Source organism: Populus trichocarpa, chromosome 18 (assembly GCF_000002775.5).
Source record: "Populus trichocarpa isolate Nisqually-1 chromosome 18, P.trichocarpa_v4.1, whole genome shotgun sequence".
NCBI classification, from domain to species: domain Eukaryota; kingdom Viridiplantae; phylum Streptophyta; class Magnoliopsida; order Malpighiales; family Salicaceae; genus Populus; species Populus trichocarpa.
Genome location: NC_037302.2, coordinates 3,682,138 through 3,754,226, shown reverse-complemented (window position 1 = coordinate 3,754,226; position 72,089 = coordinate 3,682,138). Strand labels below are relative to the sequence as shown.

The 72,089-nt window shown below is 33.2% G+C and overlaps 4 protein-coding genes across 6 annotated transcripts; 2 read left to right on the top strand and 2 right to left on the bottom strand.

The window, feature by feature from the left end:
- Window positions 1-20,322: 20,322 nt before the first annotated feature.
- LOC7476699 (ultraviolet-B receptor UVR8) lies at window positions 20,323-23,845 on the top strand. Of its 3 annotated transcripts, none has more exons than XM_024590775.2 (5): window positions 20,323-20,489; window positions 20,594-20,761; window positions 21,955-21,990; window positions 22,090-22,214; window positions 22,291-23,845. In XM_024590775.2, the coding sequence occupies exons 1-5, from the start codon at window positions 20,414-20,416 to the stop codon at window positions 23,569-23,571; spliced, it is 1,686 nt and encodes a 561-aa protein (XP_024446543.2). In that variant the 5' UTR covers window positions 20,323-20,413; the 3' UTR covers window positions 23,572-23,845. The 3 variants fall into 3 exon arrangements, with proteins under 3 accessions (XP_024446543.2, XP_052305152.1, XP_024446544.2); XM_052449192.1 differs by having other exon boundaries at window positions 20,343-20,498; XM_024590776.2 differs by lacking the exon at window positions 20,323-20,489 and having other exon boundaries at window positions 20,651-20,761; window positions 22,109-22,214.
- Window positions 23,846-32,676: 8,831 nt separating this feature from the next.
- Window positions 32,677-39,423, top strand: LOC7476700 (nuclear pore complex protein NUP85). Its single transcript, XM_052449072.1, has 19 exons — window positions 32,677-33,259; window positions 33,347-33,449; window positions 33,539-33,649; window positions 33,754-33,837; window positions 34,302-34,373; window positions 34,491-34,539; window positions 34,645-34,706; window positions 35,176-35,382; window positions 35,484-35,684; window positions 35,807-35,917; window positions 36,020-36,057; window positions 36,184-36,340; window positions 37,118-37,219; window positions 37,325-37,381; window positions 37,609-37,755; window positions 37,868-37,938; window positions 38,053-38,140; window positions 38,396-38,452; window positions 38,787-39,423. Exons 1-19 carry the CDS (start codon window positions 32,868-32,870, stop codon window positions 38,982-38,984), a joined length of 2,307 nt encoding a protein of 768 aa, XP_052305032.1. The 5' UTR covers window positions 32,677-32,867; the 3' UTR covers window positions 38,985-39,423.
- A 333-nt stretch (window positions 39,424-39,756) lies between these two features.
- Window positions 39,757-46,624, bottom strand: LOC7476701 (protein unc-13 homolog). Its single transcript, XM_002324759.3, has 5 exons — window positions 46,068-46,624; window positions 43,127-43,993; window positions 41,968-42,423; window positions 41,276-41,465; window positions 39,757-41,191 (listed from the first exon to the last, which is right to left on the bottom strand). The coding sequence occupies exons 1-5, from the start codon at window positions 46,581-46,583 to the stop codon at window positions 40,263-40,265; spliced, it is 2,958 nt and encodes a 985-aa protein (XP_002324795.2). The 5' UTR covers window positions 46,584-46,624; the 3' UTR covers window positions 39,757-40,262.
- A 19,664-nt stretch (window positions 46,625-66,288) lies between these two features.
- LOC7462922 (carotenoid cleavage dioxygenase 8 homolog B, chloroplastic) lies at window positions 66,289-70,070 on the bottom strand. The gene is made up of 6 exons (XM_002324761.3): window positions 69,726-70,070; window positions 68,367-69,110; window positions 68,030-68,223; window positions 67,473-67,662; window positions 67,186-67,288; window positions 66,289-66,731 (listed from the first exon to the last, which is right to left on the bottom strand). The coding sequence occupies exons 1-6, from the start codon at window positions 70,020-70,022 to the stop codon at window positions 66,586-66,588; spliced, it is 1,674 nt and encodes a 557-aa protein (XP_002324797.2). The 5' UTR covers window positions 70,023-70,070; the 3' UTR covers window positions 66,289-66,585.
- Window positions 70,071-72,089: the final 2,019 nt, after the last annotated feature.

Below are 72,089 nucleotides of genomic sequence, written 5' to 3'. Positions count from 1 at the left end.
GAACAATTAAAACCCAGGCTCTGATACCAAATTTGACGCGGGACAACAAACAAAAGAATTAAAGCCGGGAAAAGAAAGAAGCTTTTAAAGAAGAAGCTGAGAAGAGAAAGCAAAGAAAAAGAAGAAAGGGGATTGGAGATATGCAAAATCTGCAAATTTTCATTAATCATCAAAAGTCCCTTAACATTTAGAAAAGTGGGATATAAATACTAAAACCCTAACTAGAATAAGCGTTTTGGCTTATAGTCCACTAAATAAAATATCCAACAATAATTAAATCAAACCCAACAAATAAAACCAAATTAATAAACCTTAACTAAAAGTTCATATAAATTAAACCCAAAAACATAAGTTAAAGCCCAATCTCTCAATTATTTGGGCTATCCTCCATCGTCTATGATCATTCGCGTGCATAAATAATATTTTAGGTTCGGTGTCCGCATCACATACTCCTTACCTAAATTTAACTATGTGATTCTTTTTGTTATTCATGCATGTGTGGGCATGGATAACAAGAACAAGTCCAGTAACAGCTAGGAAGTCGGAACTCAATATGGTCATGCAGTTTGCCTTCAGATGGAGAGGACGGAGAGAGAGAGAGAGAGAGAGCGATTGCAATTCACATGGTCAATACTGGAAATGCCCATGAAAAATTTGATCAACTATCAGGAAGTGAGCAAAGACAACAGTTTCAAATTGGCGCTTAGAATTGTAAGAAAGATATGAAATCCAACAAAAAATTCAAAATCTTGCACCTATGACCCTCCTAGATGGAATGTTTATGCATCAGAAAGGAAATCACCAGAAGCAGCAATGACTTCAATCCGTCAGCTATTATCTTCCTGCATCTCATCTTATCCTTATCGAGGTACACTAGGACCTAATTCTGAATAAATGGCAAATTAGCGCAATTATTATTAACAATAATAAGCACCGGCAAACATATTAATTAAAGAACTGGTGTGTTGAATCACAGAAAACCTTATGAAATCCATTCAACATTATAATGCAGTCATTCATTATAATAAAGCAGCATGCACTGTAATAATATCCATGCGCAATGAAAGAGTGAGGTAGTTTGCATTCCACTGTTGGGACTGGACAATTCACACCTGTGCAACTTTATAATATACTTCATTGACTCGGACTTCATAGAAAATAGGAAGAAAAGAATGGCATACATATATAGTATCATACAATTAGAAATAAGCTAGAAGAAATAGCTAACCACCAGAGATTCCAGTTGACTGAATAATGGAACAAATCCACTTGAACTAGGAATGCACAGGGGTTGAAGCTTTTGAATTTCAAGAGTGCGATCAACCTCAAGGCTCAGTAATGGTGCTGATTATCTTAAGAAAAAACACTTGTAAGATCAACTTTCCAAATGCTGAAGAGAGTGCTAGCTACAATTTCAGCATGCTGGATTCTCCAAATAAAAAACAGAAAGCCATCATTCCCATTCTACAGAAACGTAAGGCTCCTTGTAGCGACAACAAGCAACACAATCTTGGAACACTTAAAACTTGAAATCTAGGTACAGCACCTAAGGTTTGTTTTGACCCTAATATGAAGTTAGTGGTTATTTGTGCCAGAGCCGTTGATCCTGGAGACTCATGATCATTTCATAGTTTCTAAGGGGAGCCAAGTTCCAACAGCCTAACACGGTATTAATCAATCCAATCTGGCATCATCAAGGGAAAAAATGACGGGAAATTATCTCAGGGAAGAAGCACAATCTGTTCAACCCCTTTTGGCATTGATAACCAAATGGCTATTTACTTTCACCAAGAAACACTTAATCTTTAAACGAGTCCTGCAAGGTGGAATACCGACAGTCACACTTGTAATCAGGTGGGGGGAAACAGAGGAAAACAATTACTCTACATACTTTGAGAAAAAAAGGATACAATAGCATGCTTTCAGACTAGACTCTTGGGATTTTTTTAGGGGATAAAAGAGCAATTATAATTGCATTGAAAAACATAAATAGATACAACAAGGTGAAATAAGACATTCTCCTCTCAAAAGGAAAGGAAAAGTAGAAAAAGGAATTGCAATTTTATTCAACAGCAGTGCCCTGCTTTGCTCCGGGAGAGGCCAAAGAGACATCCCTATTCCACAGCACATGCCTCCTACTGGTGATGAGCTTGTCTATATTGTTGTGCCTAGTGAAAAGCTTTAACACCACAACATCACAGGCATACAAAATGTACACTGTCTGAGGAAATTTTATAATTTCACATATTACACAATGAAAAAAAGCGAGCTACAGGGACATGAGAAAATGATAATAAAAACTGTATCATGTGGAGTTACTACATAAGTTTGGAAACTTCTTTGCCATGGCAAAACAAATTTGATCTCTAAATGTTCATGAGATAAGCTAGAGCTAATGTTTCCTGAATGAAATTGGAAACATCAATTCGCAAAATTAAGTCCGATTATGGTGCCTCAATTGTGGGGGTGCAAAGGCAGTCATTTGCATCCCTAAAAGTGGTTTATTTGGGGTTGTTTAGACATCCTAAGATGGGCTGAAGTAGCAGCCCTTATTAGAAAAGAGTTTAGAAACTCTTTGATGCATAAAAGTGCTTAAAATAGAGCTGCTGTTTTGGGAGGTAAAGGGGTTGTTTTGGGAGCTCCAAAACTTAATTATCTTAAAAAATATGGGTGACTTTTATGTGGAAGAAAAAACATAATATGGGTGTGCATGGAATTAACTTATATTATAATATTTTTTATGTTGAAAAGTTAAGTATTGGAAATCCAAAGCTTAATATGTGATAATGTAAATATACAAATATTCATGAGTAATAAGTATTTAAATTGTTAAAAGAATATTAAGAAGTAAATTATTAATATTTAAGGAATGAATTTGATGTAAGACATTGTGTAATGCAAAAGAAGCATCGGCTACGGGGTCTAAACAAGTAGGACATGACTAGTGAAAGGAATAGGTAGATGTTTATCATATTATCCGTAGTCATTTGGCCGGCTATTGAAAGAAAAAAGCTTGCATTTGCTCCCCCTATTGTATAACTGGTCCCATCTCTCTCCAAACCTAACGTGGTAGTTTCCCATCATAGGGCTTTCTATCTATAGATTAAGCCATTACCAAGGAGCGGAGTCGTTCAAAACTCAGTTGACTGCTTCTATAGATAAGGCGGAGCGTCCTTGGCTCAGCATTATAGCACATAGGGCTTCTACTACAGCGCTTCGCTAACTCGAAGTGCCTCGCTATGAGAATCTAGCTTCGCTAATGCTCAGCTAAGTCTTGAACCTTCGCGTTGACCGTTTGTTTTCTCAGTAGCAAAAGCGCTTCTCTTTGCCCGAAAGAAAGAGATTTTTTTTATTGCTCCACATCTGCACTCGTCAAGCCAACCTTGCTTTTTGGGAGGTGAAACAACGGTTTAAGCGGTCATTTTGAAATGACAGCATCAAAGAGAAATATACATGGTCACGGTTATCCTGGACTGTGTTCCGGGAAAAAAGTGGCCTACTTGAAAGAAAGGGCGAACACTCTCGTGTTTCAACTCCACTATACTATTAATAGTTGTGGTGTGTACTTACAGCCTCTACGATAAGCAAGTGAATGGGGTCAGTGCATGGAGAACGGAACAGTTCATCAAGCCATTTCTCGTCGTGACCCCCAAAATAGGAAGAGAGGTACTTCACAAATAGGGGCTAATTGCTTCGCACCTGACTGCCCTCTCAATACCTTCTCAGAGCTTTGTAACTAGTGGTCGGGTCGCTGTTTTTCCAGTGCACGGAGCCCCAGGTGTTAGTGGTTTCTCATTGGGTCAATAATACTAATCCTTCTTTTTGTGCTCCTAGGGCGGGAAGAAGAAAAGAAAACGCAAGATTTACAACAATTTATATAAGTCTTTATTTTCAGTATTAAGATAATGATTTGTACATATATGTTGTGGGATGATAAAGACTCATGGAGTCTCGATGTGGTGATTATTTTTATACAAGTGTTTTGTGCATGAAGCCAACCACATGAGTAGGGCTTGTATTAATAAGTTGTTATTTATATGATGTTTAAGTTGTTATCTGAAAAGTCAACCATATAAGTGGGGCTTAGCTTGAGAATCTTGAATTGGGAAAACAAGCACACGTGGCGTGTGTGAGGCTAGGGTCAAGGTCCCTTAGAGAGCATGTTGGATGTATTTTTATGCATAAGAGTGGGGATATAAATTGTTAACATCAAATCGATCGTGAGGAAATGAAGACTTGATTATAAAATTAATGTACCGAGCACAAGTGTGGAAGTAATGGGTAATTTATAGTTAACCTTATAAGTGGAGACTAGGAAGATGTTGGATATACATCTCCGGTGTGGAAGCTAAGTGAAATAAGGAATTGATTGTTGTTTATATTAATGAACCTCTAAAGGAGGATTACAAAAGGTTGGAAATGATGATCTTTATTGTTAAGTTTATCTTATGGTATTCTTGTGTGGAAATCATCATTTCGGGTTTAATGCTATACGAAAGAGTTAGCCTATAAATTAGGAGCTTATATGTTAGATGTTGAAATAAAAGGTTTTGATTGGTGTAATGTTAGAGAATAATATAAATCATATTTTGGGGCCTCACCTAACAGTTTAAATTTTTAGGTTGAGATGGTTCTTTGGCATAATATTAGAGCCTTGATGACTAAATAATCATGAGTTCGAATCTCATCATCCCTATTTATTTGATAAAAAAATTAAGCACTATGTAATGTGAGTAAATGCAAGTTTCAAGCCCAAAGAGCTTTCACTTGAGGGGGTGTGTTAGAGAATAATATAAATTATATCTTGGGACTTTACCTAACAACTTAAACTTTTAGGTTAGGATAGTTCTTTGGCATGTAATATTACTACTAATTGTTGGTGTAGGAAATGTTTGTGATAAATGATGTAAAATATGAAATTTGTGGAAATTGTGAAATTAAATTTAATATATGCTTGATTTTTAATTTCGTGATGTGATGATATACTTTTTATTATAAGTTCTTAATATGCTTATTTTGACAAGTTCTTCACGTGCTCTTCAAAACTAGACTAGTATGATAAATTATTTAGATATAGAACTTTTACCAATTTCCATTTAGCTATAGGATTTCTATATTTTATGGTATTCATATTAGTTCTTGAGAGAATGTACTAAACATAATTGTTGAATTATTAAGGATTATTATTTTATTATGATAAAGTTGTAATAATGACGATTTTAATTATAAATATAAGATTATGATGTTTTACTATTTTAAGTCCTTCCATCATAGTATTGTATTGAAAAATTTGCCTATAATGGTTTGGATTGGAAATATATGTGGATGATTATGAATAGTGTTATAAGGTGGGTATGAGTACACCCGAGGTTCTGAAAAAATGATTACATGATTCTTATCTGTTTTATTATTAGTTATCTTATGTGCCCGCATAGAAATTATGTGGGGGTGTTCCATGTTCATTATCCAAAACATGCAAAGAAAAAGAAAGAGAAAGGGAGAAAGAGAGAAAGAGAGAAAGCATAGAAAAAGAGTATGTTTCTTAACCAAATCCTCTCTAGATTTGTTATAGATGTTTACCCATTATATTTTGATTTTGATCAAACCAGGTAAACACTCGATCTAAAATGATCGGGTGATATCGGGTATCCAATGATTCAAATAAAATTATTATAAAAAAATCTCAAAGGCATGGTAAAAACAATGTGCAAGTCCAAAATAAAATTACCTTTTTGCCCATCTTAAAACAAACCAAATAACTAGCTATTGAGGCTAATATGGTCTTTTCACACGAATCCATTAGGCATTACCATATCGATAAGAGATTAATTGGTCTTTTTATATTTTTTATGAATAGTAAAATAACTACATTACTCTTAAAATCAAAATTCTTAAAACTGGTGTCTAAGGGTGTTTTTGTATTTTCAATTTTTTATGCATAATAAAATGGCCTAAATGCCCTTAGAAGTTGAATTTTTTTAGCTTTAGTTTAGGGGAATTTTGGTATTTTCATTACGATTTTTTTTTTGTTATTTTCAGGTTGGTTTATGGGTAGTTTTGTAATTCAATAAATATAAAAATTATAAAAAATTGTTGATACGTTTTTTACACGCATCAATTTGTGAGCAGCATATATGGGACAGTCTGGTGATCACACACCACCTTCAACAGTGATGTTTGAGTTATTTTAGCGTCTCAACCATGATGTGGTGACACAAGTGCTAAATGACCATTCGGTGGCCTTTTGCTTTTTTTCTCTCCTTGATTTTAATGCATATCATTTTAAAATCTAAAAAAAAAACCCTTTAACTTGTTATTCCTTCATATTTAGTTCTTATTATTTTGATTACTATTTATTTTTTGTAGAACAATTTATAAATTTAGAATTCTTTTTCAATTTCATCCCTGTTTAATTTTTTTCATTTTTCATGTTTGGTTTCTATTTTTTTTATTGCTATTTATCTTATTTGAGATAATTTTTAAAATTGATTTTTTTATACAATTTCATCATTTTGAAGTTTTTTTCTATTAAATTTGTTCCCATTTTTCTTATTGCTATTTTTTCACTTTGGCAATTTTTTCAAATTGATTGTTTTCTTGATTTCATCATTCAATGTTATATTGGTTAGGAATTGAGTTTCTTGATTGAGTCCAAGTTTAGGCTTTCACAAGTTGTGAGTTTTAAAAATTAACCCAGGTTTAGGAGGTTCGCTCGAGTTTGCTTGATTTTTTTTATTTCTTTTCTTAATCTCATGTTTTTTTTAGTTTCATCCTTCTACATTTATTTGATAGAAGATTGGACTCTGTGAATTGTTTTATTTGCTTTCTATATAATTTTTCACTGATTTTAAAAATAACTCTAGTTGTATTGGGTCTTTTTATTTGTTGTTCTTTGTTAAATTTAGCTTTTTTAAAAGATATATTTTGTTTTTTAATTAAATTAAATTAATTAATTAAATATAAGCATGAGATGTTCATTTCATGATATTTTGTTCTTTTATTTTTAAGTTTCATCATTCGGTATTTATTTAATTGAAGATTAGGCTCTGTAAATTTTTTTATTTGCCTCCTATCGGATTTTTACTGATTTGAAAATGACCCGGGTCTTTTTATTTGTCGTTATTTGTTAAATTTAGTTTTTTAATACATAGATTTTATTGAATTAACTTTAATTAATTGATTAAATATAAGCATGAGATGTTCACTTCATGATTTTTTTAACTCATGTCATTTAAGTTTCATCACTTAACTTTTATTTAATTGAAGATTGGGTTTTGTTAATTTTTTTTTCATTTTCTTCCTATAGGATTTTTCACTTATTTTGAAAATGACTTTAGTTATCCCGAATCTTTTTATTTATCATTCTTTGTTAAATTTCGCTTGTTTTAAAATTATTTTATTTCTTAATTAAATTAAATTAATTAATTAAATTTAAGTATAAGATGTCCACTTCATAATATTTTGTTTGATTTGATTGAATATAAGCAAGGAGACGGGTTAGAAGATTTCGATGCTAACGCATTGGCCACTAAAAAATTTTCTAATGAATTGAACATTCTTTATTTTAGCGCCAAGAAATTATTTGGGTGTCATCCGTTGTGAAACACAGACCCCACAACTAGCTATCTATAAAGTATAACGAATATACAAGCGCCCACTACAAATAAATAATACATGATTCAAACATTTTATTGTTAATAATTCAATAAACCCCACTCAACAAGTAACACATTCAGACTTTTGAAACAAACACAAGTTAAAGTTAATCAAAATGACTCGACAAGAATGATGAGACTATAGCACTCAAGATTATAGAAGATAATTGTTGCAAATCTTTTCAGCATTTTATTTTGAAACAAAACACCAATAGAGTTAGAATGAAAACCTTGATGGATATGAAAAACAAATCTTCTCATGTTTCCAAAAGGTATAAGCTGTAAAAATAACATTTCACAAACAAAAGAAAAGATCATAAAATAGGCTACTGCATGTCTTGAAAAGATATTCCTTGTTAACAAGGCATACTTTGGCACTAGATATCAGTTTAGTCCTCTTCTCACTTTATAAGTTAGAGAAGATTCATCAAGGCAATAGACTGCCAAATTAGAGTGAAAACAGATACAAGATTAGTTAACATGCCCAAAAGAGACTAGTAAACACAAGTTGAATATAAATCATATACAAGACATATGTTTATATCATGATATAAAGAAGCCAAAGCAATTCAATATTGAGCTTTAGCATGCATGCGGACTTTTGAACATCTAATATAGAAGCTTCAAACTAAAAAATTATCTTTAGCATGCATGCGGACATATGTTTAGACTCAAAAGTTCAATGTACAAAACTCCAAGAGTGATCAATCACAAGTATATGCAGAAACATTTAGAGAAGCTATTGTGCAGTAAGCAAGAAATTATCTTTTAAGAATTGGAAGAAATTTCTTTAACACATGTCTAGAACCAAAATTTAAAATAGGGTAGCTACTTAGTCTTCAGCATTAATAGTAGCAAGCCTTACTTAGGTTAAATAAGCTAGATAAAAACCTTGTTTCAATATAGTAGAGATAGGTCCTCTCATTAGCTAACCAACCCCAGTTCATTCCTTCATTCCTTATGCTCCCACCAAGGACATGCACTATTGGATTTCTCGAAACACATACATGCAGCGAAAACAATAAGTTTAATTTTTGTTTTAGTCCCAAGGATCCTGTTAGATAGATCTAGATTTGTTTAGGGTTTTTACGAAGATTACCTGGAGATCGGATGTTCTTTTTGGCTTTGAATAATTTCTTCAAGGCTAGGTTGTCGCAAACCACAAGTTATCAAATATTGCCTCTAATAGTAATCCACATGAACCACTAATGATAAATCTCCTAAATCCTTTTAGGAAAGAGGTATTGTTATGTCTTTGAGTACTAGCTCTTTTCTTTTGTGTTTTTTAGGTGTTATGTAGTATACAATTTACCCTATAAATGATAAAATATTAATTTGCCTTTTGAATAATATCACATATATTATTTCAGGTCAATTTTAGAAATTTATTCAATTAAATCCTTATTTGATTTTTCTAGGTCTAAAATTGTAATTCCCTATATAATTATACTCTAGTCCTCAATTTCTAAAACTTATTTACATCAAGTCACACTTGATTAATCATCCCAATTTAATTTCTGACAAATGATTTTTATGTGTGTTATCCATTAAGTTCTTTAATAAGTTGGCCTAAATATAAATTACAATCCTAAATAAAATAGAATTAAACAAATTAAATTATTATCAATTCAACAATTGATTGATTTATATTTGAAGATTAAATACAATATCTTACAACCTATCATGATCCTTCACATATTAGAAAAGTCATAAGTGTGTTAACTTAACATTTCAGTGTAATTATTTTATCTTCATCAACAATATTTTAATTTGAACATTTGAAGTGTGTCTCCTATGTCAAATTATGTTTGTCCTTAACACCATAGTCATTAATTCTTTGAATAAGATTTGAAACATTTTACAAATCTCATTTCATCTTATGCATGGATTTACAATCAATATTATTTAAGAACACATAAACATTTTTGTTAATTTACCAAGGGTGATGAATTCTCTCTTGATTACTTAAATACATTCTTATAAGTCTTGATATACTCAATATCTGGTCATTTATTATATTTGATCAGGACAACATGTAATAGGATCAAAACATAAAATTCCCTATGTAAGATAACTAAATGATGCCAAGTCTAATGATCACTTACAAAACCATCACATGAGCTTTTTTATAGAGATACGTGATCTCTCTATATGAAATTTTCATACGGGTCAACTCAGTATACATTTCATCTAATAAGCACCTACATATTAGTTCTAGGTATCCTTTATACTTTGGCTTATGAGAACATATGTTTCCTTTCATAAAGGAAATAATATAATATGTACCAGTGTCAACTATTCTAATTAATGTCTAGTTTTAATACAACATTGACCATGAACATTTATGAACAATGCTTTGATGCAATAAGAATCTCATAATTGTAACAACTTTATAATTTTCTTTGTAAATAATTTTTGTTTCAAGAACTTTATCTTTACTCAAGATTCATTAATCAAATATTCGATTTATTAATTAAATATTTGATGAATATCGAAGATAAATAAAGTCTTTATTAAAATTAAATATATTTACATAAATAAAATCAATGTCATGTGTAACCAATTGGTTACATGACATATATACTAATACAACATAAAACCTTTAAAAAGGGTGAAATTAACTATGTTAAAGGAAATGGTGGTGGATGTTTAAGAAAATGATAGTGTTAAGAGTCGTTTCAAGTTCATTTGGCTAGTTGAGGCACATATATCTCCTCATATCACTTGCATGAATATATTTGTGTTGTGAGTGATTTTTCTTAGTAATTTGCAACATATATCTTTATGTAATTGAATTGACTAATTGACTTTTGGATTTTGTTGGCTAATTGTAAATTTCAATTCTTTTATATTTTCCCATTAAAAGGTGGTATCCGTGGTATACCAAAATTTTATTTGTTTCTATAGGATTTTTCTCTTATTTTAAAAATGAGTTTGGTTATCCCTAGTCTTTTTATTTGTCATTCTTTGTTAAATTTAACTTCTTTTAAAGTTGTTTTATTTCTTAATTAAATTATATTAAGTAATTAAATTTAAGTATAAGATGTCCACTTCATAATATTTTATTTGGTTTGATTGAATATAAGCAATGAGATGGGTTAAAAGATTTCAATGCTGACTCATTGGCCACCCAAACAAATTGTAATGACTTTAACATTCTTTTTTTCAGCGCAAAAAAATTATTTGGGTGCAGCCCGATGCGTAACGCAAACCTGTAGCTAGTTATCTCTAAAGTATAACAGATATACAAGTGCTCACTACAAATAAATAATACATAATTCAAACATTTTATTATTAATAAGTCAATAAACTCCACTCAACAAGTAACACATTCAAAATTTTTAAACAAACATAAGTTAAAGCTAATCAAAATGACTCGACAAGAATAATTTTCCCTTTTGTGCTTTCTACACACATCGCCAACTTAGACTGTATTAACAATAATTTTACCCTTTAACTGAGGCAAAATGATGAGACTATGGCACTCAAGATTATAGAAGACAGTTGTTGCAAATCTTTTTAGCATTTTATTTTGAAACAAAACACCAATAAAGTCAGAATGAAAACACTGATGGAGATGAAAAAACAAATCTTAGTAATGTTTTATGTATCCAAAAAGTATAAGTTGTAAAAATAACATTTCACAAAAAATAATAATCACAAAATAGGCTATTGTGTGTCTTAAAAAGATAATCCTTTGCTAACTAGACATACTTTAGCATCGAGAAAAGATATAAAAAAATACTTTTAATTGATTAATTTTAACACATGTCGTTAAGAGTTTGCTTCAATGGAAAATTGTTTTTCATGCATGAGTGTCAACTCTAAATTCACCTCTCATTACAATGAAAAACTTCATTTTTTGCTAAATCTAATATCTGGACACTTAGTGTGTGTTTGTCTAAGCTTCTATTTTTGTGTTTGTTGTGGGGTATAACCCTTCTTAGCACAAAACACAAAAGTAAAAATAAGAAAATTGTTGCGAAATTATGAAACTTTTTGTAGCCTATTTTGTAGTACGTCCAATATGAAACTTGTGATTGGTAGTAAAACACCGATTCTCCTGTTGAGACCTAATTCGATCTTCATAAATCTCTCGAGATATTTTTTTACGAAGTTTTGTTATAGCATCTATAATCGCCTACGGTTTAGGAGGGCAGACCGACAAATAGACATCTATAGGAATTAGCTTATCGAATCCCCGAACAGTACTATAAAAATCCGTACTGAACATTCCCCCTGTAATTGTACATGCTCCCATAGCAATAACATATTTTTGTTCCGGCATTTGTTCATATAATCAAGAAGCATACAATAATAAAATAATATAATTAATAAAGAGTAAATAGAATATATAAGAACAATGGAAATGGAGATTAGGGGGGGAATGAAGATGGAGCACTTTTATTTTATATGAATTTATAATTATATGTGTGTACAACATTCTCTCAATAATGCTTCTATTTATAGGCACATGTACATAAATACTTGTACGCTCAAAGTCATAAGAAGATGTAGATTTAAATGAATATGGAGAGATTCAAATAAACTTAATACTGATGAATAAACATAATAAAAAAAGGGTATAGAAATGCCTCTAGACATCCATATACGATATATGATTTTATAACACTCTCCTTTGGATGTCTATTGTACAGCCTTACCCATTGGAAAACAACCTCATTAAAAACCTTGTAAGGAAAACCCAATGGGACAAACCTAGGCCAAGGAAAAAAAAAGTGCAGTGCGTATTAACTCCCCCTCATAAATATATCATCTCATGTCTTTAAGTTGTCTCATTCCAATATTGTGCCGCAATCCTTCAAAATTTTTCATTATTAATGCTTTAGTGAACAAATTTGCTAGATTATCTTTTGAAAAAATTTGTTGAACATCAATGTCACCATACTTTTAAAGGTCATGTGTGAAGAAGAATTTTGGTGAGATGTGTTTTGTCCTATCTCCTTTGATGTATCCTTTCTTTAATTGAGTTATGCATGCAGTATTGTCTTCATATAGTATGGTTGGAGTTCCTCTGCTGGAGGATGAATTATATGTTCCATGAATATGTTGAGTCATTGATCTTAGCCACACACACTCACGACTGGCTTCATGGATTCCAAGTATTTCAACATGATTAGATGAAGTGTCAATTAATGTTTGCTTTGTGGATCTCTATGATATAACAGTATTACCACACGTAACGAGATAATCTGTTTGAGATCGACCTTTTTGTGGATCAGATAAAAATCTTGCATCAGCATACCCAACTAATTCATAATTAGCATTATTTGAATAAAATAAGCTCATATATGTATTTCCTCGTAGATAACAAAAAATGAGTTTAATTTCATTCTAATGTCTCTAGGTAAGAGAAGAACTATATCTTGCTAGCAAGTTCACAGAGAATGTTATATCAGGCTGCGTATTATTAGCAAGATACATTAGCGCACCAATTGCATTGATGTTTGGGTACTTCAGGACCAAGTAATTCTTCGTTATCCTCACGAGGTCTAAAAGGGTCATTTTTCACATCAAGTGACCAAACAACCATTGGTGTACTCAATGGATGTGTTTTATCCATATAAAATCTTTTAAGGACCTTCTCTGTTTAAGTTGACTGATGAATGAGAATTTCATCTGCTAAATGATTGATCTGCAAGCCAAGATAAAATTTGTTTTTCCCAAATCTTTCATCTCATACTCTTTTTTTAAATAATTTATTGTCTTTGGTATCTCTTCATGAGTTCCAATAATATTTAAATCATCAACATACACAACAATAATAACAAAATTAGATTTTGACTTCTTTATAAAAACACATGGGCATATAGGATCATTATTATACCCTTCTCTCCATAAATATTCTTTAAGACAATTATACCACATGCGTCATGATTACTTTAATCAATATAAGAACCTTTGTAACTTGATTGAGTAAACTTTTGGGGGATTTGAATTATATGCTTCAGGCATTTTAAATCTTTTAGGGATTTTCATATAAATATCATTATCAATTGACCCATATAAATAGGTTGTGTGCAACAGTCCGATTGTACAACTTGATCAATGTTGAAAGATCCCAACATATGCTATTAATTTGAGGGTAATTTTTTTTTTTTGAAATCTACCAAAAATTCGGCAGAGTTTTGTTTGTATTTAGGACATCCCAAGTTATCGACTACTATCAATTTACTCAATCAACCCATCATCACAAGGTCCCATAATTCCGGACCTTATATCAATAATCATAATTCAACACCTCATACAATCCACACAATATATATATATATATATATATATATATATATATATATATATATATATATATATATATATATATCCTACGAGTAAGTTCAATATGAACATAGCCCACATATCATATCATAAAATTTAAAAGAAAAGGGAATACTAGCATGCAAAGAAAACATTTACAACATAATAAGTGTTAAGCATTTCAAAAGGGTTAATTACAAGATAACTAAAATACTACATGTTAAGCTGAATTTTTATAAATACATCAAGGTTTACACAAAAGCATACTACATAAACGCGTTAATTCCCTTTTGTTTAAGTTAAATATTTACATAAGCTTGACAAAGTAGAGTCATAAACTAATGATCTCTCTGGATATTTGATGGGCTTGTTACATAAATAAACATACCATTCTGTTGATAAAAGAAATATATATATATATATATGCTCATGTAATGTATACGAATGAAGTATTAATTTTCTATCGGATTCATAAGAATTCTAACCGACAACTTATATTTTGCTTGTAAATCTTTTAAACCTAATTAACACTCATTTGCATACTCTTAATTTGAATACTCTTATTTAATTGCATGAACCAGGTGACCTTGCAAAGTCTAATCTTGTAATTCATTTCCTGAAAATCCTATCACGGATGCCATTAGCAGAAGCTAATCTTGTAACTCATTTCTCGGCAATCCTATCATGGATGCCATTAGTCGTATCTAATCTTGTAAATACACTAGACTTTATTTACATTGAACACGATATTTATTGTAATTGCCTTCACCAGAAGAAATTTAAATTGTATAAGTGCAAATAGGAGGGAAAACCAAGCACCTGCTCCGCCTGTCTCGCGACCTCCCCTAAAGAAGATCAAATCCTGGTTGCTCCTCCTGAATCACAAGGAAGTTTTTTATTATGATTCCTTCAAGCCGATATTATAGAGAATTCATATTCATCCATTACTCATATGTTACTTTCTATGCATGTTCATTTCCTCATAATAACATACATACATACATATATCATGTATATTTTCAGAGTTAGTATCTCAATGTGCAAGTGTTCGTATGACTCAATTCTTTTATATTCTTACATATAGTATTCATGTGAAAGTCTACCGTTACTGTCTAGACATTGAACTGTTATTGTCCAACCGTTACTGTCTAGACATTAAACTGTTATTGTCCAACTGTTACTGTACAACCGTTACTATTTGAACACTCATCATATTTTTAACTATATCTAGAGTTCTAGAACTCCATTTTAAGTGAGATTGATCTTGTTAGAAAGTTAAAACACGAGGCTACAAGTTCTCTGGGGAAGGAGAACCCAGTTCTACCTCCAAGATAGTCAAAATTACTCATCAACTAATCAGTCCTACTGCCTGACAAAATCAGTCATGACTAAGGCTCAGTTGGTAACCCATAACTAGAGTTTTACATCTCCAAATTGAGCAAGACCAATTTTCTTGGTTAGCTAACATCCAAATATACAATTTATATAAAGGAACCCGATCCTAATTCCCTCATCCTCCTACCCAAAATCTTACTGAAAGGCAGGAGACGAGTCTGTCCAGATTCGTCAGCCCCCTTCCCTTCACACAATACTTTCATAAACTACATACCACACATGAATTAACTTAATTTTAACAAAAAATACTTTTTCCCCAATTCATGTCAAAGAACCCTAACCTATAATTCAATATCAAGGCATCAATTCATTATCGAATTTGAAATGAATTTTTAAGATCATGTTTAGAACACCTTACACGGTACGAATTAAGATTTTGATCTTCAACCAGTTGAAGATTTTCGACTCCCTCCTTTCTTTTCTTCTTGTTCAATTTTCTTGTTAATCCCTTGCACGCTTGCATGCAAGTGTTTATCCCATCTATAAACCCTTAATCTTGGATGGGTTCTTGAAATTTTAGTGTTTCTCTCTTGATTTTGCAAGAATGGATACAAAACTCCCTATTTTCTTTCCTTATGGTTCCTGTAGATTTTTGGTGAGGAGATGGTATTTATACTCTATAATTTCCCTTATTTGCATTTAGGCCCCATTTCCTTCAAGTGTATTATTCTCTTCAATTAAATCCAACCCTCAACAGTACCGGGTTTATTATAATGTCTCGAATTATTTCGTCCGAAAATTTATATTAAAAAATTTCTGAATTCCTGTTTTTATTTAACCATATGCATGAATTTATTCACTTTTATTTATTTATTTCTCGGGGTTTACATTGTGACTACATTTATCAGACACATATCTAGCCTTTCATGAGTTATCAAGCTAATGAGATACTGAAATCTAAGTGCATCTACTTCATGAGAATATGTTTTATTATAATCAATACCAGGTCTTTGTGAAAACCCTTGTGTCACAAGTCGTGCTCTATATCTTACGATTTCATTTTTCTCATTTTATTTTCGCACAAATACCCATTTGTTACACCTTCAGGTGTCTGGACTACAGGTCCAAAAACTTCACGTTTTGCAAGTGAATTTAATTTTGTATGAATTGCTTCTCTTTCATTTTGGCCAATCATTTATGCGTTGACATTCTTCGACAGATTTAGGCTCAAAATCCTCATTTTTATTAATGATATCAAGTGATATATTATATGAAAAAAAATATTATCGATAATTATTTCATTTCAGTTCCATCTTTTCTTTATAGAGACAACTTATCGAGATCTCCTCATTTTTACTGTTTTTAGGTACTTAAACCTCTTTTGGGGTTTTATGATCAGTTATGTCTATCTCCTCATTTTCTTTCTCAATAATGCCATTTTGATTATTTCCTCCTTTTCTTTTCGAAGGATTTTTATCTTTTGAACTAGTAGGTATACCATGCTTATGGCGTGCCATAGACTCATTTGCTATAATTTTTAGCAGATTGTCCTGTCGGGACTTCAATCCGGGCTGGAGCATTTACAGCTGGTATATGAGATTTGGTTACTCTTGCTGAGTCAGTGAATGCATGCAGTAGCTAATTTGCAATGTCTTGCAAATGAAGTATCTTTTGAACTTCTTGTTCACATTGTTTTGTACGAGGATCAAAATTCAATAATGACAACGCATTCCATGTAATATCTTTATCCAATTGTTTAATTTCTTCTCCTAATGCTGGAAACATAGTCTCATCAAAATGACAATCGGTAAATCGTGTTGTAAATGAATCACCTGTTAAGGATTCAAGATATTTAATTATTGATAAGGACTCAAACCCAATATATATTCTCAGCCTCTTTTGAGGACCCATCTTTGTACGTTGTGGTGGATAAATTGGAACATATACCACATAACCAAATATTCTTAGATGAGAAATGTTTGGCTCATGACCGAAAACCGATTGTAATGGGGAGAATTTGTGATACGTTGTTGGCTTAATGCGTATAAGTGCTGCTGCATGTAAAATAGTGTGCCCCCAAGCAGAGACAAGAAGTTTTATTCTCATGAGAATGGTTTTGTAATTAACTGGAAGCGTTTAATAAGTGATATAGGAAGACCATTCTGAGTATGAACATGGGCAATAAGATGTTCAATGTTTATTCCAAGTGATATGTAATAATCATTAAATGCTTGGGATGTGAATTCACCAACATTGTTAAAATGAATAGTCTTGATTATATAATCTGGAAATTGTGCTTGTAATCTAATAATTTGAGTAAGTAATTTCTCAAATGCCAGGTTGCGAGTTGATAATAAACATAAATGTGACCATGTTGCAGATACATCTATTAAAACCATAAAATATCAAAATGGTCCACATGGTGGGTGAGTAGGCCCACAAATACCACTAATATTGAGCTTATTTACAGCATGATGTGAATCCATATTTTCTTCATAAAAAGGAATAAATATATAATAAATTCATAATAAAACATAATTATTAAAACACAATCTTTTTCATTAAATAAGCCAACATGAAAGGAAGAAAACAAAATACATTGAAATATACCAGCATAAATGAAACACTGAAAAGATAAACATGATTTAAAATTCTGACATTATTATATTAACTAATTATTATCATTACAAGAAATATTAACTTTCTTATTAGTTTGCCCAAAAAATCTGCAACATCAAGGTGTGTCATATCCAAAGAATAAATATCATTATTACCTTGATGTGGGTGAGAAAACATTATTTCTATGTTCTTCTCCTTTCCTTTCAATGAGGACTGATATAAATCAACAAGATGTTTGGCAGTATGACAGGTACAAGACCAATGTCCTTTCATTCCACAACGATAACAGACATTTTCTACCTTTTTGGTATCTTCGCTATATATATTCTTCTCCCATTCTTGTTTCTCCTCATTCTGTGAGGGTTTGTAAGAATTTGACGAATTATGACCATTATAGTTGCGGTAATTAAACCGTTTTCTCCCATGGCCACATCCTCGACTTCTATTACAATCACGACCATAATTATTATTATTATTATATCTCGTAGCATTCACTTTAGGGAATGGAGCTAAACCAGTTGGTCGTGATTCATAATTTTCATTAAAAGCTCATTATTTTGTTCAGCCACAATGAGACATGAAATCAGTTCAGAATATTTCTTAAAACCTCGTTCTATATTATTGTTGCAGAAGCATATTCGAGGCATGAAAAGTAGAGTTTTTTCTAACATATCATCATCGGTGATATTGTCTCCACATAGTTTCAAATTAGAACTTATATTAAACATTGTAGAATTATATTCTCTTAATGATTTAAAATCCTGCAATCGTAAGTGTATCCAATCATAACGAGCTTTTGGGAGAATAATTGTCTTTTGATGGTCATATCTTTCTTTAAAATTTTGCCAAAGAATAAAGGGATTTTTTATTATGAGATACTCTAACTTCAACTCTCATGAAGATGACGACGTAAAAAAATCATGGCTTTTGCCTTGTTTTGACTAGATGCTTCGTTATCATCTTTAATGGTGTCTCCAAGACCCATGACATCTAGATGAATTTCGGCATCAAAGATCCATGACAAATAATTCTTGCCCGTAATATCAAGTGCCACGAACTCAAGTTTGGCAAGGTTTGTCATTGTTACTTAATTAAAAAATATTAATATTGTTAGAAATTTGGTTATATATATCTTGGAATATAAAGATAGATTTTAAAACACAAAAAAATATTTTTAAAAATATAAATATAAAACGAAGATCAGTACGTGACATTGTTACACTTGAGAATAATTTTAAGATTTGTCACAGGTTTCCATCCTATATACTTGATCTCAAAACAAAATGTAGAACATACAACAACAATAAAAAAAACATACCTTCTACTTCTTATCAATAAACCAAATATAAATTATCTGCTTCAAGACAAATGCGAGGAGAAATTCATGCTTTTACTTCTTACCAAATATGATTGTCTGCTTCAAGATGAAAGCGAGGAGCAATTCATGCTGATAACGTGTTGTAAAACTATGTATTAAAAAGTATACTAAAAAATATAATTAATAAAGAGCAAATAAAATATATAAGAACAATGGTGATTAGGTGGGATGAAGAGGGAGCACTTTTATTTCATGAATTTGTAGTTATATGTGTGTCCAACATTCTCTCAACAATGCTTCTTTTTATAGGCATATGTATATAAATAATTGTAAGCTCAAATATCATAAGAAAATGTCGATTCAAATGAACTTGGAGAGATTCAAATGAACTTAATGATGATGAATGATCATAATAAAAAAGGATATAGAAAAGCATCTAGACATCCACATACAATATATGATTTTATAACAAAATTCATGTTTTTATTGCTGTATTTTTTGTTTTTAGTTATGACCCATCACTAAAAACAAAAACATAAGCTTAAACAAACACACTTTTAATAATACTCTTAATAAAAAAAAAAAGGTAAATCAACTCTTCACTATTTTAAGAATTTAGTTTTTAAATAATTTAGCTATTTATATTTTTGTACCAGACTACATAAATTCCACCGAAATAATGCTATTAAGTTCAAATTTTTATAAAAACTTAAGGTTTCTTGTTTTTTAGAAAAGTTTTTTTTTGAAGAAAAATGTTTTTTTATGAAAATCATTTTCCAGAAAAATAAGTTATTTTTCATTATTAGGATGTATTAAAAAATATTTCATAGGTTTTAAATAATTAAAAAAATACGATGCTTATAAGTATGTAAAGTGAATATTATGATTTAGCAATGTTAAGGAAAATATATTGAAAGTTAAAATATTTACTTATAAATTAACACTATTTAGTGGTTGAATAGAGAATTTTATTTATTTATTATTTATTTATTTTATAATGTTTATTTCCTACTGAAAAATAGAAAAAAAATTGTTTTTAGAAAAATATCATATTCAATAATCCAAATCTTAAGATAAACCGTATTTATAATAAAGAAAAGGAATTTAGTTATTACCATCATCATCCATATAGACAGGAGGTAGCAATAGAGCCCAAGTAGCACCCGCAAATCCCTTTCTCTCTCAGGCAATTATCATTTTACACTATAAAATGGAGGGCAATACAGCACTCTCTGGTAAAGTGGTCTCCGTGGCTACTGGTGAAGCTCACTCCCTTATTCTCACAGGTAATATATGTATGTATACATTGCAGATTCATTTCTTCATTTGTTACATTGATTTTGGGATAGTGAAAAATGTGATTTTTAATTGTGGGTTGGTCTAATTGTAGGAGATGGGCGTGTGTATTCATGGGGTAAAGGAATGTTTGGGCGACTTGGGACTGGTTCAGAAGTGGATGAGCTTTTTCCTGTACAAGTGAAGTTCGAAACTTGTGTAGAAAAAAGACTCAACTTTGTGGGGGTTGCTGCTGGTGCTTATCATAGTCTTGCTCTTGCAGGTTGGCTTTATTAACTTTTTATTGATTTGATTCTTGATTTGTACTGGCTTGTTTTGTTTTGAGACATAAGAATATAGTGTGATGTTTTATTGGGTTTGGCTGTATATTTGAATGAGAATTGAAATGTGTAAATTTTATAAATTGATTGCTTATGAAGAATCTGCTTTGTTATAGTAGACATTTGATTATGTAGAAATGGTTGAAAACTTTGTCCGAATTTTAAACAGCATAAATGGTAGTTTAAGAACTTTTTGCCATTTGATTTTTTTCGTAGGGTTCTTTTGACATTAATATATCACATATCAAAATTATGTCCATGAGACTAGGGCAGGGCATATACCATAGTTTCGCTTTTGATTGTTAGTTTCTCACATTTTCCATAGGCTTTGTGCATTTTTCAGTTCTTGTGGAACCAAGTGAAGCTCCTAATACTTTGGGGATGCTTGAGGTTCTGTGAAAGATTTTTCCTTTTCTTCCGTGTCTTATTGCAAATTGCTGGATGATTTGAAGTTCAGTAGCTTTCTTGGGTGTATATGATAGTTCTTTCCGTACTATAATGTGAATAATAAACTTAAAGATCTGTTGCAAGAAAACGATTTACCATTTAGTTTGGATTCGGGTTGGATTGAGGTAGGGATTTGCAATAGTAAAGGAGGCAGGTGTTTAATTCTATGGTTTCTAGTTTGAGCAGACTAACCCATTTGTAGCTTTTGTGCCTATCAACCTGTGCCCAAGGAAATGAGGCAGGTTGATCGAAGCTTGCCAATTTTAAATCGTGTCCCTAAGGATCACTTCACTTCCTCCGTATTCCAAGGTATATGGATTATGGAGTGATATTCCTCTGCTGCTTACATGTGAAGAGATTACCAAAAAGCACATACCTGTAGTTAAATGACAAAGTCAATATAAGCTAGTTAACTACAGTGCTTACTTGTACTTATAAGCAATTTCTCTATCAAGGTTACTTTTAAGCACTACACTCTAGGTTTGGATTTCTTTTGCTTATCCAAAGTCACATCTTATATATATATATTGTTTATTAGTGTTATTTAGCTATAGTATTATATAACTGCTGGATGAAGTTTTTGGGGTTATTATAGGCTAAGGCTGCATTTTGACTGAAACAATTGTAAGTGTTAGACGTAAAGAGAAGTTTTGGCTACTCTAATGCTTTGTTGTCCATGTAATGGCAGATGATGGATCGGTCTGGTGTTGGGGCTACAACATCTGTATCCTTTACAGCTAGTGTCCTTCAGTGTTAAATGCACTCCTGTTAACTTTGTGCTTGCTAATGCACTTTTTTTTGTGCAACCTTGACTGTCGTATGGATGGCCAACTTGGTGTTAGTGGAGAGAATTATTCAATGCCACACTTGATGGACCAGTTCCTTGAGTTGGGCTCCCTAGGTTCATTGATAGATCATTCAGAAACAAAGAGTGAAGGACCACTAAAGGTATGGAATTATTTGTATCAATATTTTGCATTTAAAAGTCTGGTTTGTAATTCTATTAATGTTGTCTCTACTGTAGATATGCTCTATCAAAGCTGGAGGAATGATGTCTCTAGCAATTGATGATCATGGTGCCCTTTGGATGTGGGGCAATTGCCCGCAACAAAGAAACAAAACTGGAAGTAGCATCTCTTTTGAGAGTAGTTTCATTCCGATTCCTGTTCGTGATTTCCATGGCCACTCTGTTGTGAAGGTGGCATGTGGAAGTGAACATGTTGTCGCCCTGGTTAGTGCTGGAGAAACATATAAAGGTGAGGATCTAGTATGCTACTCGTGGGGTAATAATAACCATGGCCAGTTGGGTCTGGGAGATAGAGAGAGCAGAGTCCATCCTGAGATTGTTGAAATGTTTAACAAGGACTCTTCTTGGGATGTTTATGAGGTAGCATGTGGAGCATATCACACAGCTTTACTCACTCGCAAAAGGAGAACAGTTGACCCATTAGAAAGTGTGTGTTGGACATTTGGCCTTGGGGATAACGGGCAGCTTGGGCATGGAACTACCCAAAGTGTGCTAAAACCTGAGCCTGTAAAAGAATTGCCAGGACAAGCCTATCTGATCTCTGTTGACTGTGGTTTATTTCACACTAGTGTTGTTTCGTCTGTGGGAGATGTTTGGTCATGGGGAATGGAAAAGGGTCTTGGCCTGTGCCCAGATGCTAGTTTTACTGGAACAGACGCAGGGGATGCTGCTTCTCCCCTACTAATGTCAGGCTATGGAGTAGATGGGCCCATATTTCACAATCCAATTCAAGTTGCCTGTGGGGCTGCCCACACTGTTCTTGTTGCTAATGATGGATATAAGCTTTGGTCATGGGGCAGGGGTACGAGTGGTGTCCTTGGAAATGGTAAGACGATCAATTGTTTTGCTCCCAGTTTTGTATTATGGCCTCCACTAACAGAGGATTTCAAGCAACCAGAACCGAAAACTGTTGGTGAGGAGAGCAATGGTTCCAAAGCAGTTGCAGAAACAGACAAAAGGTTGTCTTTGGCAATGGAAGAGATAGAGCTCCTTCAGTCAAAACTTTCTATAATGGAACAATATGGTGGCATGCTTCATGGATTGGTTTTTGGCAGACCTTTTACTTACCAAGATATCCCAATCTCATTGCAGAATTCAGGTAATTTTGACATCGCAAAAGAATGGGAGAGCATGTTAGAATCGGCAGATCACAGTAAGCTTCGTAGATTGGAATTGTTCTACCGAGACATGCGTGCAACTATCAAAGACAAGATAATGAAGAGAAGGATTCAGGAGATTATAAAGGAGTGTCTGCCTTCTTCAACTACAGCAAAGTAAGGCTATAAAAAATGCGATGCATTTCTTTCACAATTGAAGATCAAACATGCATGGTAGTTGGTCAGCTACGCTATCTTGATTGAGTCCAGAGATTTTCCTTGCTCTATCCTTCAAAATTGGAACAGATTCTGTAGTTGATATAATTTCCTTCAGATATAGGGAGGCAAGGTTGATTGTAGGAAAAGGTCTACACTTTCAGTGTGATATAAATTTAAGATGTAACCTGTGGTTAAATATATAAATAAATAAAAAATCAACCTTCACTTTTCAGAAACGTTTCCAAATACCTGCGATTCAATTTCAGATTCAAATTTTTTCTTCCAAATCCACATCCATTTCCTATTGACAACAAGTGTTTTATTTGTTTGGTCAAACATCAAAATTACACCCGAACTAGTTTTTGATTAATTTTACTCCCAAATCATTATTTCTCAATTATGACTTCTGTTAGAATCATTTAAAATCGTTAAATTATTCTAAAATGACATGGTTTATTATAAAACGAGATGACATGCCCGCGCGCTACCGCGGGTTTATAAAACAAATGTGCTTGATAGTGTTATAATTGTGAACCAACGCTAGATAAGTAATAGAAATTAAAGGTATGATGGAGCAAATATTTCATGACGGAAAAAAAGTTTTGTTGGTGATCAAAAACTTAGAGACTGAACAAAATGATTTGTAGCAATCTACAGTGTTTTGTGAGGAAAAATACAGTGCTTTCGCCACATGATTTAGCTTTTCAGTTAATAAAAAGCAAAAAAAATTACAAAGCTAAATTCTCTACCAACTTAATATTAAAAAAAAAACCAACAAAGATAATTTTGGAAGGAAAAAAACCCATGAGAAAAAATGTTACAACAATTGATAATGTTTTGTGAGGAAAACTATAGCACTTTTCCCAATAAAATAAAATAAAAAATCATTTAGAGAAATATTGTAGCAATCCACAGTATTTTGTGAGAAAAACTACAACGCTTTCCTCATATGATTTAGCTTTATTGTAATTATAATTCTTAACCAACTCAATATTAAAAAAAAATCGACAAAGATAATTTTGGAAAAAATCATAAAAAAATCACATGGAAAAACACTGCAACAATTCACAGTGTTTTAAAGAAAAAAAAATTACAAAGCTAAATTCTTAATCAGCTCAATATTAAAAAAAAAAACAACAGAGACAATTTCAGAAAAAAAAATAACAAAACAAACACCAAAAAAAGGAAAAAAAATCATGTTGGAAACACTGTAGCAATTCACAGTGTTTTGTGATGAAAGCTACAGTGCTTCCTCACATGATTTAACCTTATTTGTAATGACTTGTAATTTTAATTAACAAACAACTCAATATTAAAAAAATAAAATTGAAAAAGATAATTTGAAAAAAATTATAACAAAAAAAAACTATGCGGAGAGACACTATATCAATCCACAATGTTCTATGAGCAAAGCTACAATGCTTTCCCCACATGATTAAGATTTATTACAAAGTTAAATTTTAACCAACTCAATATTAAAAAATAAAAATCGACGAAGATAATTTTGAAAAAAAATATTACAAAAAAAGAAAACACAAAAGAAACTGGAAAAAAACCATGTAAGGAAAAACGGTATTAATCCATAGTGTTTTGTGAGGAAAAACTTGTATTTACTTATAATTGCAATTCTTAACCAGCTTAATATTAAAAAAATAAAATTGACAAAGATAATTTTAGGGAAAAACATAACAAAAACAGAAAAAAAAACATGTGGGAAAAAATATTGTAGCAATCAACAGTAATTTTCGAGGAAAGTTACAGTGCTTTCCTCACATATTGTAACTGTAATTTTTAACCAGCTCAATATTAAAAAATAAAATAAAAAAAGATAATTTCAGAGAAAATTATAAAAAAAAACCATGCGAAGAAACACTGTAGCAATCAACAATGTTTAAAAGAAAAAAATTACAAAAACTAAATTCTTAATCAGCTTCATATTAAAAAAAAATAGACAAATATAATTTTGAAAAATAAAGAAATAAAATAGAAAAATTATGTGGAAAAACATTGCAGCAATCCACAGTATTTTAAAGAAAAAAATTATAAAGCAAAAATTTTAACCAAGGTCAATATTTAAAAAGTAAAATAAAAATAATAATTTTGGAAAAAACAAAAGAAAAAATAAATGAAAAAAAAAAGAAAAAATAGGAAAGTTGAAAAAAAAAGTATTTGAAAAAAAAGGAAAAAAACAAATTGAAAAAGAAAAAAGGGAAAAGTTAAAAAAAAGAAAGAGGAAAGCATTGTGGATTACTGTTGTAATCCACAGTGTTTTGTGTGTGGGGGAACAGTGATTCCCCCACACCATTTAGAATATGTTGTAATAAAAGTACAATTTGAAAGAAATATGAATGAAGAATTTTAAAATAGATGAAAGTCTTTAATTTAGAATTTAGAATTGAAATGAAAAATTATTTAGTGGTCAAATTGATATTGTTCATGAAAGTTTTTTTTTTTTTTTTTGAGGTTTGTCTTATTTATTTCTATCATTCTAACAACCGTTTAGGATGATTGTGAATTTTAGGTTATTTTATTTTATTAATTTTCTCATAAGTTAAAATAGGGTTTAATTAAGTTGGTTCGTAGATTTGTTTAATATCATTTTTATATATTGAATTAATTTGTTTTTTTAATTTTCATTCGAAAAAAGTCTTAAATATGTTTGGTAAAAAATAAGGTGATTTGTTTTGTCAAATTCTAATTTATACTACTTTCTTTCTATAAAAACTCATTTGAGCTATTGTTTTTATTGAATATACTTACTTTTAATAAAAAAAAATAATTTTTAAGTTATGTTTCAAAGTCAAGTTATTTTTCATAAATGAAACCAAACAATAACTTAATATATTGACTCTTGTTTTTATATATATATAAAACGAGTCAACAACATAGTTATCAGACCTATTTTATGGAATGATCTGGAAAAGGCTTTGGTTGTTGGGTAAACTCATGTCAATCATTTTTATTCAAATGATATTGCTTTGTTCTTTAAAAAAATAATTGGTGTTGATTTAGCCGTGTTTGGTTGGGTCAACGAGATTTCATCGGGTCATTATCTTTTTTAGTTCCACTCATAACCAAGCCCTAATTAGGCTTTGAGTTGCGAGTTTCTTGAATCAATTCATCAAGACGAACCATGTTGGGTTTAAGTATTATGGACAACAATAAGGGGGTAAGTTATAGATTTTCAAATATCAAAGATTTAAGTTAGAACACTATTTAAAACAAAAGGATAAAAACAAATAATTTTTCAAATGAAAAATTACATTTAACATCCTATAATTTGATCCAAAATGTGATTACCCATTATAGTTTTAGAAATTACCATTACATCTTGGTCAACTAAAATTTTCAAATCTCACAAATTGTCAATAAATATTCTCATCTATATTAAATAAGAAATGACCGAAAATGACAAATCAAATCTATCTTTTTCTCTATTTCTAGCTTCGATCGACACTCCCTTCTCTCTCACTAACCCTAATTAAACCGAAAAAACCGAACCGTGAAAAAAAACTAATTAAACCGATTAAAATTTTGAAAAAACTGATCAGTTCGGTTCGGTTTTGGTTTTATAAGCCTGAAACCGAAAAAACCAAATCGAACCTAAACCGAAAAAAACCGGAAAAAAAACCGAGTCAAACCAGAAAAACCGAGCTAAACCGAAAAAACAGAGCCAAACCGGAAAAAACCAAGCCAAAACCGAGCCAAACCGATTTGAACTGGTTTTTATTCTAAAAAACTGAACCGAACCTGGTCAGTTTGAACCACTTTCGGTTCAGTTGCGGTTTTTTTTTAAAAACAAATTCGGTTTGGTTAATTTTTTTGATAAAAACCGAACCGAACCGAAAATGATCACCCTTAATGTTTAGGGATTTCAACTCATGTATATGGGATTAATATGGTTAATTTTGATGGGTAGATAGATGCTTGTTTTAGTTTGTATTTAAAATGTGCTTTTGTCATGCTTGTTTGGGTATGTCAGGACTTTTAAGAACTTATTTCTCACCATTGCATAATACAAAATGCAAGATGTGATTGCCCATCTTGACAATTCTTTGTATGTCATAAGAAATTGTTGCTTTGACTATATGTCTTAAATAAACATATTGTTCATATGTGAACAATTTTATGACATATATTTGTTAGGGTTTCAAATAAAATATGACAGATAAATATATTTGTTGATGATGCCTCAGTGTATGATATATTGAGTATGTATAAATAAGAAAGGGATGAAGAAATTCACACATACACACACATATATATAGATGATGATAATGATGCTTCTTATTTAACCCTAAAGAATTCCAAGGTGTTATTCAAGTAAGCATAATGATAGCAAGCTACCTGGAACTAAGTATTTTATTGGATATGATGATGAAGTTTAAAACAACAATAAAGTGAAATTAGTTATTGAGAAAAAAGATTTAGATTCAAGTAAAGATGATAATGATGTGTGCGCTGATGCGGGTGTTGTTAGTGGTGATGTAGGTGGTGGTGCTGATGCTAGTGGTGTTTTAGGTGGTGTATGAGTGGTGGTGGTTATGCTAGTGATATTGTGAGGGTGATATAAGTAGTGGTGGTGGTGATGCTAGTTGTGTTGTAGGAGGTCGTGTTAATGCACATGATATGGGTGATAGTGGTGATATTAGTGGTAATATTAGAGGTGTTGTTAATGATGTTGTTGGTTGTGATGTTGTGAGAGTTGTTGTTAGTGGTGTTGTTGGTTCTAGTATTATTGGTAATGTGGTCATTGATGTTGATCTTAGTTAGGATATGGGTTCTATTGGTTATGATATAGGTAGTAATAGTGTTGGAGTTGGGACTTCTAGTGGATATAATGAGGATGTTAATAATTATATATGATGATGTTGAAAAGGATGATAAGGAGTCAGAAGATGATTATATCCCTTGTAATAAGAAAGGATATGAGTTTTTTTTAGTAAAGCTAAAAATGGTGGATTAAAACCTTACAAGGTGATGCTTGTCTTAGTAAAGTAATGGATGACTTTTTAGACTTTGATAATGACAAGAAACTTAGTAATGATGAAGATATTGAATGTTGTTATTGATCTAAGAGTAGTAATGAGTTTGGTGAGCAGAAAAGTGACAATTCAAGTAAGAGGAATAAGAAAAAGAAGAACATGAATATGATAGAAGATTTTAGTGAGAAGAGATTTAAGGTTATAATGAATTGATCTATAATTTTTGAATAATGTTAACTTTTAAGTAATGTAAATCACTTCAAAGATGTATTGCAAAAATATGAAGTGAAACATGAGTACCAATTGAAAAAGTATATTAATCAGAAAGAAAAAGTTATAGCAAGATATTTAGGGGATGGTTGTACTTGGAGAATATATATGTTTTTTCTTATTCCTAGTACCAATACATTCATGGTTAAGTCATTAAGAGAGAAGCATAGTTGCATTCGACCTACATGTATAGAGGCTGCTAATTCAAAATTAATGGAAAAAAAGTTGTTGTCAATAATCAATATAGACCAAAACATTTTAAATGAAGCACTCAAGATATAAAAGGCAAGTATGAAGAGCTAAGAGAAAGGCAAAAGAGTTGGTTAAAATAAATCATATTGATTCTTTTAATAAACTACGAGCATATATCCAGTTGTGGAAGGAATATAATCCATGCTCCAATATTTTCTCATGTTTGACCCTAATTACAATTTGAATGAGAATTCACCATGGAGGTTTGAGATGGAATATCTATTTGAAAGTCATGAATGATGGCTTTGTGAATGGATGTAGGTAATTTATTGGGATAAATCAATGTCATTTGAATGGTCCATACAGATGAGTCTTATTATCGGCTATGGGTTTGAATGACGATAATGGATTGTTTTTAGTGACATATGTAGTTGTTGAGTGTGATAACAATGATACATGGTGATGGTTCTTATATGTACTATATGGATCCATCCAGCATGGTATGCATCATAAGCCATATTTCATTATATTTGAAAAGCAAAAAGTAACTTTTATTCCTAATAAACAAAATATCCATTGCATAATATGTTGTTTATTTAATTATTATAACTTTTTGTTTATTCAAAGTCTTTCAGAAGCAATATTTGAGGTATTCTCGAATGCGACACATAGACATTGTGCAAGGCATATCTATACTAATATAAAAACGAAAGGATTTCATGGATTAGAAATCAACATTGGATTTGGGAGTGCTTCCCAATCATACACAATTCTTAATTTTATCAGCACATGAGAGATGTTGGGAAAGTTGATAATGAGGGTTTAAATTAGTTTGACAATACAATGAAGATTGGTAGTGTCACCAATAATTTGGCAGTCCCTTAATAACTAAGAAAGGAAATATGAAAATTTATTGAGAATGTTGTTGCTAGCAAAATAAGCTTAAAGTTGATGGCTAAATTTCAAGATAGATTTATTCATGCTGCTAGTTGGGAAACAAAGATAACTTTATACATAAGGAAGATGCTTGATAAGTGTTTTGAGAATGTAAGAAACATGAGAATGATCCGAGCTAATGCTAATGCAAATGAAAATCAAGTATATAAGGGCCAAATTAGATTGTGTATTGATTTGGAGAAAGGACACTACTCAAGTGGTGAGATGATCATAATTGAAATTCAAAGCAGACATGTGGTGCCTTGTGTGCATCACAAGAGAGTTGAATTGGATGATGTATGTTGTACATATTACACTATAAAATATTAATTATCTTTTAACTAAAATGTCCTTAACTATAGTTTGAAAGAAATAGCTAAATTTAAGAAATATTAATAAATTAGATAAAGAATGTTAATTAAAATAAAACTAAAATTGACCAAAATTAAATAGTGAATTTAATAATTTTCATCTTTTAAAAAATAATCATGTCAATTAATTTATATTATTCCTCCTATTTAATAAATCTTTAATTTATCTATTTTTTCCTCGTAGTAATTATGGGTTTTTGAGTAAAACATAGGGCTTATGTAATATTTTCTTAAACAAGATGTTTTTCTCATATCTTTAAATTTTTGAATGATCTACACAATTTCATAATATTTAAAGGGTCATTATAATTTACCCTATCTAATTTTTACTAAGTATAAGAATTAAGTTATATTTTACTAAAAACAATGCTTTAATTGAAATTGAAAAAAAAAAGGAGAGGTAGAAATAAGGATAGTGATTATACCATCTTTTACCGGAGAGTGAAGGGGTTTTACCTTCATAGAAATGGAGGTGGAAAAATGAAAAAAAAAAAGCTAACTTATTCAGCTATGACGGTGGAAATAGTATCCTCTAACTCTATCGATCTTCATATATGAATTTTTATATATTTAAATAATTTATTATATTTATAATTTTACAAATAAATATCTAAAATAATTTGTGTATTTTTTCTAAAAATATATTATTAAATGTGTTTGATAAATATTAAATATTTTATTTTTATGGTCTATATACTTTATTTAATGAAATTAACTAAGAAAAAGAAATATCAATTATTAGTAGTAAACCATTAATGGGTGGCTGAAATGGTAAAGTGGATGCAGCCAAGATATACACTTTCTATATGGTCTCCAGCTCGACTCCCTCTACCCAATAATATTGATAGCCATAGACCGCAGAGTGTAAGTCATGTTTCATAAGTGTTGTTCGGAGTGTAGGGATCTAATTCGGTGCGCAAAGCTAACCCGAGATACCCTACATAAACTATTAATAGTGGTCGGTCTCTATTTATAATGAACTAGCTCCGTACCCACATTGTACCGCGGGGTTGAACAACTTTTTGAACAAAAAATAATGTTAAGGTACTGAAAATGAGTAAAAAAAGACATGAAAAATCATTTATGACAAATATGTAAAAACGTTAATTAGAGTTAAGCCACCATGAGACATTCCGTCAAACCCACAGTCTAAATTATGTGACTAGAGTGAATCGATTAAAAATAAAAGGAATTATGAAGCTTTTTTTAAAAAAAAAATGTTAACTTTTTTAAACTCATGACTCGGTTATTAAATTTGAAATATCCAATCTAGAAAAATCATGAAGTTTAATTTCAAAAAAAATTAAATATTAAAGAATAAAATTGAAGAAAAAAATACAATCATACAGAAAAATATAATCATTAAAGAAAGATAAATCGTAAACTTGATTTGAAGGATCAGATTGGAAGCCATAAAAACTTTTATAAAAGGACAAAGAAAAAAAATAAGAAATTAAAAGTAAAATGACCGAATTGAAATACCTAATATATACAAATTAAGAACCAATGGTTAAATTAAAAACAAACAAAACTTCAACAAAAGAGAAAATGACTAAAAAACAATAATAAAAATTCAAAGGTTTGAATTTGAAATAACAAAACAAATAAAGACCATAGTGTATTTACGAGGGTAGAAGAGAGAAATGAAGGGGAAAAAAAAGGGGTCGCTGGCGATACCAGATTTGGAGCACATGCGCCGTCTATAATGAAAGAAGAGACGACAAAGAATAATCTGAGACGACGAACGACCATTTTTGACAACATACACACTGCTTTTAATAAGAAATTATTATTTTAATGGTAAATTACGTGACTATTCCAAACCAAACTTATAATTAATAAAAAAATTGAGGGTAAGACCAAAATACCCCTAACATCAATGAATTAAATGTCTTGAATTCAAGGGTACATGCATAAATTCATTTGTGTATAAAAAAGAAAAATACATACATACCCCTACCGACACCATTTAATTCTTTTGCTCAAGAGGTATTTTGATTATTTTACTATTTATGAAAGCATTGAGTAGACAAAAATATCTTCGAACAAACTAGTAATAACTTATATATCAATTTAAAATATCAAAATATCTCTAATCTAAAGGCATTTTTTTTTTTTTAATGAAAAGGACAAAATAATCACAAGTGATGAATAAAAGAAATACGAGGATAGCTAAAGTGAAACTCTCATGTCTTTTAATATATTTGTTATATGGAATATTGAAAATTAATTATGATATTTTAGTGGAGGCAAAGGCACAGGCAGGGATCATTTAGGACTGTAGTCGATAAAAATTTTAGATGGTGGATCCAATTTATAGGTTTTCGTAATAAATTGAGGTTTCCCTTTCCCATAGAAAAACCACGGGTAGATAAAAACGCTGCGTTTGTTACACATGAAGCAAACCGATAAAATAACAGTCTCTCAGTCCTGCTTTCCTTCCAAAACCCCTCCAGAACCCTAGATCGTTACTCCTCCTTAATTTCCGTTACTCCTCCATCGAAATGCCTGACGTCGCAGCGGATTCTGCGGCTTCTGCCAGCGCTGGCGAGTTAGTCCCATTCGTGCCAGACACTGAAATCGCCGTGGTGTACCCGCTTCACCACGGCCTAAAACCTCCAATCTCTCGCGTCTCAATCTCCTGGGCCCGAGGAAACAATCTCCGCGTGTCATTACTCCGTAACCCGCCTTCCAATTCTGATTCCGACGGAGAAATTGGGGGAAAAGTTGTGGAGGTAAATCTCGACAGCGGAGCCGCCGACGTCAGAGAACCAGCGCAGTGGAGGCGCATTGCCTACGGCTCTGTTACGCCCTTTGCGCTCCTTCAAAGTCGCAAGAATTCAGCTTCAATTTTATCTAAATTACAATCAAGTCCCTCTCCATTTCACCTTGACTGGCAAGTTTTGAATTGTTGTTTTTAAAGTATTTATGTTTATTTATTGAATTGTTTTTAGTAAAAAATGAGATAAATTATTTTCTTTAGGTGGGAGTATGTAATGGAGTATAGCAAGGACATAAAAGAACTACTTGGGAATCCGAAGTCAAATTATAATCCTTTAATTGAAGATCCTAAAGAAGTTTTAAAGGTGAAATTTCCATGGCTCAATTGTAATTTATTTATTTAGAGTTTAGAGTTAGTGGTTGATTGTTTAATTAAGTGAATCATTTTGTGTAGAAAGGTGAGGAACCAACGAGCTTAAAGGCAGCATGGGAGCTGATGGAAATGTTTTATGCAGACAAATTATGTCAGAGTTGGTTGCCAGAACGCCTTGTCGATTGGTTGGCTGTAATGATCATTTATGCTTTCTATCTTTTGTGATTTTTTGGGGGTTGTGTTTGATCGAACCCTTTTGTTAATTCTGCTGCTCTTATTCTTGCTGGTCTTGCCAGGATTATGATTGCCTGTTATCAGGTGACCAGCCAGCTGTTCATTCAAAACTTGTGGAGTTTCAAGGGACACTAGTTACCTTACAGGTTTGATTATGTTCTGGATTTGTTTTTTCAAGTTCTATTAAACAGTTTGATTTTTTTCTTTGCTTAGCTAAGTTTCTAATAAATTTGTGAGCATAAATGTTAAACTTATGCTCTCATATGATCTCTGATTGATTTTGCAATATCATGATTGGAAAAGGTGGCAAGCAATATTGCTAAATGTAATCCTGTTAGTGCATAAAGTTTTCTCTGTATTGGGTTGTCCATGAATGGAGCTTGAATCTATTTCTGTCTACTATCTATGGGAATGCTGGATGTTTGGCAAGCCTCTCCAGCTTAAAATGTTGAAATGAGATGAAATTTGGTTGCATATGTTCAATTGAATCAATTCTTAGATTGGACTTTTGTGCAACTTATTTGACATTTATTATATCCAGGGTCAAAACCTATGTGAACTCACTTTTTTCTCTTGTGAATATCGGATCTTATATGATTGCTTTATGCAGGTCATTGAAGATGATCCTAAATATTGGGAGGTGATATCATCGGCACTAGCAGTTGGTTGGCTAGAGATTGTGGTAAAGTGATCTTGGGTCCAGTCTTTCCTGTAGTATGTTGAGTGGTATAGTTCCTCTCATAGGCGATGAAATGATGACAAATGTTTTAATGCAGGACTTAATGTTTTTTTCTTGCAGGTGAAACTTTTGCGCTTGCATGGATCTTATCATCTGGATCAGATTAGCCGTTAGAGAGGTTGGTAAGAATTTAATGATGATTGATTGAATATGTACACACCATTTGAAAATTATTCTTAAATTTCATTTTCTGCAAACTTTTTATGCCTTTTAGATTGTCACCTTGAGAAGATGCTATTTTTAGTGACTGTTTTTTGCTTGCCTGGCCAAGTATTGGTTGGTCTGTAAATGTCAATTGACATTAAAATCTTAACTGTTCATTTAATATAAACCTCTTTGCTTGAGAGCGTCTTTATTTGGCATATGTGGAGTTTATGTCTGTCCATAAACATGTAATAACCATACATTTGATGATTGAGCTGATATATTACAATTTGAGGATCGGGAGTGTTTGGCAATGAGGTTGAACCTGCTTTTCATCAAAATTTGAATTTTGTTTTTGCTTCAAATTAATTGTTTTAGTGTTTTTGGATTGTTTTGATGTGCTGATGTTAAAAATAAGTTTTAAAAAATAAAAAACAGTTTTTTAATGTATTTCCAAGTGAAAAACACTTTGAAAAACAACCTCTACCACACTCTCAAACACACAATGTTTTGTCCTTGAATTTTTTTAACCAACCAACATAAGTTGTTTGGGTTTCATTTTTAGGTTGAGTTTTGTGCTTCTTGAATCATTATGTGAATCTTTATCAAAATGAAGATTCCTTGGTATCCATGCATCTGTTTTCACAGTTGCATTTTAAGTCCTGTGTGTTTTTCTGTTATTGAGCAGACAGAGAATGGGCTAGTTGAGACTGTAGCTGTTCTAATTTCAATGATGCCACGCATGCGTCCAGAATTAAAAAATGGAAAATTAGGTGAATGCTTTAAAGCCAAACCTGATTTTATGAAGGTACTTGTGCATTTTAGTATTATATTTGAATCTTTCTATCTTCTTTTCCTATATATATATTATTTTCATAACCATGTTGCTTAATATCTTTTATTTTCTAGGCATGGGAGAAATGGCGAGAACAAATAACTAAGCTGGATTCCAGTGCATTCTGGGTTCTATGCGATCACCGTCAAACCAGGGAGGGCTTGAAAAATCTGATCCAGATCATGCTGGGAAACACCGAGATTCTCTGCACTGCAACATCCCATTGGATAGAGCTGTATATATCTCACTTCCTGTTCATAAGGCCATTCACTGTTGTAAGTGCATATTTACTATTCTTTAAGTTTATCGAATTATTTGTGTCTTAATCCTATGCTGCTGATGATTTTTTATCTTTTTGCAAGATTTGAGATTCCATTTAATTCTTTTCTTGGGTCAGGGGTTTGAAAGCATGTACAACCTAGCTCAGAAATGTGTTAAGATGAAACCAATGTCTAGTCCACATAAGCTGCTGCGGCTAATAATTGGAATTATTGGGGAAAATACTGAGGTGAGCTATGTGGATCTGAAACTGCTAGGTTGTATTGTCCATTGTTTTACTCCCTTTTGTTCTTTTTTCTTATAAACTCCTTGAGTTTTCAAACATTTGCAGGTTGTATTGGCAGAATGCTCAAGAGGGTTTGGTCCTTGGTGGGTTTTATTAATTTTCTCTCTATCCTCATTTTGGTTCAACATGTAGAAGCTTATTTTATTGTCTTTTAAGAAAACTTCTACCAAACAACCCTTTTAAACTATATTTTGATGACTTTTCAACAGGATGGTGACTCATGCCATAGAGTTATTGACTGCTAGGAGTGACCAAGCAGATTTTCTTTTACACAAGGAGCATGATGACATAGGGGGAATAAGTATGGAAGAGCTCCATCGTCTTGTTTATGCTCAAGTTCTAACTTCTCACTTCTTGACTTGGCAAGTAAGTGCAAACTGCTTGAATCATGGCATGCTAATTAAATCCATTGTAATAATGACAGATTATGCTAGAAGAGTTAGTTTTAATATAAGTAGTAGATCAGTACATAATATTTCATACTTGAGATCCTCAAATCCAAGCTAACTTGTGTAATGAATACGGAATGTACAGTATATTTGAATATATACAAAAGTGGGGTTTAAGGAGAAGGATTTGCAATTTAGTAATTTAGTACACAATTGGAACTGAGCTCAAGAATAAATCATTCACAAATTTGAATTCCTGTAGAAGAGGCAGAATTGTATCTAAACAATATAACTTTGACATCTAGCACGGGCTGTCATAAAGGAGCTCCAACACAATCTATTTTGATGCAAAAGTAGACCTGACCTGTTTGGATAAAAAAGAAACTCAAATGTCCTTTCACTTATCCTTATGCTAGGAGATGTTTAACTTCAATTTACTTTCTATTACCTCATTGCATTTAGTTTCAGTTAAAAACGAATAATAAATTCTGCCTGTTCTTGGAGAGAGCCAACCCATTTACTTTGGGATTCAACCTTAAAGTTCCTGGTTGTGTAATTTTCAAGGTATAAGGTTCTTGAATATGAAGTGTGGAGGTTGATATTCTCTATCTGTTCTATTGCTCATTTTTTTAGGCACTGTTTTATCTTATTTTTGTCCTTATTAACTGCCCCTTTTTGTGTAATTACCTTGGCAGTGATTTACCCGTTCCTATTTTGTCAAGTATTTCTTAATTCAATTCTCTTCTGCCTGCAGATTGCTCCAGTTTACTTGACATCGTGTATGAGGCAAGGAATGAGTTTGTTGGAGGTTTTATTATACAGGCAGCCTGCCCAACACAATCAATTGTTGCTTAAGGTAATTGGTTCATCTTGAAGTGCCATCCCTGTGTCAATTTTTTGGATGCATTTATAGTTGATGTTTAAATCTTTGATTGATAGACATTTATCTGTCTGCTTGCAGAATTTAGAAATTTGCCGTCTGTATGAACTCGACCATGTCAGCTCAAACATTATGAAGGTATATGAAATCTTAAAACACATCCTCGACTTTATTTATGTATGAATACACCAAAAGTCTTGTATCTTTGAGCTCAGTGAATTCTCTGCCTGTAGCTTTTGTTTATAGTAAAACGTAAACACGTTATATCATACACGCAGAAGTCTTTTAGTGCCAGATTCTCCTGAGTATTGCAAGACTTTAGGTACTTGGGCATTTATACTAACAAATTTAATAATTGTGTATAGATTGCTGGAGTGTACCACTGGAAGCATGGTAGGAAAGGTTTGGGAGTTTTCTGGCTTCAGCAAGCTCGGGATGAATTTCTCCTTAACAAGATTGCCCAGCGGTTGTTTGATTCTGTTGGAAAGTCAATCTCTGGTGAAAGCTTCAAGGTGGTTGTCATTGCAATCATTGATTTGATCAGCCAGCCAATGCTAAATTACTTGAGCTATAATAATTATAATAACCTTGGTAATTTTTTTTTCATATTGTTTGTCTATACAGCAATGGGAGGGTTTAATTGAATTGTTGGGTTCGAAATCAAAGCCTGCTGGGAGTCTTGAGTTTCTGCACAAGTACAAGTTTTCTCTAACTCAGCAGTGATCATAATCCTCCCTTTACTTCTTCATTTCCGTTTCTTTTTTTTCTTTTCATTTTCAATCTTGGTTCTAAAACTAGATGTGTCACAGGTATAGGGATTTCAAGAAATTGCTACAGCAGGTTTGTGATAGGAAAACTCCAGATGCTGCTCGGCATGCTGCTGACTTGCTCATGTTGGTATGTTTAATCAACAAACTTTCTATCCTATTGATGTGGCATCAGTCAATACAATCTACAAATTCTAAAGACCCTGGATCTTGTAATGTAGTGGACTTGTTGAAATATGAAGTGGTTGCACAAGCAGAAATAAGCTGTGATTTTGCAGTACACGCATTGCTATCTTGGATCTCCTGTTTGGATGGAGTTTTTTTTTAATAATATATATGTTGCAAGGTTTGGTTTTTTATTAGTTTCTGTTTTGTGAATGTGCAGCTTATGAAGAACCCTTCTACTCCTCAACGTTTCTGGTTGCCTCTTCTTTATGATTCTGTAAGCTTTTTCTCCTTTCCTCCCTTTTAACATTAAATAATATCTGAGATAGCAAAGAGTGCAGTGTATTGTAGAAGTTTATTCTGTGCATGCCTTGGAATTTCCATATTTTGCAACTGGTCTGGATTTTTTAAATGTAATTGCCAGATTACATTTTTTGCAGGTTTTCGGTATTGAGCAGGCTAACCATATTTATTTTATCTCAATTTTTTGTTGAGTTTGAGATTGTTTGATATATTTTAACAGTAGGTTTTTGTGTTACAGAATGTGCATATGATTAATTGAGAATTCATGCATGCCGGACTAATTGCTAGTTGATGATTCTTTATTGCAGTTGACACTGCTTAGCTGGCAAGGGCGACCTTTGCTAAATGTCTCTCAAACAAACCTTTTGTTGAATAAACTGCAAGAATTGTCCATGGCAAGCCTGCGTCCAGGCATTGTTGCCACTGACTTGCCAGCGGAGGCATTAGACTCTGTTAGGCTAGCCCTTGCTACAAATCTTGGGCGTGCCATCTTAGAAGAACAGTGATGCTTTGTTTTTGACATTCATGAAGATGTTAATGCACAGTACGTTTGACTACCTTATCTATTTTTCCTGGTGACCAAGCATTCAAGCCACATGATCACCATCATTTCAAAGGAATGTTGATGGTGGATTTGGAATTCGGTACATGCTTGTGTAACATGTTTGTTTAAGGTTTTGCATAGCTAATGTTTCACAAGAGAAACCACTACTCTTTCCAGAAGTTTTACTTTGAGAAGGCTGCAGGCATCGAACTCCACATCTTTTTGCAGAATTACATTACAAGTCTCTGGTTAACAGAAACGGAGATGCCCAGATGCTAACACATCTCTGCTATTCAAGTTTTCATCCGAGTTGTATCGATGATGGGTTGCCATGGAGAAGTTTCAACTATTGTTGTATAATGGTATGCTTAAAGAAATGCAAATGACCTAAGTTTGAACTTGATTGTTTCCTCAACTACTAGAGGATTCGTTTCCGATGTAATCGTGATCCTTCCGTCACACTCGAGTGATGCACTACTCTGTCTGAACAAGCATTTGCGTGCCCTCATGCTCAGCATTACCGCATTCCAAGTTTTTTTTTTTTTTTTTCTTAAAAAAAAAACCTTCCAAGCACTGAATTGGACTATTTTGTGCAGAAAATAGGTTGGGGGTCTTGACGGCTCGCCAATTGGAGTGGCAAGGAAAGATGGAGGGAGTGTTGGGTTAAAGATGAGATATAGGAAAGAAATGCTGTTGGAGAAGGAGAGATAAGAGAGGGAGAACAAACAGGAGCAGGGAAACAAATCAACCAATGCCTTTATACTAACAAAAGAATACAAGCACTACAATCAACATAATGAAGCTATACCAGGACTGCACCGTTTAATAAAGAACTACTACTCGCTAACATTGAATTTATCGAGAAAAGAAAAAAGAACCTCGGAAAGGTCAAAAGAAAAAAATGCAGCAGAGAATAGACAAAAAAAGATAAAATTGTAGGGCTGAAGAAGGTGAGCTATAGTCAAATAAATAGTCCTGGATCTTCTACCATTTTGGTCACCAAGCAAGCTTGGCAAGACTCATCCCCTATCAATTTTTCTTCATTCTGGATTGCTGATCCTGGTAAAGAGCGACTGGAATTAACTGACAGAGTACTATACAATTTCACTGCAGCTTCCCAAGGCAGTCCTGATTTTCCAAGCATGCCATGGGGAGGATTTTGTTCGGGTCATCTTCGCCAAAGACAAGTAGAACCACAGGACAAGGCCTGCTTAGTTACCATGTACATCACCTCAGTGTGTTACAGTTTCTTGGGTAAATTGTAGTTCTTCTTGAGAAACTTTGATGCTGCTTCATCATTCCGGTAACACAACACACGGAGAAGCGAGTTTGGGTCAGTAGGATTCCACTGCCCTGAAGTTGGAGGTAATGGAAGTTTAGACCTCGCAGAAGAGCCATATGTCTCCAAGGTTACACGTCTGTAACGCTCAACTAGACTCTCTGTATCTGTTTTGAGAAGGGGAAGGATACTTCTGACTGTGGTTGAAAACTTGTCTATCAAATCGGCGGGCAGGCCATCCCCATTGGCCCAAAATAGATCTTTAAGGGAATTGAAATCATCCTCTATTATCTGAGAGTCCTGGAGCGTGAAAGCACGAGAAGGGCCTCCCGCAAGCAAAACAAACAGGAATCCATCAAAGGAAGCTCTCATTATGTCGGTAACAATTCGTGTCCGAACTCTTTCATGTATTGTGTTTGAAATGATCAGCAAATTCCGCTCAAGCTCCTGGGTAAAGGGTTCAATCCTAGAAGATGATAGCTCTCCAACATACAAACCATCCCACAAAACATGACTCAAGTCATGGAAAATGATTTTGTAAGCAACAGCCTCACTTAGTTGTTGAACTCCTTCTATACAAGCAGCTGGTGTTAGTTCAAACTTTTTTGCCAAACCATTTGTAAAGTCTTCTGCATGAGCAGATTCTGAGTTCCTCAAATGGGTTATTATTCTCTTCTCTAATACATCCAACTCTGATCGGATTCTGTGCAAAGTATTTATACGAACACAGAGCTGGGGCACCCCAAAGGAATTATCCCCGTTCATTGTCACAACCTGTGAATTTCTCTTCTGAGTGTTTGGTAACTTATCTTTCTTCTTCCACACAAACTTTGATCCTGCAGTACATCTGGTCAATGCTGGCATATTTGGAACATATTTATTTCGTGATCCTACAAATCAGACCGATTGATTGCAGTTGTTAGAAACTCAAGAAACTGAAGCCATGGACATATTTGAGCTTTGCAAACATTTACCACAGCCAGATTTTGCCTTGGTTGCATAATACTGAAGGCATCTGTCAAGACCAGCCATCAAGTCAGGTAGCAGTGCTGGATGCATTGGTATTGGCAGCTGGAAATATGCATCCAAAGTTTCATCAATAATCCGCAAAACTTCAACGGCAGATGGAGCGTATCCTTCTTGATTTGCCTGCGGGTTCCAGACCTACACAAGCTGGTTAGCTCACGGAAAGGTAATAACAGATCATATGAAAAATACATCGAAAAGAATGGATAGTCAAAACTGACAGGTACTGGGGAGAAAATTCAACAGATGAGTGCATATGTTAGCATGGAAGGTTAAAAAATGCTTGCACAAATCTATCACAAGTTTGCAAACTATCACAAATGTCATAACAGAACCACTTTGATGGGCAGACTATCCAATTAAACATAATATCTCATTGCCAACATTCAACTCTAGCCTCCTCGATGTATGTCTCCTTCAAAGGTTAGCTTTTTTACAAGCCAAGATTGCAATAGCATAATGGATTAACTTTCAAGAAAGTCTTGTAACATTGTGACATAATCAATAGTAAGTGAAACATGTCAATGTTGACATAGTTGACACCAAATTCAATAGAATAAATCTGCAAGGTTGTGCAGTGGTGCATTTAATGATGGAAAAATCAATACAGAAACAGCAGTACAAACAAGTTAACAAGTACCTCTTGTTGCAAATTCCTGTCAACCCATTCCTTAAGTCTGTCTAGTCTTGCTTTGATCCATCCTTTAACCAGATTGGCAATGGCAACTTCAGCTTCATAAGGAGGCATTTCACGGATTATTGCCTTCCCACCATCATCACTGTCCACTGAATCTTCTACAGCAATCTGCACCAGATCTTTCTCCAGTTTATCTGCGGCTCTAAGCACTTGCACGGCATCTGGTGTTAATTCCACTATACTAGATATGAATTGTTTTATCTCATTTCCATAGCAAGCATGAAGCGTGGCCACAGCAACACCAGCCGAGAAAGGATGCCATCTTTTCAGTATTGGACTAAATACTTGCTTCTCGTTAACTGCCAACTCACCAACATCCTTTGCAAGGATGGCAAGAATAGGAAGAGGGTTTGGCTGGTTTTTGGATGCTCTCCGGCTTGAGTCTGCTTTCTCCATTCTCTAATTTTATGCCAATAAAACAGTCATCTAGCCAGCCAAGAGAACTGATATAAACATAGATGCATCTCTCCATCTCTCTCAATGCAATTATAGTGTTCGTGGAAGCAGCTCATGAAAATAAAAAATTTACTTGGAGGCTAGCTTTTGTTTATGAGATCACACAATTTGAGCTTAAACTATGCTCATCACAGGTAGCACTAAGTTGACCTCTTGACAGCTATCTTAACCCAATTTGAATAGCCAATATAAAGATATATTGCACATGCTCATCTTGAAATAAATGGAAAATATAAAGCCACCAAAAGAAATCTTTTTTGAAATTTATATAAAGATATATAGCAGACATTTGAATTTTTATTATTTATTTTTAAGGAAAAGGAAGCCTTTATTCCATTCTTTATGCTAAGTAGTCACACACATTAAGATATTGATCAAGCATTGGGGAAAGAAAAAGAAATAAAAAAGAAGAGCAGATCTTCAAAGAAAAGCGATGTAACAAGTTCCTCAATCCTTCATAAGCTCTCTAACTATTATAAGGTGCTGACCAAGTACACAACACTTCAGCACTGCATTCTGAATCCCATTCCTAATGGTTCATGCAGTGTAGAGATAGCAAGTGCCCTCATACTATAAATGAGAGCAAGGTCATTGAGAATTATGGCTCTCATGTCTCATGTCTATCGAATAGGTTGCAAAGACTTACTTGAGCAAAAGCAGTGCGTAGTGATGATCTGATGTAAGTTTCAATCCTGGTACGAGCCACATCTACTTCACTTTTTCTCTTTCTGCGATACTCATTAGATATATCCTCAACCAAAATCTTGGCTGCCAACACCCCCAGAGAAACAATTCCCTGCATGGTCTGGGCATTCCCCCTGTCAAAAGTGTCATGATAAGCGAGGAGTCTTTTCTCTGCCCATCCCAATATTGAACTCAATGTAGAACTCAAAATCTTGGAGCATTGCGGATCCTTTGTTGTCTTCGCATCTTTTGCAACTTCTGCTAGCTGACCATCAGCTGCATCAAGCAGATCCGTTTCTACTTGGCCAGTTGCAACAAAACGGTGAAATAAAACCCATGTGAAGCAAAGATTGTGGAGCATTTGATTCATTCCAAGGATTGTCCAAGTCTTCTTTATGTGTTCCATCAGTTCATCAATTTCATCAATTATAGATGTTTCGTCATTAACATCAAAGCAGGCTTGTAAAAGCATTTCATAGAGTCGAAGATTCAATGGAATCCCATCAGCCCAGTGGCATATCTCTGAGAGAGACCCATCAGATCTACTTGCTAGTGACATAACAGCACTGCGAAGCACTTGCATGGACTCATTATTCTTTCCAGTCTCTATAGGCCTATCCATAGCTCCATGGAGAATTTGCTGCAGCCGCTGTGAAGTAGGGTTTGACTTATCAAGTGGCACATGGGGATGCAAAAGAAGTCCAGCCTCAAGAACTTTCATGGTTCTCTTCTGCCACATTTCATATTCTTGTTGATCAGTAAAATCCAAAAGCTTGAGCTGTTGCAGTAGCTCTAGTGGAAGAACAATCGACTCAATTCGCCTTCCAACCTGTAACAAGCACATTAATAGGGCTCCATAATAGCCATGAACATGCGTGTAGTCAAATGCTATCTCAGCTAAACTAACTACAAAAAGGCTCAACATACCAGTATGATACAAAGCGGTCATCAAATGCATTACAATCCACGAGTACATGGTAATTAGTAAAATGATAGCTCATTTTAACAATAATATATATATATATATATATATATATATATATATATATATATATAAACACCATAAGCAAAGGAAACCACACTTGGATAAACTTCCAAGACTGCTCAATAATTCATATCAATCAAACTATTAAATTCAGACAAACAACACAAAGTTATGAAATTCTAAACTGAAAACCCCATTATGGCACATTGACAATTAAAAAATCCTAGAGCTACAAATTTTCAGAAACTTATCTTTCTGTAGAAAAAAAAAAAAGAATCGCCATAAAACTACATTACTATTTCTCATTTGATTAACCATAATTTAGAGCTTAAAGTTTTCCTTTACGACACCAGCAATCATGATCGACACTAAGACATCGTTTATTTACGCTGCTGCTGCTGCGTTTCGCTTGAAACGCAGCTCTTGCATGTTTGGTTACCAAAAAAACGGGATTTATTGTTCATGGGCCCCGCCTTTTCTTGCGTTTGCAACGCAGCAACGATCGAAGCAGCTTGGAGCTGCTTTGTTGCAACTGTGTTACAACACAGTAAACAATGGCACGCCTTGCAGCAGAGGGATAATCAGCCCTTCCCCTTCCCCTTCCCCTTCCCCTTCTCCTTCTCCAAAGCAGCTTGGGGCTGCTTTTGTTGCAACTGTGTTACAACACAGTAACAATGGCGCGCCTTGCAGCAGAGAAACATCCAGCCCTTCCCCTTCTCCTTCCCCTTCTCCTTCGCCTTCTTCTCCTTCTCCTTCTCCTTCTCCTTCTTCTTCTGCACCATGTCTCAACTGTTCTGCAACGTGAACAGTGGAGACTCCACTGTTCACGTTGAAGAACAGTGGAGCGCAGCTCCCTCACCACCGCCCAGGGCCGCCGCCCCTCCTCCTCCTCCTCCTCCTCCTCCTTCTGCACCATGTCTCCACTGTTCTGCAACGTGAACGGTGGAGTCTCCACTGTTCACGTTGCAGAACAGTGGAGCGCGGCTCCCTCACCACCGCCCAGGGCCGCCGCCCCTTCCCCTTCCCCTTCCCTTTCTTCTTCTTCTTGTTCTGCACTTCTCCATGTCTCCACTGTTCACGTGAACAGTGGAGATCAGCTCCATTGTTAATGGGCCGAACCCGAACCTAAATGCATCGAACTAGTCCGACCCAAACCTAAATGCATTGAACCGGATGTGACCCAGTAAAATAAAAAAAATCTAAAAATTTTTCTCAATATTGTGTTTTATTTGAAAAACTAATGTTTCACATGATTCAATGGCACTACATAATTACATTTGAAGGAGATCGTATGATGGCGTAGCATTTGCAGAATTTGATCGCAATCCCAATTTTATTCCTGATGATATTTTACCTTATGTTGTTGCACGCTCAGGAAACCATGAAAACTGTAGTCCTTATTGAATAGATTTCATACATGATGAAATTAAACATAGTTTAATCTGACAATAAAAATACTTTATATAAAATATTGTTTATTTCATGATGTAATAGCAGTAATTAAATCGTTAATATTTCAATTAAAAATCATCAATATTAATATATGTCTTTTTTAATTATTTTATAACCTCAATTTGAAAAGCATTTTTTAACCAAACACATTAAACTATTTTTTCTTCAACCTCAATTTCAACCACAGTTTTAACCAAACACTTATTTTTTCAAACCAACCTCAACTAAAAGTACTTTTTATAAAACAACTTTTTTCAAACCTTAACCACAATACCAAACACACTCTGATTATCAAACAAAACATCGAGTTTTACCAGATCAAAAAAATTCAACAGAATACAGGAGAAAAAAACCCAAAAAAAGACCAAAACTTTCTTAAAAAAAAAACCAACAAAACAGGGGGGGAAACTGGAAATTCAAAATTAAACTAAAACAGAAAAAAAAAACAAATTGAATAAAATCTAACCTGACCGGCAGCAATCCTCAACAAAGCCCTTCTAATCCTAGAATCCACAGTCTCACTGACCCGCATTTGAGCCCGCATCAACTCACCAACGGTCAAACCTCTCCTTATCTTCCCCTGACCCGACCCCGGACTCTTCTTAGAACCCGAACCCGGAGACTTCAGCCCCAAAGCTTTCTTCATTTTGCTAGCAGCAGCAGAGGTGAGTGAGCGTTGCAAAGCAGGAGAGTTAGGGGAGTGAGTCGAGTGGTTGGTAGGTGAGTCAGAATTGGAGTTGGGAGTGTAAGTTAAGGGCTTGCCGGAGGAAGTACGACAAACGGCGACGAAGATCTCGTAAGCGGTGGACCGGAGGTCGGAATCGGAGAGTTGGGTGCCGAGTTGGCCTAGTGGGGAGCCGAGATCAGTAGTGGTGATAGTGGGTTTAGAGAGCATTATGGATAATGGCGGTGGCTTAAGCGGTGGTGGGATGGAATCTCTCTTAGAGTGGCCTAAAGAGAGCTCTCTAAAGAGAGAAGCCATTTTCTTGTATTTTCTCTAGAGAGAGAGGCTCTCGAGAAAGGAGGGAAGCGTGTGTAACTGTGTATATATATAAAATGAGAAAAGTGAAAGGATTTGTTTTTTTATTATTTGGATTTTAGGAAAAAGTGTTGTTTTGTTGGACTGAAACGGTGCAGTGTTTACAGCATAGCTACTACAGTGGAAGTGGGAGTGGGACCACTTGTCTTTAATGGTTAAAAATGATTTAAGACGTGCTTTGGTTTGTAAAAGAACATATTTCATAGTTTTTTTTTTTGGGTTTTTAGCACAATAAATAAAATAAATAAAGTAATGTGAAGAAAATATATGGGAGATATAACACAGTTGTTTAATGAGTCTCAAATACTATATGTTATTTTAATTTTATGATTGTTATCTATGACCTCATAAATAATATTTATAACTTTATACAAAATTAAACTTAGAGTCCTGCCTACCCTTTCCTCTTTTCTTGCTATCGACAACCTCTTTCCTTTACTTTTTCTACCGTGAAACTCATTCAAAACACTATGAGATCACACATCTCTCTAGCATGATATCACTGCCTTTCTTCAACCAAAACAGCTACCACTAGTCACCATCATTATCCTTATTTTATATTTAGAGATATATTTAATATTGTTTCTCTATCAATTTGATGTAATTTATGCTATTGTGTGTTAATTTAATTTTATAAAATGTAAGGATTTTGAATTAAGAATTTTAAAAAACAATTTAGGGTTTTTTTGTAATTAGATTAATTAGATATAATTTGAGTTGATAATTATGTTATTTTGTAAAATAATCAATGATTTTAGGTTGTTTTTTATTGTGAATTAACAAAATTATTTTGTTAAATTTAGTGTTTATTTAAGTTAAATTATGGGTTATACCAAATTCAATATAAAATAAGATAATTAGATATAAAATACATGAATTGAGTTGATAATTTTATTATGGTATCAAAATTTTATAAATTTAGGTGTTTACCGATTATTTTGATGAATTTAGATTTTAGCTGATTATATTACCATTATGGTTTTATTGATAAATTATGCACTTTAATTAACCTCATAATATTAATAAATTAGATTTGTGTTTTGTCTTGTTATTTGATAGAATGTCTGGTAATTATTTAAATGTTAGAACTAATAGTATTTTAAATATTAACCTAAAGTTTTTAATGTTGATTAATACAACTCTGGTCATGGGAGAATATTCATATTGAACTTCTAAAGAGTTGGGTTAATAATATGTTTGACATTGTCACCTACAAGCTATTATCCATTAGTTCTAGGTAATGATAAAATAAACTTAATTCTAACCAATATGTTTATTTATATAAATTGAATACGAAAAAATATACTAATTTTATAGCTTGTCATGTCAAATGGTATGGGGTTAGACATTTTATAGTAAATCTCACTCGTGTCCACAAGTTCTTCTAAGATGAGTTGGACGCACAACAACCATATTAGGTATGAATTACAAATGTATTATATTTTTTTTATTTGAATGTAAATTATTTTTTTATGTAATATAAGTCTTTCATATGTTCTAATAGGTTATATGGATATCATATATAAAGTACTTAGTACTTTCAGCTTTGCATGTATACCATGAGGGATTTGACCTTTGGTTAGCACGTGTCTTGTTGCACTACTTCGACATTGTTGAGATTTATTGTCCAGATCGTGTAATGCGATAGTTTAGACTATCTCAGTATATATCAGATTATATTGATACTAGTGACGACTTGTATAGTGTTAGTTGTCAAAGTAAGTGTGAAGGGGATTGTTTGGTGATTCATGCATCTTACTTAGATCTTTGAGATGCTAGGAAAGATCGTGTTTCTGAGGAACAACATTCAACAATTAATGTAGATACCTATATGAGATGGTATCTTCCCATTACATAACATTTTATTACACCTACTTGATCGTGTTTTCTAAGGCGTCCACACAATTCGATGCATTATGTGCTTCGATATCTGAGACAGAATCGATTTGTATGAAATATTGTTTTACATACAATATTTATTAAATATTATTAATGTTATTATAGATGATGATAACTAATTAGTTCTTAATGGATGTATATAGATTCATTACTTGGCACATGAAACTTGAAAAACAACAACGACTATCTGTGAAGATATCGATATCGATGAGATGTATTTGTGGCTAACACTATGCTCAATTTATATCATGGTAGACTTTAAGAGGTTAGAGAGGTTGAGTGTCTTGAAGTGAAATTAGCGAAAGATGAGATTGTTTATCGTGAGTGTTGAGGATGCTAGTCCATCCACAAGCTGGAGTGACATTGGTCCTCCTCACCCCTACATGGATGTTACATACATGTCCTCAAATTGGACGAGTGGGGGTGGTGCTCCAGGCCTGTTCATAAGTGCTTAAGACCTTTTCATGTGCTGAGACAATTGTTAGATATAGTTACATGTTATTATATATATTATGAGAATTATGAATAAATATATAGTTAGTTTAAATTTAATAAAATATTATGTTATGTTATGTTATGTTATGTTAATGGTCGATCTAATTTTATTAATTATAATTGAAGATGTTATGTGTTGCTTATATGAATTATGTTTTGAGCTTGGAAAATTAGAATTGTGCAAATTATAATTTTTTTGGGAAGAGAGTTAATGGCGGAAGAAACTATCTCTAGATGTGTCTCTTAATCAAGTCTCAGATAACATTGTAATTCGTGTGTCACAGTTAACATTGGTGACTCACTAGTTGCAGATAATAAATGTGACTCGCGTGTTGCATATATTATTTGCAATACAATCAAGTGTGTTAAATCCTTAAATATTTTTTGATTATGCTAATTTATATAAAAAAATTATTGTGCTAAGTTCCAAAAAAAAACTCGTATTTCATTCCATATAATTATAAACGGTTTGGAATATTTTTTTTGAGATTTTAATGGTTAAAGTATTTGAGGACAAAGTATATGTGGATTGTATTCTTTTACCATTAGATTTTGTTTGTTATATATATATATATATATATATATATATATAATTTCTTTTAGATTCAAATATGATATAATAATATGAAAATATATTCAATTATCAAATAAAATATTTAGTTTAGATTAATATACAGATAGCTGATCTAATGATATATTTAATGTCAAATTAGAAAAAGTAAATTCAATTATAATTTGACTGGTATCTTCGCAAGTGTTAATGTAATTGTATAGTGAGATTCAATTATCAAAGAGTGCCTTGTAAGGTTTTGTAGGGATCACGCCTATTAGGCATATAGGGTTGATAAACTATAAAAATAAATAAATTCACCGAAAAAAGGAGAGGAGGAATTCAAATCATTTTTCGCAAATAACCATACCAGTTTTCAAAATATTCTCCCTTTTCTCTTCTCTTCTCTTCTCTTCTCTACTTCTTTGATCAAAAGCTAGCTACACCCGAGTCTCATAACCATCATATTTATTGCCTTATCTAATATTGAAGATTAGAAATTTATTTAAGTAATGCTATTGTGGTTACTTTTTATGCTATGACAACTTCAATGTTCCTATGATATATATATATATATATATATATATATATATATATATATATATATATATATATATATATATATATATATATATATATTGAGTTATCACACTTTTATGATATAAATCGTGAGCTTGGCAAGTTAAAAGGGTTGACTCAGGTTTTTTCTTCTTAATTTAATTTTTTATTATTATTTAATGTTGGGTTAATTGAGAATTAGACTTCGTGATTTGTTTTGTTTACTTTGTATTATGTTATTTCGGCATCATGACCGAGAATAATACTTAATGGGTTAACCCGAGTTGACTCGGATTATTTTTTGTGCCCTTTTTTAATTGATTTTTTCCAATTTCATCATTCAACACTAGGACAATTAAGAATTGAGTTTCATAATCTATTTTGAATTGCTTTTTATAGAGATATCTTGGTCTCACGATCAAGATTGCAGATTTTGGTATATTTAACCCTGGTTAAATCAAGTCATTTTTTTATTCTCTTTCTAAGAGATTATCTTGGTCTCATGACCCGAGTCATGGGTCTTTCAACATTTGATTTGCTTTTATTAGGTTATCATTATCTTATAACTCGGGTCGTGAGTTTGGTTGATTAATCGAATTGACTCATTTGTTTTCTTTTTTTCTCAATTTTATCATTTAATGTTGTATTTGAATAAGAATTAGGCTTCATGATTTATTGTTGCTTTGCTTTTATTAGGTTATATCAGTCTCATGACCCAAGAATAATGCTTAACGGGTTAACCTAGGTTGACTTAGCTTATTTTTTATGTCATTTTTTAATTAAAATTTTTATAAATTTCATCATTTATCATTGGGTCTGACAGGGGCGATTGAGAATTGAGCTTCATAAATCATTTTGATTTGCTCTCTATAGGGTTATCTCACTCTCATGATCAAAGTCATGAATTTGACATGTTAACCTATGTTAAATCAGGTTATTTGTTTAATTTGTTTATGAGGTTATCTCAGTCTAATGACTTGGTTCATTGGTTTGGTGGATTGACGCATGTCATTTTTTATGTTTTTTTTATTGATTTATTTTTCAATCTCATCCTTCAACATTGGGCTGATTAGGGATTGAAATTCATAATTCGTATCAATTTGCTTTTCATGAGGTTATTTTAATCTTATGACACGAGTCGCAGGTTTGACAAGTTAACTGAGTCGGCTTTTTAAGTCCCTTTTTAATTGATTTTTTCCATCCTTCAACATTGAGTTAATTGAGAAATAAGTCTCATAATTTATTTTAATTTGCTTTATACTCAATCTCATAACCTAGGTCCCTTTTTAATTTGCTTTATACTCAATCTCATAATCTTGAAATTTCTTTTAGTCAAACTATGTTTTTACAGGTTGTATGGGTTGTTTTTGGACTTGCAAAGTCAATCGGGTTACATCGAGTCAATCCTCACATGATTAAAACTTTTCTTTCTACTAGAAAAAAACACATTAACATCTAAATGTTTTTTTACATTCAAGAAAAACTTGACCTGACCCGCAACGTAATGCGAGTCAATGATTTAGTTATAATTAAGGGACCATTTGGGAACGCGGTTCAACCCGTGTTCCCAAAAATTTTATTTTATTTTTTTTCTTAAAATTAATATTTTTTAGTGTTTTTGGATTGTTTTGATGCGCTGATATCAAAAATAATTTTTTAAAAAATAAAAAAACATTATTTTGATGCATTTATGAGTGAAAAAACATTTTGAAAAGCAACCGCAACCACACTCCTAAACACACCCTAAAAGAGGAGGTGAGTTCAGTGTTCACTATTTATTGGAACACCTCTTCACAAAGTACTATTTACTAGAAGAATGATTTGATTTGTTTTTATTTTTTTGTTTTTTGTACTTAAAGTTTTTTATTAATTTTGTTTTCAATCTCATCCTTTAAAATTTAGGTTTTTGGTTCTGTAATTGTTTTTTGAGTGATTTCTTTTTCAAATTTATCCTTCAACATTAGGTTGATCTTGAACTTCATAATTTGTTTTGGTTTATTTTCTAAAGAGTTATCACGATTTCAAACAAATATTTTAATATTGGGCCGATGCTCAATTTTATGAGTATCTATTTTTTTTATCATATATATAATTAAATAAAAATAGCTTTAAGAAAAACAAATTTATTAAACCTAGTGGAGTCCATTACATGGTTCACGAGTTTGCCATGCTAACTTGGATTTCATAATTTGTTTCAATTTGATTTCTATAGAACTATCATAGTCTCGAACAAATGTCCGAGCATTGAATTGTTGCTTGATTGTGTGAGTATTTATATTTATTATCATATAATTAAATAAAAAATAGTGTTAAAAAATTAATCTTGCTCAAGAATTAAATTGTAGATCTCAGTTTCCACAATCATATATCCATGACACTATTTTGTGATAATCAAGTTGCCATGCATATTGCGACTAATCTAGTGTTTCATGAACGAACAAAACACCTTGAAGTGGATTGTCATTATATCTGTCAGCAAGTTCAAGCTAAACTTATTCAAACTATGTATGTGCGCACTTATGATCAACTAGCTAATGTATTTATTAAAATCCTACATTCTGCTCAGTTTCATTGGTTGTTAAGCAAACTTTAATCAATTAATCCGTTTAATCTAGCTTGAGGGGGAGCCACTAGAAATTATTGAATTAGGGTAGTCCTAGAATCCTCAACACAATATATTATTTGTATCACAAAGTTCACAAGATTGATTAATATATCAAGTTACGTATATATTTTAAAATACATTTCCATGGATTTTTCTAATGAAAACACTTCATATTTTCTTACGAAAATAAATATTAATTGATTAAAATAAATTTTAAAAAATTGTATAGACCAATATTTTGTACAGAAATAAAATAAGAATCTCAGTAATTGTAATTCTTATTAATTAAAGAGTTTTGATTTAAATTTTCTTTTATAATAAAAGTAATACGTGATATTGATTATTATAATTATAATAAATAACGGGCATAATCTTTAATGATAAGTATAAGTTCGTAGCTTCTATAATTTTATTATTAATTTTCTATTTCAATCAAAATAGTAAATCAACGACGTCAATTCATTCAAACAGCTAACAAAATTATTCCTCTCACCTCAAGACATGCCCTTGATTAACGACCTTAATCTTATCATTAATCTCAACAACCTTGTAAGAAGTCAATGATCTCACTAAAATCTTTCCCAAACAATCTTACCGGTCCACCACGACACAAAAATCGAAAGCTAGAAAAGAAGAAGAAGCAAGGCTTCACAAACTCATACGTTGTTAGCATCACAAACTCTTTACAAAGGAAAACAGGAAATACCACAGAAATCTCACTACATCCATATGACGAAATTGCATGCTCCTTTTAGTTTTACCCGTGTTTGATCGAAAAATTTGATTGAGTGGATCAGCTCGATAATCGATTAATTTGAGATCTAACTAGGGTAGTTAGATTAGTAAGAAATCTCTTTTTTTTTAATTAAACTAATATATTTTTTTAAGTGTTTTAAAAATTAGGGATTAAATTGATCCTACAATCTTGTGTTCTAAGGGGGTGTTTAGAAATTAGGTTGTGGTTGCTTTTCAAAGTACTTTTCACTTGAAAATACATCAAAATAATATATTTTTATTTTTTAAAAATATTTTTGACATCAGTGTATCAAAATGATTTGAAAACACTAAAAAAATAAAATTTAATTTAATTTTTTTTTAAAATATTTTTAAAATACAAAAACATACCGTATTGAACAAGAAACAAGTAAAAAACACCTCTTCCAGGGCGTTGGTCTGGCAATGGGCAGCTAAACACAAGTAAATATACATAATTTTGCTTAAAGTGATGCTACGAGAATTATTATTGTTACAATATATAATTATTAGTGTTGGAGTTAGTCTTCCGAGATCAAGAATGAAAATACAAAAGAAAATAATGTGCACAGTTCTTTGTTCTCATGAGCGAGCTTAATCTCCTGTTATTCTCCCAATTTTACCTCCACATATCCATGGTGCAGGAAACTGGGACTGTACAATGAAAATATCCTGAATAGTTGACATCACTGCCTAAGGAATTTAGTGATCGTTTATATTTCTCAATGACATTATTGGCATTCAAGACTTTAAAATAGTATTATGATTATGACATATGGATCATTTATGTGTTAATATATTTTAGTTTTAACCAATCAAATTTTAACATTTACTAAAAAAATAATAAAATACACATGGGTCCATCTTGCTATGTATACACAGATAGTAATAAAAACAATTATAATATTGATACTAATTTGACAAAAAAATATGAAGAAGGTTTTTCAACTTAATACTTTGAATCATAATTTCTTAATTTATTTTTTAAATCAGTAGGTTTTAGTTTAAGATGCATTTTGAATATTTTTCAGTAAAATATAAAATTAAAAAAATCAAGAAACTCTTCTCTTATATTAAATCATCCTATGCTAAAATCATTCAGGTTGTTCAAAATTTATGATGATATAAGAGTTTAGTTATTTATTATTTAATTCCTTATTATTTTTCAATAAAACATATTTTTTAATAAAATTACTAATTCAAATGATACAATAGTATTTCTTTAATAAATCAAGAATAATACAAAATTTAAATTTGATACACATAAGAAAATAAAATATACTATATAGTTTTTAACAAGGAGTTATTATCTTTTAATTTTTAGTTTCAAGATATAAATCAATCAAAATCAATAAAAAATTAAAAATCAATACCAAGTTGAAAAAAAATGCTACAAAAATTATATAAAATCTAGGTAAAATATTTTTAAGGGTAAGAGAATTGTCAATAGTTTTGTTAAATACACATAGTTATAGTTATAATGATGATAGAAACACACAAACAAAATTATAATAATAATAAAATAATTAATTATATAGAAAAATAATTAAATAACTAAAATGGCAAGTAACTAGGTAGCGGTTGAAAATACAGTAATAATTGTTTTTTAAAGTTTTTTTTCTTGAAAATATATTAAAATAATATTATTTTTTTATAATTTTTTTTAATATTATTATATCTAAATAATTTTAAAAAATTAAAAAATGTTATTTTTAAAAAACACGACATAATCACGTAATCAAAATCACGTATAATCAGAGGACATGGAGTACGTGGATTGGATGTGTTGAGTTGAGATGATATAAAAGTGTGAATGGGGTGATAGTTACAGCTCACCAGGAGTTATCAAGAAAGCTAAACGCGTGAGATCATATGCCACCAAACTTCCTTTAGAAAAAAGAAAAAGAATGTGGAAACAAAGCTCGAACATCAAGGCAGGAATAAGGTTGTGTTTGGAGCTTTTTATTAATCATTTGATTGGTGGGGTCAGCAGATGGGGTTGGCTGAAACTTTAAAAGAAAGGTTTTTGAAAATCCAAGTCCTATATTTGATGGATATTTTTAATATTTCACCATCTATAATTATTATATATTTTATAAAGATTCTAAATATCTTAAAGTAATAAAAAAATATTTTTATTTTTCTGAATATTAAGTGATAAAACTTACAATTTTTAAAGCTATTTTAATAAGATTTAAGTCACTAAGTTAATATTAAGAAAATGATTCACTTTTACATTCAATTGATACACCTAAAATGTTTTTATTTAATTTAAGTTATAAATTAATCCCATATACTGCTAGAAGAGAAGAAGAAAATCAAACAATATAAGTATAATATAAGGCTTATTTATAGCCTGCAATGCTGCCCAATAATCCTAGAAAATAATATATAATTAAATATCACCTGTTTTTTTTTCTTTGTATAATTAGGATGAATAAGAAATCTTTGTAAGAAAATGATTTTGGAACATTAATGAATCTTTGCTATACTTGTAAATTATGTTGCAGCCCATTAAAGAACCTTGTAGAACTAAGAAATTTCTAAAACAAGCTGCTATATTTTTGTAGGAAACAAATCCTTACTAAATAGAAAGTCCACAAGTCAAAAGAAAGTAAATAACAAAAATCATACAACTTGTTCTTACCTATATCGAAAGCTCTTCCTAAACTCCGATTCACCTAAAAGTTTACCCCAACATAGAAAAATACCTCTGGAATCATCTAGTAAAGTTTTAGTTCAATCCAACAGTTTGATTTAGAGCTATGCTCAATAGCGTAAAACTGGACAATAAGAAATTTTACACCAAAATTCAAATCTAACCTTGTTTGGATCGTATCACAAATGCTAGTAGTATTGTCGCACGTGTGCGGCGTCACGACGATCGTCCACCATTTCAAAGAAAAATGGTAATGGTCTATCTCTATCTCTGGCAAATGTGGAGAGACAATGAATTCTTGTCTCTTATCAGTAAATTATGGACTGAGAGTCGCCACCTAGTATTCTGGTCACTAGAAACCCTAACTGGTCTTAGAGATGGGGTATGGAGACTGATTGCGTAAAGGGAAGGTATTAACACCCCAAATACGTCATACCTAAGGTAGGCTGCATTGTTAATGTCTGATAAAATCTAGGTCTTGTTGTGGTTTCTAATTGTTGGTCCGATCTGTCTAAGATTTAAGAAAAGCCCTTCTCTCTAAGGAGGTTCTTATCTTAATGGGGTAAAACCTAACTGTTCTATGTTGTCAAAAATATTTTTTTTAATATCGGGAATACGTTTTACGTATAAATTCGTAATCCTTGATACTAAAACAAAACAACATAAAATTTTTGTTGTTTTTGAAATTTTGGCCAATGTTCTCTTGACTTTAATAAACTGGTTATTAAAGCCAAAATGCATGCTAAAACCATTGTTTTTTTGGTGTATGAAAAACACAATATGATTTTTTAGCTTTGAGACACTTGGCCGTATGCACAAAAACATTTTTTTTCTTTTTTTCAATTTTTTTGCATTTTTGGAAGTTTTGATGAAAACCGGGTATTTTAATACCGAAATTGTATTTTTATGGTGTAAAATACAGATCGATATTAATAAAAATGACGTAGAAAAATACACGAGAAAATTTGTAACATTCTGAAACAAGCATTTGAAATTTTTTAAAATGGGCCGGGTCAAGCCCAAATACATGGGCTGGCCCAAACCTGGCCCAACTACATGAGCCCAGCCCACATTAGCTGGTTACTGTGCATGAGCACAATAACCAGCTTCTCCCCGCCTGCAAACGTGCACTGTGCACGTCTTGCATGGCGAGGGAAGAAGTGAAGGCCAAAATAAAAGGGCGGAGGGTTTACCTGAAGTGGTGGCGCTGCCGGTGGTTTGCGGTGGTCGATGGTGTTACTGGGGAGCTGAGGGCGGTAGAGGCGGAGGTGCTTCTCCTTCTTCTTCATCTCCCTCCTCTGCTTCTTTTTTTTCTTTTCTTCTCCTCTTTTCTCTTCTCTTCTCTCTGCCCTCTCCCCTTTGTTCCTCTCTCGTTCTGTTCTCTCTCTTCTCTTGGTCTCCTCTCTTTTTCCCCGGGTCTTGTTTTTTCATCTCCCCTGTATTTATAGAAAAACAAGGGAGAGACATAGCTGGGGCGACCACTGTGCTGCCGCCCCTCCACCGCCCGTCCAACACGTGGAAAGCTTTTGGGCAAGTGGGTGTCCTTGGTCGGCGTCTTTTTGATGCTTTTGAGAGGAAGAAAGTCGGTGAAAACAGGGGGAAGAAAAATCTTCTTCTTCCCCTGCCTCGCTCGTCCAGGGGAAGAAGAAGACCCACAGTGCCGTTAAAACGACACCGTTTCGGGCTTTTTTTTTTGGTGAACAGTAGATGAAACGACGCCGTTTTTCCCAAAACACGCCGTTTCATTTAAATGGGAATTGGTGCCAAAAACACGTCAGATTCAAAATCAGGCCTTCAATTTGCGCGCGTTTTGCATTTTGGTCCCTAGTCTTGGATTTCTTCAATTAAGTCCTTAATTGGCCATCAAACTTCAATATTTATGCAATTAAGGCTCTGATTTGACTAAATTAACTCTCAAAAATTATATTTTGACCCCAGAACTTGAATTTCTTTCAATTAAAGCCCAAATGAACTCCAAAATCAATTTTTATTGCAATCAAAACCTCCATAAATTCAATTAAACCTTCAATAAAATTTAATTGAGTCCATAAACATATGATTTTGGACTTTTCTTCCTCAAATTGAATTTTCTTTGTCAACAGGGCTCTCATCAGTCAACAAATACTGTCAAAATTTTAATTTTTGTATTTTTATACCTTCTCAACCAATTTTTGACCATTTTTTGAGCGTTTTGGCATCCTTTTTTTTCACTGTTATATTTTTTGATAATTTTTTTTTATTTTTTTTATTTTTTGTGTGGGGACCCAAAAATGGGTTACAACAAGTATGATACCAATAAAAGAATTAGAGTTGATCTTCATCATGATTTGATATAAATAAATAAAAAAGATATACTTCGAAACATCAATGATGCTCTTTTTTTTCCCAAACAGTGCCTTTAGAAATGATTATAATAGGAGTCATGTCCAAGTAGTTGAAGACGGTAATGATGAAGTGATCAGGGAAGATGATGTCTTTCAAATAGATGAGTTAGTTAATCCATATCTAGTAGCTCTATTTACCGAGTTAGAAAATCCAAATTTTTATGCCATTGAGAATACTTATATTGAGGTTGATGTTGATGAGTTAAGTGTAATATTGAATAATAGTGCACATAGAAAAGTCGATGAAGATGATGAGATAAACCATGAAAATAACAGAGAAGATAATGTTGGACATGCCAATGATGAAAATGCAGAGGAGGATTTTGATTAAAAGGTGATTATATATATGAATATGAATTCCTGTAGGATTATTCCAATGTTGTGGTTCCTATAGTTACTGCCGTGTACTGCCTCATATATATAAATAGGAAAGGTTGACTAAGAGATAAGTAAGGCCATTCTATTATTCTCAACTTGGTATCAGAGCCCTAAATAACTTAAAACTCCCTTTCTCCCTCTTCTATGGACTCTTCTTCTCAGCCATCTACTACCTCTCCCCCTGCTGCACCGCTGGTACAGATCCTCTCATCTGTCGCACCATCAATGCAATCGATGGGTGTTTCTTCCTTTGCCTCTATCTTGTTGTGGCCAATGCCACCAGATGCTGACCAAAATCTTGCCAACTTGAACACCACTCCTCTACTGCAGCCTGCCTCTACTACTGTCATCCACCTTGCTTCGGTGGACAATATTGTTTCCCTCTCCCACACTCACCAAGTTATCTCCTTTAAATTGATAAACATAAACTACCTATATTGAAGAATGCAGATGAAGCCATATCTCATAGGCCAAAGAGTTTCGGGTTTGTTGATGGCTTAGTTTCATGTCCTCCTCAATATGTGTGTGCTGTCGATGGTACTTCTCTTGAGGTAAATCATTATTTTCTTCATTGAAAGCAGCAAGACCAACTCATTCTAAGTGCACTACTATCTTCGCTCTCCATAGATGTTCTTCATCTTGTTGATGACTTCAAAACTTTACACTCTGTTTGGCGCATGCTTGAGCAAGCTTTAGCTTTTCTGTCTAATTCTCTTATCATGCAACTTTATGGCTCCTTTCAAAATCTTCAACAGGGAGATGATTTGATCACTTGGTTTATGCAAAGAGCTAAGATGTTATTTGATGAGTTCGCCGCTGTTGGCCAGCTTATTTCACTAGAAGATTTTAACTTGCATGTGTTTCGTGGTCTTCGGGGAGAATTTAAAGACTTAGTCACAAGCCTTATGACCAAGGCAAAACCTCTCTCGTATGTCGATCTCCATAGTTATTTTCTAACGCATGAATTTCTTCACAAGACCGCCCTTCAATCCATGAAGTCTACTGTCATCAATGCCCCTTTACTACCTACGCCAAACACACCACTTTTAGCCCTTGTTGTACACCACCAGCCATCTAGAAATTTTGGCAGAAAAAAGTTGGTTTCATGAAGGATGGTGCCCCAACTATGATAGTGGCAGAGGGAATAGGTCTACTGCTTCTAGGCTTGATTTTCGCAGCTTCAATGGACCTTCCAACATTGAAGGGAGACAGGGCAATTGGCATCGAAACAGGAGGCATTCTACACCCTCACATTGGATTAATATACGTTGCTAATTATACCAATCTTTTGGCCATACAACTCCTCACTGTTCTCAACTTCAGCACCATGGACATGGACAACAACTTAGTGCAAATCTGGCGTTGAGCAATGTTTCCTTAACAAGTATTGATGATTGGCTTCCGGACACCGGGGCTAATCAACACGTCACACTTGATCTTGCAACTTTGACAGGGTCGGAACCATATCTCGGTAATGATCATTTACATATTGGTGATGGTAAGAGACTTTTCATATCTAATATCGATCATACTAAAATACATACACAACATCATATTTTCACTTTGTCTAATGTTCTTCATGTCTCACATATTACGAAACCTTTGCTTTCTGTTCATAATTTTTTTCTTGATAACAATGTTTATTTTGAATTTTACCCATTTGTTTTTTATGTCAAGGATCTCAACACCAAGGCAATACTCCTTTCAAGTCAGAATAAGGATGGTCTTTATGCTTTGACTAGGTCTTCTATTTTGTTAGTTTCTCAAGCTTATTGGTCTCATTGCTTATCTGCTTTTACGGATTTGTGGCATCGTCGACTGGGTCATCCTACTTCTCGTATTTTTAAATTATTAGTTTTGAAAAATAAGTTACTTGTAATAACAAAGGTCTTAATTTTCAATGTTAAGCTTGTCCATTAGGAAAGTCGTTGCATCTGCCTTTAAAACCTACGAGTTACAAAAATTCTGCTCCACTTGAATTAATATTTAGTGATGTTTGGGGTCCTGCTCCTTTCTTTTCATTTGATGGTTTTTCTTATTTTGTTATCCTTGTTGATGAGTATATAAAATATATATAGTATTACCCTCTTGTTGCCAAGTCTGATATTTAGTCTGTTTTTCATCAAGTTCAGCCTCTCGTTGAGCGTCAATTTCACTAAAAATTAAATCTGTTCAAATTGATTGAGACGGTGAATACAAAAAATTATCTACTTTCTTTCAGACCATTGGTGTTCATCATTGTCTAATTTGTCCTCACACTTATAAACAAAATGGCATAGTTGAACATCGTCATAGACATTTTATGGAAACCGGACTTACTCTTCTAGGACAGTGTAACACACCATTAAGATTTTAGAATTATGCTTTTGAAACCTCAGTTTATCTTATAAATCATATGCCTACTCTTGTCCCAAAAAATAGATCTCTGTTTGATTGTTTGTTTTACCGGTCTCTAGATTATCATCTTTTTGCGTACCTTTAGGTGTCTCTGCTTTCTGTTTTTGCAACCCTATCATAATCATAAATTAGACCTTCGTTCCTCTCTATATGTGTTTTTCGAGTGTAGCTCCTCTCACCTTAGTTATCATTGTCTTGACATTGTATCTCAATGCATCTATATTTCTCGTCATGTTTGTTTTTATGAACATGTGTTTCCTTTTGATATATTTGAATAGATTGCACAATCCTCCTCTCTTTCCTTAAACCAACTCGCCACTATCCTCCTACCCAATCTGCTACATTCACCATTGTTTCACACCACTCTAGACTACAAAACCCACCCATGTGTCTCTGTTGCATGCCACCCACTCTCTACTCACCCACAACAACACCACACCTTACCTCTCTTATCACCACATGCATATTTATCTAACCATCCCACTGCATGTACATATAGGCGTGCGATTCCCTTTGGTTTCTAGCAAGACATCTCTGTTGTTGTTGGGTCACCTTGTTGTCCCCCTTTTCCTTCACCAATTTCTTCCAGTGACACCTCTACTGTAAACCCTTCAACTACGAAAACTTCTACCTTTGCCTCTCTGGTTGGACTGAATTTGATGGTTGATTTCTCTTTAACTGTTGCAGCAAGATACCATTTTTCCGTCCTCTCTTCCTGCCTCGCCGTCCATAGTCAGTAGACACCCTATGGTCCTTCGTCAGCAACAACAAGTCTGGTTGTTTCTGCTGTCGCTGCTACTCCTTCATCTTGGGTAATGTCCTCTCCTACCTCTGAACCCATTGCATTATCTGACAAGTATGAGGTTTGACATGATGTTATGCGCGATGAAATTCAGACCTTGTGCTCTAACCACACCTAGTCTTTAGTTCTCTTTCATCCTTCGATGAATGTTGTTGATAGTCAATGAGTGTACCAAAATAAAATGTTGTGTTGATGGTAGCATTGAGCGCTATAAGATGCGTTTGGTTGCTAGAGGTTTTACTCAGCGAGAAGGCATTGATTACTCTGAAACGTTCAATCTGGTTATTAAGCAGACAACCATCAGATTAGTTTTTTTATTGCGATTTCATGTAATTTGAAGATCCATCAACTTGATATTCCCAATGCTTTCCTCAATGGTGTTCTTACTGAAGAGGTTTACATGAAACAACCTTTAAGTTTTGTTGACTCTGCTCTTCCATCTCACGTGTGCCGATTGCACAAGTCCTTACATGGTTTAAAACAAGCATCGAGGGCATGATACACTCGTCTGAGTGATTTTCAGCTCTCGATTGGCTTTCTTGCCTCCAAGGTTGATAGCTCCTTGTTTATCTTATCTGTTGGTACTAATATCTTTTATCTTTTGGTGTATGTTGATGATATCTTGCTTATGAGCAACAACTCTTCTATGTTTAACCGCCTAATACAGTTATTGAGCTCAGAGTTCAAGTTTCGTGACTTAGGTGCAATTCATTATTTTTTGGGTATTGAAGTTCAGTCCACTGGTTTGGGTTTGATGCTACGCCAACACAAGTATATTATTGACATCTTTACTCGGGCTGGTATGACTTCCTACAAACCAATTGATACTCCAGTTTACTCGGGCTGGTATGACTTCCTACAAACCAATTGATACTCCAGTTTTTACTTTGAAAGTTACCATACTACTAGATGTTTTGTTTTCTAACCTTACAAGGTTTTGTCAAATCATGGGTGCTCTTTAATATCTCACCTCCAAGCGCTTAGAAATCTGCTTTGCTATTAACAAAGTTTGTCAGTTTATGCATGCTCCCACAGATTCTCATTGGGCCGCCATTAAACGTATTCTTCGCTATCTTAAAGGTACGACATCCTATGGCTTCCATATCACTCGTAGTTCCTCTTTTGCTCTATATGGTTTTATGTATGTAGATTAGGCAGAAACTATTGATGATCAATAATCTACATGTGGTTACCTTGTCTTATTTGGTCAGACGCTGATTTCATGGAAGTTAAGCAAGCAACGCATAATTGCCCGTTCCTCTACTAAGGCTAAGTATAAAGCCTTAGCAGACGACACTGCTGAGGTTATCTGGCTTCAGTATTTATTAACAAATTTGCAGATTCTGTCTGCCTCTGCTCCTATCATTTGATGTGATAATCTTGGTGCTACTTATCTATCTGCAAATCCTATCTTTCATGCTTGTGCTAAACATGTTGAAGTTGATTATCATTTTGTACGAGACCGAGTTGCAAAGAAAGAGTTTCAGATTCGTTTTATCTTTTCTCAGGATGAAATTGTAGATGTCATTACTAAACCGTTTTCCACTGCTTCATTTATTGCTTTTCGTTATAAGCTTCGAAGCGATCCTCCACCCTTGACTTGAGGGGGCATATATATATACACACACACACACACACACACACACACACACACACACAAGAATTCGTGTAGGATTATTCTAATGTTGTGGTTCCTACAGTTACTACCATGTACTGTTTCATGCATATAAATGAGAAAGGTTAGCTAAGAGATAAGTCAAGCCATTTTATTATTCTCAACTGTGATTAATTAATTTAGATGTGATCTTGTATTGGGTAACAAAATTTTAAATGCATAAAATAATTGTTGGTGTTTTATAATGCATTATATTTATATTAGTTAGGTAATTTTGTTATATGTTTTTCTAATTTGTGTTCATTGTTTCAATTTTTTGAGATACTTTTTTTTTTATTGTGGGTTTATCTTGAGGAATTATTGGTTTGGAGATAATAACAAATTTTTTTTTTGAAAACTACAACGAATTACTAATGAAATATCATGTCGAAAAAATAAATAGTGATTGATTTGTAAAGAAAAAAAAGAATTGTAAAATTTAATTTTTAAAAGTGAATATTTCATTGGTATTATAAATTATCGATGAAAACAATATAATAAAACAAACATGACAAGATATTTTGGATGACAATATTCTGTTGGCAATCACTAATTACCAATGAGATTTTTTCTAAATATTGACAGATATTCTATTAACTTTTCTTAATTTTCTGGTTGCGTGACTGTCGCATGCCACAAAATTGTTTCATTAATTGTTTTATGATTTCCTCAAATATCAATTCATATGAGAACCGACCCAATCCATTGTATTCTTCGTATTATTGAAGGTAATCTTGGGTTTTTTATTTTCTTTTTTTATGAATGTTTAGAATGGTAGCTTTAGAGGTCAGACATTTTTCTATTTTTCTTTTATAGGTCAAGGTGGTTTAGGTCAAGTTTAGAACCCAAACCCTAATCTTTAAGTCAATGATTTGATCGCTTGAAAAACATTCAAAATAGTCTTAAAATTTGGGAAATTCCAAGTAAGTTATTATTCTGGTTTGATTAAATTTATACTTTAGTTACAACTTTTAAATGCCGCAAAGAGCATTCAATTAGGGTTTTAGATTAGGGATAGCAAGAGGCTCTGATACCAAATTGAGAAATAATTAGGAGGCTTAACCTAATAGTTAGCCAACCCTTTCTATATATATGAGTAGGGCAATATACAATAGTAAATGTGGAGATTACCACATAAGAATATGACTACAATATTTCCTATATAGTTACATTCTATAATAAGCCCAAAATAAACATGCGAAACATAAACAAGTGAAAGAAGTTGTCATAAACTTGAGAGAAACGAATAAGGTTGCTAAATTTACTTTCAATTTTGTTCTTTTCACTATCTTATAATTATAATGATCACATAATTTTTTTTTTTATTTATAAATTTATCAATATATTTATTATTAATAGACTCATCATCGACAATAAATTGTCAACAAAAGTTTTTTTGATATATTGTTTTTGTTCCCGAGTTCATGGATTACCAGTAAAAATATTAAATCTGTTAGTGATATAAGGTAACTTGGAAATAAGTATTAAGCATAGTAATGGTTCTCTGAGCTATGACGAGTCGTCCTTTTCTCTTTGCATAAATCTGTGGCTGGGTGAAAATAAGTTGTTGGCTAGCATTGAAAGGCACCGTTAGACATGTAGGAAGCTGGCATAAAATGTATGTAAGCTAAACTTGCACCAATTGAGGTCCTCCTTACCTGAAATAGTGGAATGCTCACTGGTTGGTTTCTCCGCTATTGAGTTGAAGTCTTAATGGTGAAGGACAGCCTTTACGGATCTGGTTGTTTCACATGATACGAGTCTTATTTTGTCCAATAACTCCATTGAAAGATAGTAGCTGCTGCGGGAGAGTGGCAGGTTTTTCACATTGATTTCCATCTTATAGATTATTGATTACCATTTTACTAGAACAGTAGTTCCACTTTTGTCTACCCACACACTCAATAATTCTGCTATGATAATGTAAGGAATAAATGTGATGCTGACGGTTAAGCCTCGTTTTGGGATTCGGCAATAACAGCCTCTTCCTCAATCTCAGTTTGAGGATTCAGGTGATGGTCACCTGTTCCTTCTACGACTTTGCTTTTTATAACGGGCAATTTCTGCCAAGGTTAAACTAAGAAAACATCGTCATGTCTGTTAGTTTCATACACGATGCATGATTTGCTATTCCATGTTTTAACGGCCTATCTGACATCTGAAGACATCATTTGAGCCATCATGTACGTAGTATGTTTTCTTGGAGGTTGATGAAGTACTTCTCATGTGGCGAAATAAGATCATGATTTTCTTAGTGCTGAATCCTTTGACCTTATAATTTCCTGTCATTGGATCTGAACAGATCTTCACCTCTTAAGCAAAAACCATTTCCTTCTCTTCTTTTATCTGCCTAATTGTTCATGCTCTTCCATTTAGAAGTGATTTTATGCTCTTTCCCTTTCTGGTTCTTGATCATTTTAAGTTAAGGAGCTGTTTCCATTCTGAATTTTCCTTCTTATAAGCTGGTCAGTATGGAGAAATCATTCTGAATTTTCCTTCTTATAAGCTGGTCAGTAGGAAACAACCTAGATTGTAATTTTAATTACACAGACCAAATCAAGATACATTTGATTTATAAGATATCGAGAAGCCATCAACAACATATGACTGCAACTCCTCAAGACAAAGGCCATATACAAACTATCACCATCAGCAACATACTCCAGCGATATTTGATCATTGGGTAGTAATCCTTTAATCTTGTATATATTAACATTCTGCTGGTGCAACTCCTAAGCAGCGTTGAACTGGTGATCAATTCAAGAGGTACGTATGATAGCTAAATCTCACAACTCCAATTGATCAATGATTTTACTTCTTCGGCACCCAGCATCCATGTAATCCATAAGGTAGACCGTAAGGGAACTTTGCTCTTGCAATCTCTTCAAATGTGGATCCGTCAAGTAACAGTGCGTAACCATCTCCATTTTTCTCACTGATCATGGAGATCAGCACACCTGCGACCATTTCCATATAATTAATAATTAAAAAGAAGATTTAGTCATGAAGTCACTGGCTAAACTTTATTTTTTAATCAATATTTGAGGTGTTTGTTACGTTAACAAGACTCAAATAAAAAAGCAATATCCAGAAGTGATACTCTTATTGAATTTTGTTGATTGAATTTTTTCTTCTTCGATATAATTAGGGTTACAGAGGGGGGAAAAGCATGTAGCTCGTTTAAGAAATCGTCTTTGGACGAGTCAAACTCCTTGTACAACATCGATGTATATTTCTGATAATATGTAAAAAAGAAAACAAGTGTTTCAGTTAGGTTTTTTAAAGGTTTTCAATGGCAAAGGAATAGACAAACCTCAATAAATGTATAGAACTGCCCTTTTGAGCCAAGTGGATCTCATATTTCGAATTAAAATGTTTGGTAAACAAGAAAATGTGATAGCATTTACTCACCATCATCCTCTTCTGTAGCACCTGGGCGAGCCACAAAAAATGGTTCCGAGGGCACAGCACCCTCTTCGTACCAATTCTTTGCCTTCTTCTCGAACAAATCAATCTACATTGGTATTTACCAAAAACAACATTAAAATTAACTTTCGAAGAAGTTAAGCAATATTAAACCATTTGCATGAAATTATAAACCATTTTTTAAATTAAAATTAAAAAACCAATTGCAAGAAATTGAAAGTCAAAGGCAATATATATGTATAGTAAGTAATTTTGGTAGTCGTGACTTTTACCTTAGTGAGGGTGTTGGGGAAGTTACATGGGCGTTGTGCTCCACAAGCATAAGCATATCTATATTTTTTGCCCAAATATGCAGGGTTAAAGCTGCACATGTCCATTCCTTTCCCATGCTCTTCTGGGTCCAATGCTGCCTCCAATTTTCCGTATGGGCTCCCATCCAAAGGAATTATGAACCTCCCGACCCTACGTACATATACGTGCACCACTAAATTATTAATCTCTCCCATGCATCTAGCTAGTTGTTACTCTATATCATGGCATCAAAAACAGCATTTTCTTTGTTAGAGAAAGTAAATTTCTTTATATATATAGTTTCAGCTCAACGTCATGCATAAGCTCATTATCCGAACTGAAGAAATTAAAAAAAAATAAGTATAATAATTAATTGTGGAGCATCTACATAAAGAGGACAAATTAACTAAATGATGATAGAATAGTTTTTGACGAACATATGCATGTCTTTGTTTACAATAAGCATAACATCATTGACAAAGAATAAATTAACGATAAAATTAAGGGAGATTGAATAATTAATTAATCAATTACGTACCTAGCATCTGGCAAGACATCTTCACCCATAAAAGCCCGAAGATTTTGTAGCCTAAGCCTCTCCAAAATAGTCGTGTCCGCATGATGCTCACAGCAATCGGCAATGATGGCAGTCACCCTCCCATCTTCATCTTTCTCTTCATAAGCATTGATGAAATGGAATGTTACATATAGAGGCACTTCCACACTTGCCACCTTCAAAAATCCCAAAAAATAATACCATATAAAATCAAATCTACCCATAAATTAACTTGCAATATGATTAATCATATGACCATTAATGGTCCTGATCATAATTAATAATGATGATGATGTAAGAGAGGAGAGAGTGGACTTACTATATTGCCACTAGCTTTACACATAACATGCATAAACCCTTTGGAATCCGGGTGCCACTCAAACTTGTACAATGGTGTGGGCTCAGCTTTTAGTAGATTTTGTGCACAATATCTCAATGGCATTTCTGGTACTATCACATAATGTTCAGTAACCGGAAACGAGTGGACCCATCCGGGAGCAGGCCCTCCACGACAATCCACCCGTCCGATTACTTTCCTCTCGTTACTTCCAGGTTCCATCCTCACCACCAAGTATCCAGGCTTCAACAAATCAGGCAACAAAGTTAAGAACTCAGTGTCTGTCACAATTGGATGCGCCGAATGTATTAGACCCCCTAGTGAATCACTATATTCAAATTTTCCTAATGTGTCCAATGTGTTTGGATCAACAATTATTGACCCTTTTTGTGTTTCTGTTAAGCAAACAACACGTCCATCGCCGAGCTTGACCACGCCAGTGTTGGCGTTATCAGTCAATGATGCCCCGGAGAAGAGGTTAGCTAGTTCTCCTATGTAGGCGAGGAAATTATCAAACTTTGGAACCTCAGAGAATTCACGGTAACATAGTTTGTTGTTGTTCTTCGCAGCCTTGTAAGCCTCCGATTCGATTTGGCGGTGGCCAGCGATTAATCGACCATTTTCGAAATGGAGTCTGACTAATGTGGCATAGCCATCGAAAAGGTGCCGGAAGTTGTAGCTTCCTATGTGCCACAGGCCTGGACCATTTCTAAGATACGTTCCATTCTGCATGAAATCAAATTCAGGAGATTAACCAACACTAATTAAAAAAAGGATTTAAATTTAACTCTTCCGTTTAAGGTCAGGAGGTACATTTTGTTTTAATTCTATATAATAGTAGTGTATATTGTATGTTGTATGATGGTATGATATTTACTTGATTTACAAAGTTTGGAAAATCTTAATATATATGGATGCGCACTAGCTAGATCTTACATCTGAATGTAGGACAAGGAATGATTTGAGCCCCACGATCAGTCATATAGTATAAATAAAAGGATTATTGTAAAATTAATAAAATATGGATTCTTTCCTCCCATATCTCGGACCAGTTACATGATAAAGCTATTTGTAGCTCATTTTATATGCTGAAAAAATAACGAATTAATCTCAACCTAACAAATGCACGAGGTTTTCATGTCATGTAGCGTAACGTAAGAACATAAGAAGAGAGGATTAACAAATGAAAATCTTGATGGTAAGCTGCTATATATCTTTCTGTGTATGAAAATGTGTTGATGATGAGAAAATAAATCCTTGCCAAAGGAATTTCCTTGCTAGTCATATATATATATATAATGTCTGTGATAGCCGTACAGGTAATTGAAAGATTTTACATACCAGCCATAAAGGAATTTCTCCTTCAACTGCAAGCTCTCCTTCCCATCTCTCTTGCTGGACACTAGTCCATGCAACATGATTCCTGTCACCAGCAAGTTCCTTCTCTAGTGATGGAATCACGGTTGGTGCTTGGGTTGCAACTTTAGTGACCACTGAGTCTCGAGGGTCACGTTTTCTTGCGAAAATACCCTTACCAAAGGAAAGCCCTTCTCTTTTGCTCTCATACTGATCAGAAACCATTGCATTTGATGGTGAAATGCAGCGACCAAGTTTGGCTGAAAATGCCAAGGAAGCCATGAAATTAATGAAGTTATATTAAGAGAGTGAATTGTCTTAATTATGTAGTAAGATGGTTTTGAGATTGCTAGGGCTGTAGAATGGCATGTATTTATAGGAATACCCAGAGAGACATACAAAGTTGGATAGACATGGGGATTCGTTTTTGGCTTCTTAATTAGTGGAATTCCATTCCACTATAGGCCACTGCTTAAGTTATTTGTCCTTTTTAATCTATAGAAATTAATCAATCTAGTGTGGGTGTACTCTATGTTAATGAAAAAAAAGATGCTCCTGGCTTGTATATCCAAGCTCACTTGACTTCTTAGACGTAAATATATATGTTCAAATCTTCTAAACCGATGTAGCGCTGGCACATATACAATTAGTAATATATTAGTTCTTTTAAATTGTTTAGATTAGTTTTTATATTTATTTAAGAAGTTGTAAATTTATTAGTATTATAGAATATATATATATATATATATATATATATATATATATATATATATATATAGAAAATAGTATAGAATTACTTTAGTGTTGTAATCTCTACCTTTACTATTGTATACTATCCTACACATATAAATAGAAAAGATGACAAACTAATAGGTTAAGCCTTCTATTATTCTCAACTTCAGAACCCTAAATAACTTAAAACGCTTTTTTCTTCTCTTTAATGGGCCCTTCTTTTTGGCCACCGGTGGAGACTCTCTGCCTCTGCTGCATCACTGGTGCAAACCTTCTCCTCTACTACACCACCATTGCAGACTTTCTCTTCTCCATTTACACTGGAGGCTTTCCCTGCTCCTGTCATGCCTCTACAAAACTTGTTCTCTTTCTCTGTTCTGCACTCTGCTCCTGCTGATATTGGCTGGAATCTTGCCACCATGGATGTTTCAAATTTGCAGACTTCTGCTGCCGTTGCTATTGTCGTTCATCTTGCTTTAGTGGATGCTATTGTTCCACTCTCCAATACCCATCAAGTTATTTCTCTAAAACTTACAAAACACAAATTACTTGTATTAGCGAATATAGATGAAGCCATATCTCTTTGGACAAGGTGTTTTCCAATTTGTTAATGGCTCCTTCTCGTGTCCCTCTCCTCATGTGGTTGCTGATGATGGTATTTCTATTTAGGTTAATCAATTTTTTCTTCGTTGGAAATAGCAGGACCAACTTATTATAAGTGCACTGCTTTCTTCGCTCTTAATAGATGTTCTCCATCTTGTTGTTGACTGCCAAACTTTGCATTATGTTTGATGCACTCTTGAGCAAGCTCTCGCTTCTTTGTCTAATTCTCGTATTATGCAACTTCATGGTTCTTTTCAAGATCTTCAATAAGGTGATGATTCAGTCACTAGGTTTATCCAAAAAGTTAACGCATTATTTGATGAATTAGCCACTGCTGGCCAATAAGTTTCGCTATAGGACTTTAATTTGTATATGTTTCGTGGTCTGCAAGGTGAGTTCAAAGATTTGGTAACAAGTCTCGTGACCAAGGCATAACCTCTTTCGTTAATCTCCTAACTCACAAATTTCTTCACAAGACCTTCCTTCAATCTATGGGTTATGCTGTCATTAGTGCTCTTGTACTTCCCACGCCAAACCAACTCCTTTCAGCTATTGTTGCCCAACGTCAGTCTTCTGGTTCCTTTGGTAAAGGCAAAGAACGATTTCAGGAAGGGTGGCATCCCAATTCTAGCAACGGCAGAGAACACAGGTTTACTTCCAGGTCTGATTTTTAGAGCTTCAACGGGCCTTCTAACAATGACTGGAGGCAGGGAAATTGGCAGTGAATTAGGGGGCAACATGGCTCTTCATAGTGGTCTAATGTCTGGTGCCAGTTATGTCAAGTCTTCGGCCACTCAGCCCTTCAATATGCTCAACTTCAGTGCCATGGCCAATACTCTAGTGCAAATCTGGCGCTGAGCAATATTTTCTAAACAAGTTTTGTAGATTGGTTTCCTGACACTAGTGTTAATCAACACGTCACACCTGATCTTGCAAATTTGACAAGGTCTGAACCATATCTTGGTAATGATCACTTACATGTTGGTGATGGTAAGGGACTTCCCATATCTTATA

What these genes read in the sequence shown, in the direction of transcription:
- LOC7476699 (XM_024590775.2), top strand. Translation starts at nt 20,414, where the DNA reads ATGGAGGGCAATACAGCACTCTCTGGTAAAGTGGTCTCCGTGGCTACT. An exon ending in TCACTCCCTTATTCTCACAG is followed by an intron (nt 20,490 to 20,593) that starts GTAATATATGTA and finishes GTCTAATTGTAG; the next exon opens with GAGATGGGCGTGTGTATTCA. An exon ending in GTGTTGGGGCTACAACATCT is followed by an intron (nt 21,991 to 22,089) that starts GTATCCTTTACA and finishes ACTGTCGTATGG; the next exon opens with ATGGCCAACTTGGTGTTAGT.
- LOC7476700 (XM_052449072.1), top strand. Translation starts at nt 32,868, where the DNA reads ATGCCTGACGTCGCAGCGGATTCTGCGGCTTCTGCCAGCGCTGGCGAG. An exon ending in TTATTGGGGAAAATACTGAG is followed by an intron (nt 35,918 to 36,019) that starts GTGAGCTATGTG and finishes AAACATTTGCAG; the next exon opens with GTTGTATTGGCAGAATGCTC. An exon ending in CTGCTGACTTGCTCATGTTG is followed by an intron (nt 38,141 to 38,395) that starts GTATGTTTAATC and finishes GTGAATGTGCAG; the next exon opens with CTTATGAAGAACCCTTCTAC.
- LOC7476701 (XM_002324759.3), bottom strand. Translation starts at nt 46,583, where the DNA reads ATGGCTTCTCTCTTTAGAGAGCTCTCTTTAGGCCACTCTAAGAGAGAT. An exon ending in TGAGGATTGCTGCCGGTCAG is followed by an intron (nt 43,994 to 46,067) that starts GTTAGATTTTAT and finishes TGCTTGTTACAG; the next exon opens with GTTGGAAGGCGAATTGAGTC. An exon ending in TACGCACTGCTTTTGCTCAA is followed by an intron (nt 42,424 to 43,126) that starts GTAAGTCTTTGC and finishes GCATAAAATTAG; the next exon opens with AGAATGGAGAAAGCAGACTC.
- LOC7462922 (XM_002324761.3), bottom strand. Translation starts at nt 70,022, where the DNA reads ATGGCTTCCTTGGCATTTTCAGCCAAACTTGGTCGCTGCATTTCACCA. An exon ending in GTAAAGCTAGTGGCAATATA is followed by an intron (nt 68,224 to 68,366) that starts GTAAGTCCACTC and finishes GGATTTTTGAAG; the next exon opens with GTGGCAAGTGTGGAAGTGCC. An exon ending in TGCTACAGAAGAGGATGATG is followed by an intron (nt 66,732 to 67,185) that starts GTGAGTAAATGC and finishes AAATGGTCGCAG; the next exon opens with GTGTGCTGATCTCCATGATC.